General features: G+C 42.6%; 1 protein-coding gene across 7 annotated transcripts; it reads right to left on the minus strand.

The window, feature by feature from the left end:
* Window positions 1-315: 315 nt before the first annotated feature.
* On the minus strand, window positions 316-42,432 carry LOC131822043 (conserved oligomeric Golgi complex subunit 2-like). Of its 7 annotated transcripts, none has more exons than XM_059158426.1 (5): window positions 41,486-41,839; window positions 10,658-10,819; window positions 9,464-9,526; window positions 2,087-2,266; window positions 316-455 (listed from the first exon to the last, which is right to left on the minus strand). In XM_059158426.1, exons 1-5 carry the CDS (start codon window positions 41,555-41,557, stop codon window positions 354-356), a joined length of 579 nt encoding a protein of 192 aa, XP_059014409.1. In that variant the 5' UTR covers window positions 41,558-41,839; the 3' UTR covers window positions 316-353. The 7 variants fall into 7 exon arrangements, with proteins under 7 accessions (XP_059014409.1, XP_059014407.1, XP_059014411.1 ...); XM_059158424.1 differs by having other exon boundaries at window positions 366-455; window positions 1,953-2,266; window positions 41,486-42,383; XM_059158428.1 differs by lacking the exon at window positions 316-455 and adding an exon at window positions 11,887-12,034 and having other exon boundaries at window positions 969-2,266; window positions 41,486-42,432.
* Window positions 42,433-72,089: the final 29,657 nt, after the last annotated feature.

Genomic DNA, 72,089 nt, shown 5'->3' on the forward strand with positions numbered 1-72,089 from the left:
TGAATTGGTATTTCTAGACCGATGATGACATCACAATAATGGAAGGAAACCAATTTTGATTTTGAACCTGGGTAAGGAGAAAGTATAGAAAAGAGAAAAGCAGAGGCTCTGGAGTCACACAAATGTCACCGTTGAGATTCGTCCCCACTCTTCATTCCCTTTCCCTGTAAACCCAGGCAAGCGACACCTGCCTCACAGCACTGGTAACAAATAGGGAAGAGCACACGCTCCCGGGTCAGACAGGACAGCCAGGGATCAGTGGCACATGAGGAGGTGACAGGTGGTCACTAAACTTAGCTCAGGTGCATACACAGCAGTTTACGTCACCTTGAGATGGCTCCTTCTGTGACCTCTCAAAGAAGGCGGCAGTGGTGAGGAACGAACTCCAGGAGCTTATTAGCATACATGATCTTCAGGCCGTCCGGATGAGACTCAACGATCTGCTCTACAATCACCTAGCAGAAGGAAGAGCGTTTTATTTTTATTTATTTATTTATTTGTTTCTTTGTGTTTTTGTTTGTTTTTAAAGCACCTACAAGAGAAGTATGAACTATACACTACAGAGAAAAGAATCGAGTAAACCTTAAAAATGCACTTCGTCCTTCCTCCTCCCCACTCAGTATGCTTTCTAAACAGGAGGTAAGTAACAATGGCACAAAAATCTAGGTCCAGGGATTTGGGAATACTGCTCCAACCCGGGGGGACACAGAGGCTGAGGGACAGAGACTGGCCTGAAGCTAAAACATCACACACACTCATCTGCTTCCCTTCTGAGCTTAAAAGCGAAATACTGTATCTGCAGACAACAGCTCTGTACCATCTTCACTCTGGCCTTATCCTCTACCGTCTCCAGAACAGGGAAAGGGCTGAGATGGAAAGTGATGGAAGAAAACACATCTTATTTTGCTTTAGTATTTTATTTTTTTGGTGAGGCTGAGTTGCAGGAGGTGAATGACAAGCATACAAACTTAAAATACAAACGTGGCCACAGTTCATTTAACGACACGGAAGCATAAAGTACTTCCCTAATTTAGCATATTAGATTCAGTTCAATGAAAAGGGCATAAATTAAATACCTAAAATATTTTCATTTAGTGACAAAGAATAATGTGATCTTTTTCACCCCCACAGAGAGAGCTATGAACTATAATAGGATACATACAAAGAACTGACAGATCATTTTCTTTTAGTAGTCCTAATGAAGCTGAGAAGATTACTGAAATTAATCCTTCAATTTCACTTCTATCACTGGGATACTGTCCCGTTTTAAAACTGGAAGCCTTTCATCCTGAAGTCATGGTGGGTAGCTTTATACTTACCGGACAGAAAGAACACTCGCACTGGCAGGTGACTGGAAGAAAGCCCTCAAACACTGAGACTGGCTTCATGACTTCTGTCAGCCTAAACTAGATGAAACCGACGCTGATTGCTGGCGGCCTCACACGGTGCAGCCCATACTCCGGCCGCTCAGAGGCAAGATACACTGACTCCCTGTATTTAACTGTATCCTCATAGGTCAAGAACACTGGGTAACCAAGTTCTGGACTTAAGGTACTACCCTGCTAACTCGCCCTTAAAAGCCCTTTATCTTTGAATATTCCCTCCCTCCCACCTTCCTAGCCTGGCAAACTCCCCCATGGTCTTCAAGACTTAGGCCACATCAATTCTGCGAAGATGCCTCCCCTCACGGACTTTCCCTGAGCACAGAGCTGTCTTCCACCTCCTCCAGTGGGCATGGGCGCCTTGGTGGGGTCACGCTTTTCGGCAACTTCATTGACGTATAACTTAGGGAAATGGAAATTGACCTGAAAATGTTCTGATCCGTACCTTCTTCCTAGGCAAGTCCCTCACCCCTACTAAATTAAGATGATCCCTGAGCTATGGCATCACTGGAAGAGACCAGAGCGCATGCCTGATTCCTGGCATGCTGATGGGCACCAAGCGGGACCAACCTTTTCTTACAACCAGAAGAGCAGGAACTAGGAGCATCTTCAAGGAAGAGCCCTGAGCTCTCTCGCACCCAGTCAAGAAACGAAGCCAGATTAGATGCTCTGTGTTTGCGGAATGAGGTGCATGGGGCACAAACCTCATCCATGTACGGTTTCACCAGTACTTGACCGACTAACGCCTCTGCATCCCGTGTCTTGTCAATTGTAGCGTAAGTCCGGAGGCAGTGCCATATGATGTCCACATTGGAAGTCTGAAGCCCTTCTAGCAGCAGGCCTCCCAGGGACTGCTGCAGCATGGCCGTAATGTGGGCTATACGCTGCAAGAACAGAGAGACCAGGAAAGAAGGTCCAGGCACAACAGTTTCTAAAAGCTCAAATATATGTGTATAATTCATATACATATGTGTTATACATATAAAGCGAGCCTCTAATTCTACCAGAATATATGTAAGATTAAAATCCCAACATTTCCTAGAGAATAAGAATCAATCTCTTCTCCCCATGATCGCTTTCTTTCTTTCTTTCTTTCTCTCTTTCTTTTTTTTGTTTAAGGTTTTTATTTATTTATTTGTCGAGAGAGAGCACAAGCACACAAGGAGGCACAGGCAGAAAGAGAAGCAGGCTTCCTGCCAAGCAAGGAGCCCAAGGTGGGACTCAATCCCAGGACCCTGGGATCATGACCTAAGACAGAGGCAGTGGCTTAACTGACTGAGCCACTGAGGCGTCCCCTCCCTATGATTTCTTTGAAAGTAAGTCGGCTTCATCAAAGTGAAGTTTAGACAATTACTGAACGACAAAAAGTTATTTGCCTCTTAAGCTACGGAGTAAATCTGACAAACGTGCATTTAAACCCAGTCAAAGGCTTTGGATAAATGAACTCTGACTACATCATATGATGTGTCAAGTTACATGAAATTCAGAATTAATTTTACTTGCACAGTTTGGAGACTACGCTTGTGTCTTTACACAAAATCTATCTAGCGTGACATAATGGAAGCAGGGTCCCAAGCAAGAGACACTGAAAAAAAATTCAAAGCTAGCTTCAAAATCCTGTAGAGTAGCAATTATCAGGGGGCAATGCTAGGTCAAACCAAAATCATCCAGGAAATTCGCAAACAGCAAATTGAAAATCGAAACCAACACTTACTGGTCTTACTTTGTCCAGAAGAGGCAGGCCTTTGCTCTGAACAGCATGAAACTGTAACTGGTTAAATTCTGTGGCAATTCTCTCCAAAATCTCTCTAGTCCAGAGAGGGCTAGTAGAGACAATTAGAGAAGTGTAATTCCCAAAGTTAAAACCTGCCACCCCCACCGCCCCCCATGCCACCTGCACCTGCATGCCATCAATTTTCAGGACAAACTGTCTGTGCAGCAGGCCCCAGGTGCGAGGGGTGAGGAGCGGGGAGGTCGTAGAAGCCACTGACTCAGCCTGGCCCAGGCCACAGGGCCCAGGCAAGGGGATGGAGCTATTTTAGGTCAGTGTGGGTACAACTGCATGTTTCCACCACGTTCCTCGGGCTCTCCCATTCGTGCCCTTCTTCTCCCTTCTTTTCCCATTCTCTAACCCCTCCTCTCTCTTTCCCTGTCCTACCGTTCATACCCGCATCCCCCTCTTCTTCTCCGCCTGCCTCATTCTCCCTCCCAAGTACCTCCCCAGTACTAACTACTGCTGTCTCCTCAATCAGCTAAAACTGACCGCCTAGCAGCAACCTGGGAAATCGCTCAGAGCAGTGGACTCCAAGTTTACATTTACCCAACGGCAGAAAGAGCAAGCTCGGTGCTCCGGGAGCTGGTGAGAAATCACTCGCAGTGCATCTGCCATCAAGTGGACTGGATACACTTCCCTCTTGCCCCCCACATTAGAAAGCGTCAACCCCATTCAAAAAGAAGCTGAACAGTGAAAGAAAAAAAACAAAACAAAACACAACAAAGGCCCCAAAGCCCCTGCTGGGCTCTATGAGGCATCCCACATCTGAGGATGGGCAGTCAGGTAGTGAGGAAACACACTGTAAGGAAACCCAAAATGTCTGGAGACCTGCCACGGTGTGCCCCGTCCCAGAGCATCAGAACTGTTGTGGAGGGAAGGCAAGCGCTCGGCAGGACCAACGCCGAAGCCTAATCCCAACGTCTACTGATTGATCCCATGCGCATTTCCTATTTATCCTTATCTCAGCATTTCTGGGCCTGGCAGAGCATGATGGATTTACCGTGCGCTGACGCTGCTCTGGCTTTCCTGACTCTAGAGCTCAGAGCTGCTCTTCTGGAGAAAAAAGTCCTCCAAGGTAATTCTGAGCAAGAAAGCGCACAATGTCTGTTTATCAAGGACAGTGTTGCAAAGGGACAGGATTGTAGACACAGAGCTCACCGAGGTGTTTCTATCCGAGGAGCACAGCAGCAACAGCAAAGACGGGAAGAACACTGGAGGGCCAGCTCCCCAGGGGCCGAACGTGGACATGGCTGGAGGGGCTGCAGGCGCTGCCAAGGGCCGCAGCGAAGCAGAGCCGCTGGAGACACACGGGCTGCAGAAGGGCCGCATACAGACTGTCTGCTAAGTGTGGACGAACGGGGGCAGAAGCACGAGTGCTACGGGCCAGAGACACAAGCACAGTGGAGGCTGACCACTTAGTTGAATGCCTTGATGTGAAAGGGGGCAGACACCTAGGACCAGAGAATCGCTTCCTTTGGGATGTGTCCGTTCTTAATGTCCATCATGAGACATGTGGAGCATATGGTCTCTCAAGTTCCTTCCAAATCTAAAACCTTAATTCCTAAAATTTAGAAACCTAACTCCGCCTGCAGGGGGAGGGACTGTTAGCCTCACACAACAGAGCACGCAGGGCACCAGGCGAACTTGACGCAGGCAGCCCAGCTGGCATGTGCAGGACCAGCCCGGGCTACTCCCACTGCAGCACTGTGCGTCTCACGGTGCTGACAGGACCTAACTACTCATTTTCTGAGTCACTCATCTACCCTGGCTGACTGAAAATTCACACCAGGAAGGGAACAAGACAATCACAGTATAACAAAGAGAGCCATCATCTTTTTCCTATTTCATTAGCTTTTTCTTTCCTGTTTGTAAATTTCAACTGGATGTGTCCTATACTGTTTCATAATAATATAATGCTGGTGCAAAATACATCAATGGTAATACTCTGGGCATGTCTAGGAAAAAAAAAATGAGATGGAGAAAAACCAAGATGAATGGTAGGTATGCCTTAAAGATCAACAGGACTTTGCTAGTCCTCAGGGAAGGTGATTCCAAATATACTTTTCCACTGCAAGCATAAGGACGTGTTGGAACTGTGGTCTATAACCAAAGGGTTTATAGGAACGTGTTATAGATTTCACCATTTCATGCTCTCCACTCTCCTGGAGCTACATTCTAGCCACAAACCTGGATTTTCTTCTTGTTCATAAATGAATTCTAACTAAGCCGTCCCAGCCTAATTAGACTGGATGTGAAGTATTAATTTATGTGCTACTTAGTTAAAAAAAATGCTTACCTGCTTGCTTCTAGTGCAGAGGTTTCTTTAGAACTTTGTGAATTTAAGATTTTTTCAATCTTTTCAACTGATCAAATAACTTGTATAAGCCTCAACACACACATCAATAAAAATAAAAATTAAGCAAACAAAAAACGTCACCATCTTTACTCTTAATCATCTTTATTTCCCATGCTAAATGCAGGAAAATATAAGCCCAAAAGTTAACTTCAAATATATAGGGCATGCTATATTTTGAATATTTCTATGAAACACAGAATTCTCAAGAATTCAAATCTTAGTTCTAGAATAAGCATACTTCCATATTCTATTGCAAGTTTATAGAGAAAAAAAAAAAAACCCGACTTTGCTTTCTCATATTCTATACTCTTATTTCTTCTTTTCCCCATCCTGAATCTTTCTATGGGCATTTCTTTCCTATTTTTTTAAAAAAGATTTGTTTATTTGAGAGAGAGAGAAACTGCATGTGCACATGCAGGGGAGGGGCAGAGGGAGAGAGAGAATCGCGAGCAGACATCCTGCTGAGCACAGAGCTCAATGCAGGGCTCAATCTCATGACCCTGAGATCATGACCTGAGCCAAAATCAAGAGTCGGACGTTTAACCAACTGAGCCACCAGGCACCCCTCCATTTGTTTTCTTATGGCCCTTTATTCATGTTTTAACTTTGGCTTCCGATCATACTGACCCTCTCAGTTTACATGTGCATATACCTATATACCCAAGCACCAAATCATTAAAGACCTTTTACACTACAAATATTATCAAAGAGGTTGAGGAACATTATGAAAACTCTCATCCTAAAAGAACAAAAAATACAAAGTCATCCATTCAATAAATAGTTACTGAACACCGCTGGGAGCTCGACATTCATTCCGACGGGGGGTGGGGGAGGAGGGGGGACACGAGAAAATAAAGCAAGAAATACACCCTGCTCTCATAAAGCTTACTGTTTTGTCTGGAAGCGCATGACAAGCATTCTTTGGATAAAAGCTGTGAGGAGATCCAGAGGCAAATTAAACAGAAGGTCCCTCAAACAGGCTTTCTCCCCACTGAGATTTTAACAAATATGCTAATAATACACATAGAAAACATTGTACAGAGCAGCAGGCGAGAGTCAGAAGCCCAGACTCCCAATGCCCGCTGTGCCCCTACATCGGGGCACATGATCATGAATGACATCGGGGACACTTGAAACTGGAGATAGCACTAAGGGGCACACTCCCGGGGTGAGCCCTCAGATGTACAGAGCCGTTGCCTGTCTCACACACCTGAAACTAAGCCAACACCGCATGCTAACTACTGGGAATCGAAAAAATTAAAGTGAACACCAGAACATAAAGAACACAGGATCAGAAAATAACAACAAACCTATGGCAGAATCCTGAGTTTGCTTTGGAAAGCCCACTTCTCCCCTAGTCTCTAATATAGGCCTATTTTCTTTACAGGGCCGCTGACAATTTATACAGTCGTTACCTGTCAAGCGCTGCACCGACAACAGTTATCACTGTTTCTTGTTCTGGAAAAAGTGGGTGATCTTGAGATCGTGTGGGTACCTCTAAAATTCTGTCTTATTATTTCAGGTAGATAACGTGACATAATGCATAAAATGCACATGCGTGAGAGCTTTGAAAAAAAGCTGAATAGTGCTGACAAGTTCGCGAAGACAAGAGGAGAAGGCTTCAACTGGCATGCAGCATAAGAAATCTACTGGAGGGTATGTTTTTCTTCCTTATGTCCTCTTGTTTACACATTCGTTCATCTACTGCCCGAATTCCTTAACTGACAGATGACCTGAGACTCTTTAAAAGAATAATAAAGAAAACGTATTACAGACATTGTTTTGTCACATTATCAAGTTCCTACATCTCATTCAATTCCACAGAACTTAATACCTGTGCACCAGTACTATGCAGATATTGACAAAAAAAAAAAAAAGATATACCAGACACAGTTACTGTTGAGGGAACTCATTATCTGGGGGCATAATGACACGAAGGCAGGGTCGCATGGCCAGAAGAAGAATGACACATATACAGTGAAAGTTATGGGGATGAGGGGGCATAGAATGGAGAACAGATAATATGAAGCAAAGTACAGGAGAGTCAGGAAATGCGACGGGGCTCGAATCGGACACTGAAAGCCATGTGTACACAGCTGCCGAGATGGGGAGGGAATGGGGAGCAGATATAAGTGCAGACACACTCAGGGGCAGGGGCAGACAGGCACACAGCCATGTGCACTGCAGGCTTCCTTCTGGAGAGAAGCAGAAATAGGAATGGAGGGCCAACTTCACTGAGATGAGGTCTTTAGATTCTGCATATTTTGGAGAACGGGAGAATGTCAAAGCGCTGATGCATGATGATGAAATGTGGGTATGGAAATACCAGGAATCAAGAATGAAGAACAGAAGACCAGAAAAAGGCAGAGCGCAGAGGTAGAGAAACATGTCCAGAAGCTAATGAATAAAGAGATAATTAGGAATTAGGGCCAAAACAAAGGTTAACAGAAACAACTAGAATGAAGTAGGCATATCACAAAAATTCCACAGGAAGGTGAATTAATTCACTCCATCAACATTATGAAACACCTCCTGGACGTCAGTATTGTGGCAGCCCACAGGGATACAATGAAGACAGATATAGTCGTATCCCTCAGTGGTCTGAGAATCTCACAGAACAGCTTCAGAGATGGGACCAGAAAGGCAGGTCAGGCCTGTGGCTGAGCAGGACCAAAGTGGCCATAAAGACAGGCCATGGAAAAGGGAGGGGATACGGTGATGGCAGGGGGTGAGGCGGGACGGGAGCCTGTTTGAGTAGAGCAAATCTGCCTCCGGGGAGAGGGTTCGAGAGAAGAGTGGGAGGCCAAAGGAAGGCTAGGCTTGGGAAACAACACCACTATGAGGCCCTGGGAGGAAGAGGCACACCAAGGAGGCAGTGGGAGAGCCCCTCAGCGTCTGGTGTGGAATCCAACAGCAGACCACGAAAATCCCTTCCATTCCAAGGAAAAGTACCTTTAACAAGATTTTGTAAAATTCAAATGAGACATAAACCATGGAAAGTATTGGCTACCTCAAGGCACAACTCAAGATTTTTACCTCTTTCACGAACTCTTTCCTGCCTGCCCCTCCCCTAGGCTTCTCAGCACTGATATTTCCGTTCCTCTGCATTTTTCTTGGTTCTAACCATGTATTGTGTCTTCCCTTAAATTATGGTCTCCTTATATTCTCTCTAGGATGCAGGCACTGTCTTAGGGGAGGGATGCACGAGGCCACTCAAGCTAGAGGAGACACACAAGGAAGGATGGTGTCGTTTATGACAAGTTTACGACAGGGCATCAGAACGGACAGAGGCCGGAAGTCAGGGCACCAGACACAGACGGGGGGGGGGGGGAGACAGGGCAGCACAGATTTCTGTTAGAAGTGATGCCACAACTCCTCCTCCACTGTTCACCCAGGTGGAGTTCCTATTCCCAATGGCTTAGAGGTGGGGAGTCCCATTCCCACAACAGAGATTTTTCTGAGAGAACATGCAAATGTAACATTTATTAAGTATTACATTTTATTTATATTATCCTTCAGTTCCATTAGGGATTACACAGTTTTTGTAGATCAGCCCAGGAACCTAACCACATGTAGATTACGTGGGGGGGGGGGATATTTACAAGATTACAAACTGTTAAAATACAAGTCATTCGTAAGTTAGAAACCACTTACATATGACCAAAGTGGCATTAATACGTTGAATTTGGAAATACGCTTCTTCTCCCCTGACATTTTAAGGTTGTCTACTCTGAGAATATGTCTTCTTCAAATCGAACATTTTTTTTAGGTTTTTAGCATATGCAAAAACAAGATCATTTACAACTCTTCTGAAGGTGAATATTATAATCATGAACCGTTAAAATACAACCACCAGTACCACCAAACTAACAGATGAATAGAATTCTTAGAGAAAAGCCGACGAGGACAACAGGCGTCACAGCAGACTGTTTTCATTAATTTGGGACTTACCAGAACTTCTCGTAACTGTCCCAAAGGCACAGAAAGTTGATTGAGGGCTTTGTCCATGCCAACCTAAAGCAAAACCAGGTTGGCACAAACACATCACGATAAGGAGTAATAATGACGTATCTATTTAACAATCAAAGCAGTACCAGATTTAAATTATTTTTTTTGGCCCAACCGTATTTTGCTATATAACTAGCTAAACAACAGAAGTGTTATTTGGCCATTAATGTTCTTCATAGAATATGAAAAAATCTGTTGAAATACATGAAACTATAAAAATAAGGGAAGTCATGAGAAACGAAAGTTTCCTTAAGAACAATTTGCCTTTAGATGACATTTTAAATGAATGTGAAAAATTTTCACAGAAGGTGATGATACTCAGCCAGCTGATGTGAAAGTCTGACGGGCTACGTTTCTCTTAAACATTATTATAAGCCTTGAGAAAAATAGAAATTAAACAGAAGTAAAATTTTCTAGGTTTTTAATCCTATTGGGATATTTATCTTAGTGGTATATTTCCCAAAAGCAAATGTGCATCATTAATTTTAATGCTTCTTGAAATTCCCACGGAGCTGCAACTTTCTGTGCTTCTCTGGACAAACAGATTTAAAACAAAATGAAGCATCAACAAGGAGACTTTTCTGCCAAGTAACAAAATCCAACATTTCTAAACGGCTTTTACAAACAATTGATAAGCTCACTGCAAATCATTCTTATATTGTTATAAAACCAAACTTTTAAAATATCAATATTGGCCAATGTTCCCTCAACCTAGCTCTGGCTAACATATACCTGGGAGTAAATTAAACATTGCAAGAGTGGTGGACATTTGCTCCTACAAATTAGTCTAAATCAAGGAAGACTTCAGGGTAATCACTTAGCAACTAATAAAACAACCCCTTGGGTATTATCATCCTTTACTTTTCACTGTTGACTAATGAATTTGAAACATAATCTAACTAGAGCAACCTTAAATGAATAAAAACTAAAACAAACAAAAAAATGTATTCCAAAAAGTTTAGTTCTTTTATTAATGAAATTGGTAATTTCTTCAAGTTTCTGGTGGGGTTGGTGGGGTAATCAACTGAAAGGTTTCTAAAAACTCTGCCCTTTTAATAAATATGAAGGAGAGAGAAAGTGTGTGTGTGTGTGTGTGTGTGTGTGTGTGTGTGTAGGACTTGTGAATTTCAGGTTTACCAAGTTTGTGGAAAGGTTGACAAAATCTGCATAATCCTTGTTGATGAGCTCCACCATGGCTATTTTAAGAAGTTTATAGTAGAGTTCCAGATCTCCTCTTAGTTCCTCCAGCTGGACATGCTTCCTATAGTCAGACACAAAGTGATCGACGTCAAAATCTTCCTGAAAATCAAACCAGAAAGAAAAAAATGATTGCAATGATACCACATTTTACATAGAAAAATAAGATCAGAGAAAGAATAAGAGGACGTTTACTGCAGGGGAACACACACAGGGACATCAGGGGGTCTGCTCACTTCCTAAGATTATGGGAAAGGGGGCCCCTCACCAAGACCATTCTCTCCTGTTGCCTAACTCTACAGGTATTTTATTTCTTTTAATTATACATTTCAAAGAGGCTCTTCTTAAAATAGAAACAGCTTTTTCTTCTTAATTTTAAAAGTAACAAATGTTCACTGTCAAACTTTCAACCAACCAAGAAATACTTATGTAAGAGAGAAAAAAAAATCACCCACTCTCTAATGCTCTGCAGTTAAGCACTGTTAATGTTTATTTTTCTTCACTATTTAGCACAGCGATTCACATTCTTCCAGACTTTGTTTTGGTCTTTCCCTTTACTTTTTTTTTTTAAGATTTTATTTATTTGAGAGAGAGAGACTGAGAGAACAAGTGGGAGAAGGGGCAGAGGGAGAAGTCGGCTCTCTGCTGAGCTGGGAGCCTGATGCCAGGGTTCATTCCAAGACCCTGAAATCAAGACCTCAACCGAAGGCAGACGCTTAACTGACTAAGCCACCCAGGTGCCCTAGTCTTTCTCTTTAAAACATAAATTACTTTTGGGGTGCCTGGCTGGTTCAGTGGGTTAAGGCCTCTGTCTTTAGCTCAGGTCATGATCCCAGGGTTATGGGTTCAAACCCCGCATTGGGCTTTCTACTCAGCAGGGAGCCTGCTTCCCTGTCTCTCTCTCTGCCTGCCTCTCTGCCTACTTGTGATCTCTGACAAATAAGTAAATAATTTAAAAAAAAATAAATATCAATTACTTTTTAAAGAAACTGACATATAATGGACACATGTTAGTTTCAGGCGTACAACATAAAAATTCCATATTTTTATCTGTTGTGAAATGATCACCCTAAGACTAGTTAACATCCATCACCAAACATACACATTTTTTTCTTGTGCTAAGAACTCTTAAGCTTTAGCAACTTTAAATATATAATAATATAGGGCACCTGGGTAGCTCAGTGAGTTAAGGCCTCTGCCTTTGGCTCAGGTCATGATTCCAGGGTCCTGGGATCGAGCCCCACATCAGGTTCTCTCCTCAGCAGGGAGCCTGTTTCCTCCTCTCTCTCTGCCTGCCTCTCTTCCTACTTGTGATCTCTGTCAAATAAATAAATAAAATCTTAAAATATACATATATATATATATATATATATATATATATATATATATAATATACTATGCAGCCATCAAAAGAAATGAAATCTTGCCATGTGCAGTGATGTGGATGGAACTAGAGAGTATGCTGAGTGAAATAATCAGAGAAAGATAATTATCATACCATCTCCCTGATATGAGGAATTTGAGAGGCACAGTGGGAGGTGTGGGGGTAGGGAAGGAAAAAAAATGAAACAAGATTGGATTGGGAGGGGGGCACCTGGGTGGCTCAGTGGGTTAAAGCCTCTGCCTTTGGCTCAGGTCATGATCCCAGGGTCCTGGGATGGAGCCCCACATCAGGCTCTCTGCTCAGCGGGGAGCCTGCTTCCTCCTCTCTCTCTGCCTGCCTCTATGCCTACTTGTGATCTCTGTCTGTCCAATAAATAAATAAAATCTTTAAAAAAAAAGATTGGATTGGGAGGGAGACAAACCATAAGAGACTCTTAATCTCACAAAACAAAGTGAGGGTTGCTGGGGGGAGGGGTGTAGGGAGAGCGTGGTGGGGTTGTGGACATTGGGGAAGGTATGTACTATGGTGAGTGCTGGGAAGTGTGTAAGCCTGACAATCCACAGACCTGTAACCCTGGGGCTAATAATACATATTTCTAATAAAAAATAATAAAATAAATATACAATAATACACAGTATTATTTACTACAGTCACTATGATGTACATTACATCCCCAGGGCTTATATTATTAACTGGAAGTTTATACCACTGGACCCTTCATCTATTTCCTCCACAACCTCGCCTCTGGCAACCACCAATCTGTTCTCTATGACTTCATTTTGTTTTGTTTTTTAGATTCCACATGTGAGGGAGATCATACAGTATTTCTCTTTCTCTGTCTGACTTATTTCACTCAGCACAATATCCTCAAGGTCCATCCATGTTGTTGCAAATGGCAAGACTTCCTTCTTTTTATGGTTGAGTAATATTCCATCGTATACACACACATTTTCTTTATCCATTCACCCCGTTGGTGGACACTTTAGTTATTTCCAAGTCTTGGTTGTTGTAAATACTGTGATACTCACTACTGTGAGTGTGAGTCTTGCTGGCCGCTAGAGCCAGGTGATCTAGAGGTATACCCTGGGTAGCAACTGCAAACCTCGGGGCATCATACGAGCATTCAAGCTCCTTTCCAGGAGATACCAGAAAGCAGAAGCGAGGCAGAGGGACAGCGCAAAGATGGTACCCATCAGCTCCATCTTTGGAGAATACCTTACTAGGCTCCTAGATCCATGTTAAATGAGATGCCTGCCCCTCAGGGCTTTAAGATAAGCAAATGGGCCTCTTTCACAGAAATCTGAACGCATTTCAGTCTGCTGCTTCTGTGCTGAGTTCCAGGGTGGGTCAGTCTACTCGCGCGACTGCTTTAAGAACTCTTTCTCAGTTTGCTATAGCCTTGTGGGTCTCATGGGTGCAAGCTCTGATGGCTTTCAAAGCTGGATGTTTTGGAGTCTTGTCTCTTAGATGTACATCTTGAAAGTTGGGGTGCCAGAAGTGGGGCTCAAAGCCTTTACTCCTCAGGGAGAAGCCTGGGGTTGTGAGTACCCTCTCAATTCCAGGTCGCTGTACCAGGGGTGGGGTTTATGGCAAGAGTGATTCTTAATTCAACATAGGTTTTTTTCCTTACTCACCTAATGTGTAGGAGTCACTCAGCTAGTTGTAGGGTTTTTTCCACAGGAAATTTTTCCATATGGAGCTATAGATTCAGTGTGTATTTCATAGAAGAGATGAGTTCAAGATCCTCCTATGCCACCATCTTGAATGGAAACCCCAGACCTTCTCTATGTATGTGTGTAAACATACACACACACACAAATATTCATGCTCTTCTAAACTATTTCCCATCTACGGGCACCTGGGTGGCTCAGTGGGTTAAGCCTCTGCCTTCGGCTCAGGTCATATCTCAGGGCCCTGAGATTAAGCCTCACATCAGGCTCTCTGCTCCGCCGGGAGCCTACTTTTCCCCTACTTTTCCCCCTCTCTCTGCCTGACCTCTCTCTCTCTCTGTCAAATAAATAAATAAAATCTTAAAAAAAATTAAAAAATAAAAAATAAAAAACCATTCTATTAAAAAAAATTTCCCATCTAAAAATATAACTTGAATGTCTTTACGTAAAACACATACATTTCTATTAATATTTTATGTGCATGCTGAGTGTCCCATTGAACAGATGTTCCAAATCTTTCATAACCTATTTCCAAGTATTGGTCTCACAGGATTAGCTATCCTGTGTTTCCCCTTTACAATACTGTGATACCCCGGTAGGCTTATATGCTTAGAGGCAATAAATTACTATCTACTTCCCCTGTGACTCTGCTACTCCATGACCTGTTTAGTCAGCAAGAATCAAATGTGATGATTCCCAAACTAGTTAAGGACACCTACACTTACTTCGTAATTATATAGCTTCATTAAACACTATGTAAACCAACAAAATATGACTGCAAAAAAAAATCACTATTCTTTTGAAAACTAACAGAGCTATTTTGGAAAGATTTGATACAAAGAAATCAATAAGAAAATTTTTGCTAAGTTAGGTATGGGTGAGATGACCACGTACCAGGCAGGAAGGGAGTGATCACAGGATTCTCACTCAATTCAGTTAAAGAAACTGAAACTGAATGCAAAAAAAGACAACATAGAAAGCTTTTTTTAAAAAGATTCTTTTTATTTATTTGAGACACAGACAGACAGTATGAGCAGGGAAAGGGGCAATGGGAGAAGGAGATTCCCTGCTGAACAGGGAGCCCAATGCGGGACTCTATCCCAGGACCCTGAGGTCATGACCTGAACCGAAGGTAGATGCCTAACCTATTAAGCGACCCAAGTGCTGTGATAACTCAGAAATCTAATCTGCAGGCCAGTTTCCAAAGAAAAGATCTGGCACTGTTTCAATGGAGAATAAATGTACATATATTTTTTCCAAATAAAATGCTAAAAACTGTATATACCATTCCCTAAGAGTACTTGTTTAAACTGACTTTCTTAGTTAATCAACCAAAGACTGACCCTGCTAGTGTCAGAGAGAAGGACTTCATACCAAACCGTAATTTCACAGTCATCTACAGAAAGCCACCTGCTTCTTACACTGGTGACCAAATTAGCCTGGACCTTTCTCTCCTGAGACCATCTCAGACCTTACATCATAGTTAGGTAGTACATCACGGAAGGGGGTCTTGGTTCATAATCCTGGCCATCCTACTCACCAACTGTATACCTTTAGGTCGATCACTTTCCCTGCCTCAGTTACACATTGTTGAAGTTCTTGAACTTCATGATGGCATTCTAAATTGTATAACTGGGGTGCCTATGTGGCTCAGTTGGTTAAGCATCTGCCTTTGGCTCAGGTCATGATCCCAGTCTCTTGGGTTTGAGTTCCACATCAGGCGCTCTGCTGAGCAAGGAGCCTGCTTCTCCCTCTGTCCCTTCCTCCTGCTCCCGCACTCTCTCACTCTCAAATAAAATCTTAAATAAATAAATAAATAAATAAATCATATAACTTAGCCTCAGTGAACAAATGCTATTAGGTAATATTAGTACTCAACTCACCATTTATGCATTTGTTCTCAGATAAACAAAAGTTGCATAACACATGACTAAATAACTCAGAACATCTGTGAATACTGGGTTAGGCAGCGTTTGCTGTGAAAAGCAAACCCAAACTCACAGTGCCATAATAGAGACCCATTTCACTTAACCAAGAATGGTTTTACTACTTTAGGAATGGTTTTACTTTATAGTGTAGATTTCCCAAGTATTCAAAAAGAAAGTATTTACAACCCATACATTTATGGTCAACTGATTTTTCACAAGGATGCCAAGACCATTTAATGGGGGGAAAAACAGTCTTTTTGAGTGCCTACTACTGGGACAAATGAATATCTACATGCAAAAGGATGAACTTGGAACAGCAACGTCACACATACACAAAAATATAACTCAAAATGGATCCAAGATTTAAATGTAAGAGTAAAAACTGTAACACTCAGAGAAAACAGGTGAAAATCTGTATGACTTGGGATCGGGCAAAGCTTTTTTAGACATGATACACAAAGCAATAAGAAATATTAGATAAGCTGAACTTGATCAAAATAAAAACTTTCGTGTGTCAAAGGACACTACGGAGAACGTGAAAAGACAACCCACAGAATGGGAGAGAGTATCTGCAAATCATTTGTCTGACAAGGACCTAATAACCAGAATATGCAAATATACTCTTAGAACTCAACAACAAAAAGACAAATAACCTAATTTAAAAACAAGCCAAAGACTTTTGAATAGACATTTCTCCAAAGATGATACACAGATGGTCAAGAGCACATGTCGGGATGTTCGACATCCTTAGTCATTGGGGAAATGCGAATCAAAAGCACATGCAGATGCCACGTCACACCCACTAGGACAACTATGGTAAAATAAGAAAAAGAAAAAGAAAAAAAAAAGAAGAAGAAAAGTGCTGGCAAGAAGGCGGAGAAGCTGGAAACCTCCTGTATTGTTGGTGAGAATGTAAAATAGTGTGGCTAAGGCAGCAAACAGCTCGGTAGCTCCTCAAGAAGTTACACACGTACAATTACCCAGCAGTTCTACGTCTAGGGGTATGACACCGACAGAACTGACAACAGATGTTCCTGCCACAAACTGTACATGAATGGGCACAGCAGCGCTGCTCGTAACAGCCAAATGAGTATATACTCAACGTCCATCAACTGATGAATGGATACATAAAATGTGGAAGAGCCTCTTACACAACCATAAAAAGGAATAAACTGTTACATGCTACAACACGAGTGAAGTCTGAAAACATTCTACTCTCAGGTTAAAGGAAGCCAGACACAAAAGGTCACGTGTTATACAATTCCACTGATAGGAGATGTTCCAGAAAAGGCAAATCCATAAAAACAGAAAGTAGATTCATGATTGCCAGGGAATAAGGGGAGGGGAGAATTGGAACCAAGAGGTTTATTTTTCGGGTGATGGAAGCATTCTGGAATTAGACAGAAGTGACGTATGTACCATATACACAGTAAATATACTAAAAACCAGAGAAGAGTACACTTTCAAATGGCAACTATTATGCTTTGTGAATTATATTTTGATGAAAAATGAAACAACTTAAATATCAACAAGTTAAATGCTAGAATACATTAAAAAAAATCCAAAGTAACACTAATCACAGGAACAATGGAGTAGCTACATGAATTTCAGACAAAGCAGATTTCAGAGAAGGAAAATTATCAGGCATAAAGAGCAGCATTACATAATGATAAAGAAATCGACTGACCAAGAAGACACAATTATCCTTAACGTATGTGTGCCTGATCAACACAGGTGAGACACAACCTAACAGAACTGCAGGGAGAAATAAACAATTGCATTATCACAGCTGGTGACTTCAACACTTCTCCATCAGTAATGGGCCGATCCAGCAGCAGGGCAACAAGGATCTGACAGATGTGGTCATTCAGTCCAGACATGGCACACTCAACACCACCATCAATTACCGTACAACAGACGTACACAGACAATTTCGCCCAGTAATAGTGCAACACACATTCTTCTTAAGCTCATATGGAACACTCATCAAGACAGAATAATTCTGGGCCACAAAAGACAACAAATTTTTAAAAATAAAAATTATACCAAGTATGTTCTCAGACCACAATGGAATTAAAAATCAGTAACAGAAGATAGCTGAAGAAGTCCAAAATACATGGAGATTAAATGACACACTTCTAAATGACAGGAGACCAGTCTCAACAAAATACAATGTAGCAAAATGTGTGGAATGCTGCTTAAAGGGAAAATATAGTACTGAATGCAAATATTAGAAAAAAAAGATTAAAGACAATAATCTAAGCTTCCATTTTAGGCAACAACAACAAAATCAAATCTAAAGTAAGGAGGGGCTCCTGGGTGGTTCAGTTGGTTAATCATCTGCCTTTGGCTCAGGACATGGTCCTAGGGTCCTGGGACAGAGCCCTGCATCAGAGCTTCCTGCTCAGGGAGGCTGCTTCTCCCTCTCCCATTCCTCCTGCCTTTATTCCCTCTCTCACTGACTCTCTCTGTGTCAAATAAAATCATAAAAAAAACCCTAAAGGAAGTAGAAAAAAATAAAAATTAGAGCAGAAATCAATGTAATTAAAACCAGGAATTTTTTTTTTAATCAATAAACCCCAAGTCTGTTTCTTTTAAAACATCAATAAAACAGATACACCCTTAGCCAGGCAAACAAAGAAAAAAAGGTAGAAGACATAAATTACTAATATCAGATGAAAGAAGGGAGGGCTACTGCTAACAATCCCAATCACTGTAAATTCAACCAAACATTTATGGAATACTACACAATTCTCTAAAATCTCTTCCAGAAAGTAAAACTACAAGGAATACTTTCTAAATCATTCTAGGAGATCATGATTACCCTGACACCAAAACCAATACTACAAGAAAAGAAACTACAAACTAGTATCTCTCATGAACACAGACACAAAAATCTTCAACAAAAATTAGCAAATAAAAGCAAACACTATATTAAAAAATTATACACCAGGATCATGTAGGATTTATTCTAGGTATGCAACATTAGAAAATGTTCAACATTAGAAAATCAATGTGATCCATCATATCAACAGAAAAAAAATCACATGATCATATCAATGAAGGGAGGAAAAAAAGCATTTAACAAAATCCACACCTCTTCATTATTAACCCTCAGGGAACTAGGAATAGGAGGACTTCCTCAACTTGATAAGAATGTCTCCAAAAATCCACAGCTAACATGATATTAATACTGAGAAAATAGAAGACAGGGAATCAAGGCAAGGATGTCCCTCCTACTACTACTATTCAATACTATACTGGAAGGCAAAACTAATGAAATAAGGTAAGAAAAGGAAACAAAAGGTATACAACCTGGGAAAGAATAAAACTTTGTTCACAGATGACATGACTGTCTACAGAAATTACAAAGACTTCACACCCCACACCCATACCCTCCTGAAACTAGTCAAGTGATTATAGCAAGATTGCATGATACACAGTTAAAATACAGAAGTCAATTGCTTTCCAATGATGTATCAGACAAAGGGCCAGTATTCAAAATTTATAAAGAATTTATTAAACTCAACATCCAAAAAACAAAAAAATCCAGTCAAGAAATGGACAGAAGATATGAACAGACCAAAGAAGACATCCAAATGGCCAACAGACACATGAAAAAGGGCTCCACATCACTCAGCATCAGGGAAATACAAATCAAAACCACAATGAGGGGTGCCTGGGTGGCTCAGTGGGTTAGGCCGCTGCCTTCAGCTCGGGTTATGATCTCAGGGTCCTGGGATCGAGTCCCGCATCGGGCTCTCTGCTCGGCAGAGAGCCTGCTTCCCTCTCTCTCTCTCTCTGCCTGCCTCTCCATCTACCTGTGATTTCTTTCTGTCAAATAAATAAATAAATAAATAAAACCACAATGAGACACCACCTTACATCAGTCAAAATGGCTAAAATTAACAAGTCAGGAAACAACAGATGTTGGCAAGGATGTGAAGAAAGGGGAATCCTCCTACACTGTTGGTGGGAACGCAACTCTGGAAAACAGTATGGATGCTCCTCAAAAAGTTAAAAATGTAACAACCAAACGACTTAGCAATTGCCCTATTAGATGTTTATCCAAAGTACACAAAGTGATTTGAAGGGGCAAAAGCACCCCAATGTTTATAGTCAAACTATAAGAGCCCAGATGTCCATCAACAGATGAATGGATAAAGAAGATGTGGTGTACACACACACACACATTACTCAGCCATCAAAAAGAACAAAATCTTGCCATTTGCAAGGAAATGGATGGAACTAGAGGAAGACAAATACCATATAGTTTCAGTCACATGTGGAACTTAAGAAACAACAGATGAATATAGGGGAAGAGAAGGAAAAATAGAAACAGACAGGGAGGCAAATCACAAGAAAGTTAACTACAGGAAACAAACTGAGGGTTACTGGAGAGGGGAAAGTTGGGGTAACTGGGTGAGGGGTATTAAAGAGGGCACTTGTTGCGATGAGTTCTGGGTGTTGTATGCAACCAATGAATCACGAAATTCTAACCATGAAACTAAAAGTACACTATATGTTAACGAGATTGAATTTTAATTAAAAAATTTAAAAAGTCAATTGCTTTCGTATATACCAGCAATGTACAAGTGGAATTTGAAGTTAAAAACACAAGACCATTTACATTAGCATACCAAAAAAAAATTAATACTTAGGTGCAAATCTAATGAAATATGCACAAGATCTATGTGAGAAAAAGTATAAAATTCTGATGAAAGACAACAAGCAAGGTAAGATGTGAAGTGGAAAGAAAGTCCATAATCTTGAGGAAGAACATTCAATACTGTTAAGAGGTCAGTTCTTCCCAAACTGATCGACAGACTCAATGCAATCCCAATCAAAATGCCAGGAAGTTATTCTGTGGATACCAACATGTTGACTCTAAAATTTGGATGGAAAACTGGAAAACCAAGAGTCCCAGAGTAGTCAACAAAATATTAAAGAGCGGGGAAAAAAAGGAAATTGAGGATTGCCACCACCCATCTCTAGACTTATTATTCAAGCTATAGTGATTAAGACAGAAGGTGCCTGGCAAAAGAGACAGGTGCTTGGAACAGAGTGGAGAGCCCAGAAAAACATCCACACACACAGGCAAAGGCAACTCAATGGCAAGGACAGTCTTCAACAAATGGAACCGAACAATGGCACATTGATAAGAAAAAACAAACAAATGAAAAGAATAAAAACAAACTTTTCACACCTTTCACAAAACCTAAACGTAAAATGCAAAACTTCTTAAAGATGACATAAGAAAAATGTAGGGATCCTTGGATTTGGCAATGATTTTTCAGATATAAAACCAAAAGCATGATCTACGAAAGAAAAAATTGATGAGAGGGACTTTGCTAAAATTAAACTTCTCTGTAAGACACTGTTAAGAGAATGAAAAGACGGGACACCGGGGTGGCTCAGTTGGTTAAGCAGCTGCCTTCGGCTCAGGTCATGATCCCAGCGTCCTGGGATCGAGTCCCACATCGGGATCCTTGCTCCGCAGGGAGCCTGCTTCTCCCTCTGACTCTGCCTTACACTCTGACTGCCTGTGCTCGCTCTCGCTCGCTCGCTCTCTGACAAATAAATAAATAAAATCTTAAAAAAAAAATAGAGAGAGAGAATGAAAAGACCAGTCACAGAGTAAATATCTGCAAAACACATCCATGGTAAAGGACTTAAAATAAGAAATATAATATAAAGAAGAACTAATTCCTATTCTCCTGAAACTGTTCCAAAAAATAGAAATGGAAGGAAAACTTCCAAACTCATTTTATGAGGCCAGCATCACCTTGATCCCAAAACCAGACAAGGATCCCACCAAAAAAGAGAGCTATAGACCGATATCCTTGATGAACACAGATGCGAAAATACTCAACAAAATACTAGCCAATAGGATTCAACAGTACATTAAAAAGATCATTCACCACGACCAAGTGGGATTTATTCCAGGGCTGCAAGGTTGGTTCAACATCCGCAAATCAGTCAATGTGATACAACACATCAATAAAAGAAAGAACCAGAACCATATGATACTCTCAATAGATGCTGAAAAAGCATTTGACAAAGTACAGCATCCCTTCCTGATCAAAACTCTTCAAAGTGTAGGGATAGAGGGCACATACCTCAATATCATCAAAGCCATCTATGAAAAACCCACCGCAAATATCATTCTCAATGGAGAAAAACTGAAAGCTTTTCCGCTAAGGTCAGGAACACGGCAGGGATGTCCATTATCACCACTGCTATTCAACATAGTACTAGAGGTCCTAGCCTCAGCAATCAGACAACAAAAGGAAATTAAAGGCATCCAAATCGGCAAAGAAGAAGTCAAATTATCACTCTTCGCAGATGATATGATACTCTATGTGGAAAACCCAAAAGACTCCACTCCAAAACTGCTAGAACTTATACAGGAATTCAGTAAAGTGTCAGGATATAAAATCAATGCACAGAAATCAGTTGCATTTCTCTACACCAACAGCAAGACAGAAGAAAGAGATATTAAGGAGTCAATCCCATTTACAATTGCATCCAAAACCATAAGATACCTAGGAATAAACCTAACCAAAGAGACACAGAATCTATACTCAGAAAACTATAAAGTACTCATGAAAGAAATTGAGGAAGACACAAAGAAATGGAAAAATGTTCCATGCTCCTGGATTGGAAGAATAAATATTGTGAAAATGTCTATGCTACCTAAAGCAATCTACACATTTAATGCAATTCCTATCAAAGTACCATCCATCTTTTTCAAAGAAATGGAACAAATAATGCTAAAATTTATATGGAACCAGAAAAGACCTCGAATAGCCAAAGGGATATTGAAAAAGAAAGCCAACGTTGGTGGCATCACAATTCCGGATTTCAAGCTCTATTACAAAGCTGTCATCATCAAGACAGCATGGTACTGGCACAAAAACAGACACATAGATCAATGGAACAGAATAGAGAGCCCAGAAATAGACCCTCAAATCTATGGTCAACTAATCTTCGACAAAGCAGGAAAGAATGTCCAATGGAAAAAAGACAGCCTCTTCAATAAATGGTGCTGGGAAAATTGGACAGCCACATGCAGAAAAATGAAATTGGACCATTTCCTTACACCACACACAAAAATAGACTCAAAATGGATGAAGGACCTCAATGTGCGAAAGGAATCCATCAAAATCCTTGAGGAGAACACGGGCAGCAACCTCTTCGACCTCTGCCGCAGCAACATCTTCCTAGGAACAACGCAAAAGGCAAGGGAAGCAAAGGAAAAAATGAACTATTGGGATTTCATCAAGATCAAAAGCTTTTGCACAGCAAAGGAAACAGTTAACAAAATCAAAAGACAACTGACAGAATGGGAGAAGATATTTGCAAACGACATATCAGATAAAGAACTAGTGTCCAGAATCTATAAAGAACTTAGCAAACTCAACACCCAAAGAATAAATAATTCAATCAAGAAATGGGCAGAGGACATGAACAGACATTTCTGCAAAGAAGACATCCAGATGGCCAACAGACACATGAAAAAGTGCTCCATATCACTCGGCATCAGGGAAATACAAATCAAAACCACAATGAGATATCACCTCACACCAGTCAGAATGGCTAAAATCAACAAGTCAGGAAATGACAGATGCTGGCGAGGATGCGGAGAAAGGGGAACCCTCCTACACTGTTGGTGGGAATGCAAGCTGGTGCAGCCACTCTGGAAAACAGTATGGAGGTTCCTCAAAATGTTGAAAATAGAACTGCCGTATGACCCAGCAATTGCACTATTGGGTATTTACCCTAAAGATACAAATGTAGTGATCCAAAGGGGCACGTGCACCCGAATGTTTATAGCAGCAATGTCCACAATAGCCAAACTATGGAAAGAACCTAGATGGCCATCAACAGATGAATGGATCAAGAAGATGTGGTATATATACACAATGGAATACTATGCAGCCATCAAAAGAAATGAAATCTTGCCATTTGCGACAACATGGATGGAACTAGAGCGTATCATGCTTAGCGAAATAAGTCAAGCAGAGAAATACAACTATCATATGATCTCCCTGATATGAGGAAGTGGTGATGCAACATGGGGGCTTAAGTGGGTAGGAGAAGAATCAATGAAACAAGATGGGATTGGGAGGGAGACAAACCATAAGTGACTCTTAATCTCACAAAACAAACTGAGGGTTGCTGGGGGGAGGGGGTTAGGGAGAAGGGGGTGGGACTATGGACATTGGGGAGGGTATGTGCTTTGGTGAGTGCTGTGAAGTGTGTAAACCTGGTGATTCACAGACCTGTACCCCTGGGGATAAAAATATATGTTTATAAAAAATAAAAAATTTATAAAAAAAAAAAGAAATATAATATAAAGATGTCTTAGTAGCAACAAGAAATCAAACCTAATTTAAAAATGTGAAAAGAGCGGTGGCTTGGAAACCCAGTCAGTTAAGCATCTGCCTTTAGCTCAGATCCTGGGACTGAACCCCACATTGGGCCCCCGGCTCAGCGAGGAGCCTGCTTTTTTCCCTCTCCCGCTGCCTGCTGTTACCTCTTCCTGTGCTTGTGCTGTTAATAAATAAATAGAATCTTTAAAAAAGAAAAAAAAGGATCTGAAAAGATGCTCAACTTTGTATGTCACTAAGAAATTGCAAATTTAAACAAGGTACTATTACATATCACGTAGAATATAAAAAATCCAAAGCACTAGTAATACCAAATGCTAGCAAGGATGTGGGACAACTGAACTCTCATTCACTGTTTGGTCAGAATGCAAAATAGGAGGCACTGTGTGAGACAGCTTGGCAGTTTCTCACAGAACTACACACATTCTCACTGTAAGATCAGTAATTGTGCTCCTTTGTATTTACCCAAAAGAGCTTAAAACTAGTGTCCACACAAAAACCTGCACACGGATGTTTACAGCAGCTTTATTCTCTGAAGTGCCAAAACTTGGAAGCAATCCAAATCTCCTTCAGTAGGTGAACAGGTACACTGTGCCACACCCACACAATGGATTATTCGACAATTAAAAGATGAATTATTAAGCCACAAGACTTCGAAGAACCTTAAATGCATATTGCTAAGTGAAAGACCAGTCTCAAAGGCTAAATACTATATGATTCCAACTCTATGGCATTCTGGAAAAGGTAAAAATTAACCAACATTTTAATTTTTATTTATTTTTTAGGTCATCTCTATACCCAATGTGGTGGCTAGAACTCACAACCCCGAGATCAAGAGTCAGATGCCCTAGCAACTAAGCCAGCCAGGTGCAAATGAAAGACCCGCGGATCCCCTTACCCAAGAATTCAACACTGCCACAGGATTCAAACAGCAAGAGGTTCTTTATTGTTACGCAGGCACCTGCGGGTGGTCAGCGCGCACCTGCGGGTGGTCAGCAGCTCCTGCTAGCTGAGCACACCTGGCTGGGGTGGTGCAGGATTTTTATAGACAGGTACAAACAAGTCCCGGATGGGACGGGGCCGATTGGCTGACAATTTGAACATTTGAAAAAAGGCATACTTGGTGTTAGCGGATTGGCCTTGGAAGACCCCCTCGCGCGAAGAGAAAGGCGGGAAGGGGAAACAAAGAGGGGAAGTTTGACCTTATTACTCAGCAGAAAGACATCCTGTCTACGTGACTATGCAGCCCCCCCCCCCCGTCTACGTGACCTACGTGACCATGCAGCCCCCTTGCCTATGTGACCATGCCTCGGCTATTAGGAGAAGGTATCTTGTTCAAACAGGAGACAAGTGTCATGCCCCAAAAGCCAAGCAGCCACAGAAAGGCAAAAGAGCAGCCACACTGAATTCAACTCTGGGGGAAGGGTCCCTTCACTGCAAGGGGAGGAGGGGCACTTCCACACAACAAAAGAGCAGTTAATTAGTTAACGACGGAGGGTGGGTCTTTCATTCCCCCCTTTTTCTTCATCATGGATAGAATCTTATATCCATTTATCCTTTTCTTGCACTAAGTGGGGTGCAAGGCGCCAGGTTTTGCTTTCTCCTCAGCCAGCCTCCTGCTCCTTCATTTCCCCCTGAACAATCTTGACCCTGAAATCTTTAAGGGGGTTGAAGGTGGAAGGTCTCATCTTCTGTAACTTCTTCGTGCTGAATAGGGGTGCAGAGCTGTCCCTACCTACTGGGGTCAATATTGATCAGGGTAGGAATGTATAAGGGAGTTAGGAAAGGTGGAGGCAGCTGAATCCAGCGCTGACAGTGAAGAGGCGTCCTCTCGCGCGACAAGGATCGTCTGTCGTGGTGTAGTCATTGTAGCAATGGAGTCTCGGCACCAAGTAGGGAAACAGTGAACAAAGCAACATATTAAAATTAATAAGGCAATAAGAATGAGAAGCCCGAAAGGGAGATTCGGCCATAGTCCTCCTTCAAATTAGGAACTTAACCATTTACTGAGAGAGAGAAGGATCTTGTAGGGCCTTAATCTGGGCATTTATATCCTTTATTAGTTCTGTGATACTTTTGTGATAGTCTGGGATATATACACAACATTCTGTCTTGATAATTGCACATGTGCCACCCTGGGCTGCTGTCAGGACATCCAAGGCCATCCTATTTTGTAGGACTGCCTTGCATATCTGTGACACTTCGGTATTAAGCTGGGAGATGCTATTTAGTGAATCATTGAGTGCCTTTGTAGTATATTTATTAAGGGCTTCTACATGCCACCTGACATCCTCTAGTCCCGCAGATGGAACAAAGATGGATGCTAAGTGATCATACCATTTAAAAACAGATTGCGTCCATCTTTGTTTCAAGTTGGGGAGATTAGCTGGTGTTGTAATGGTTTTAGTAATGCGCCCATGGATCCAGGCAAATCCTAAAGTACAGCGACCTATCCACCCTAGAGGAAGCCAGGGCCACAGGTTGGTTCCACATATCCAGTGGGTTCCGTTTGGAGCTGGCCATCTGATGCCAGGTCGCCTTGCCCAATCAGTAGCAAACCAGTCAGTAGCCTGGAGTACTATTACTTGGGAACACATTTCTAAAGACAGCCATCCTAGATGTCGTGTGTTATTTGCCCAAGTATCATACATATGATTTCTTTGTTCCCAGCATAAAACTGTCTTCTGACTGAGCCATCCAATCGTGTGTGTAAGCCACAGATATGTATCCCAGATTTGATATATGCCATCCTTAGTATAGCGATAAGGAGGGTTTTGTAACTTAGGCCCTAGCCGGTGAGTATCATCTTGTGAGCCTGTAAAGCCAGTTAGAATTTTAATAGTTTGAGAATATGAAAAACTTTGATTATGTCCTGGTGAATCCCATGTTTTACTGATCATGGGCCAGGAAGAAACATTTTGATTAGTAATAGATTTATCCCGGAATGTGCTGCCTCCATCTACCATCTCTGAGATATAATTTTGTAGAGAATGCCAATCAGTGCCCTGTAAAGGAAAAACCCACCAGGGTAATCCAGATGTACTTGAAATAGGCAAACTTCCGCAGATCCAGCAATCTGTCTGATTATGCCGATATGGACCTTTCCATCTTGGATGTAAGTTTTCAGTTATATCTGACTTCCAATTTTTTAAGTAAACCATATCTCCGGGATTTACATGGGGTGGGCTTTCAGTTATAGTTAAATCAGGTTTGGGAAGAATACGATTAGTATACTCATTAAGTGACTTATGAATTAACCCAGCTTCCAGCGAATAATTTAGTAATGCATTATAATCTCCATCTAATAGCAGATCTACAGAAAGAAATGGTCTTCCATATATTAACTCAAAAGGGCTGAGTCCTATAGGTTGTTTTGAAGCAGTTCTCATCCTAAGAAGTCCTATTGGTAGGAGAGTAACCCAATTTTCCTGGGTTTCTAGACTAAGTTTAGTAAGATGACGTTTTAAAGTATGATTAGCTTTCTCCACCTTCCCGGAGGACTGTGGATGCCAGGCTGAATGTAAGAAATATTTAATTTTTAAGGCTTGAGCTATCTGCTGAGTTATCTGAGCAGTAAAAGAAGGACCATTATCACTTTGAAGAGATTGAGGAAGGCCAAATCTAGGGATAATTTCTCGCAACAAAACCTTAGTTACTTCTACGGCCCTTTCAGTTTTACATGGAAAGGCTTCAACCCATCCGGTGAAGGTATCAACAAATACTAATAGATATTTATAGCCTTTGCAAGGTGGCATTTGTGTGAAATCAAGTTGCCAGTCCTCTCCTGGATAGGATCCACGCCTCTGGACTGGTTTTAAGAGAGGTGGGGGGCGAGCCGCACCCTCCGGATTTACTTGGGCACAGATGCTACAGGATCGACACACTTGTTTTATTGTGGTTGTTAAATTCACTCCATCAAATATATTTTTGATTAAATATTTTAAGGCGTCTTTGCCCAAATGAGTAGCCTGGTGCAAGCCCTGTATTATTTTCCATTGACTAATCTTAGGCATAAAGAATTTTCCCTCATCGTTAACAAGCCAGTCTTGTGCATTTTTAGTATACCCTCGCTCCTGAGCAATATGAATTTCTTGCTCTGAATAGACTGGAGTCATGGACTCCATTGGAGTCAAGACTGGTATAAGGCTTAATATCTGCTTACCCTTTGCTGCCTCTTTGGCTGCATGGTCTGCTAGATTGTTTCCTTTAGATTCCAAGGTCATATCCTTCTGATGTCCTTTGATGTGAATCACCGCTACCTCCTTAGGCAAGTGTACAGCCTCAAGAAGGGCTATGATCTCAGGACCATATTTGATTGGGGAGTTATGGCTTGATAGCAATCCCCTTTCCTTCCAAATAGCTCCATGGGCATGTAGTACCAGGAAGGCATATTTGGAGTCAGTATAAATGTTAATTCTTAGGCTTTGGCAATTGCAAAGTGCTAGTGAGCACTATGGCATACCTAGCTTATCTTATTTTTTCTATGAAAACTACTGTTAACAGAAATCCAACTGTCATTCGTATTTTTAACAGGGGCATCTTAAATCTGGACCAATAGAGTAAGCAAGATCAATAACCTCTGAACATTTTTGCTCTATAGAGAAAGAAGTACAGTGGTCAGGTTCAGGCATACAGGTAACTAAGTTTAAAGTTTGACAAGTTTTAAGTATTAATTCTGGCATATCTATAAGTATAGTCCAATACTTAATTAGTTGGTTTCTATCATCCACTGATTGCCTTTGAATTCTAAGACAAATCTGGACCTGATGTGAAGTCATTACAGTCAGGGACTGTCCCATAGTGAGCTTTGAGGCTCCTTTTATGAGGGCTGTTCTATGCTTAGCTAAAGCATCTATTTGCAATTGCACCTCAACAGAGGTGGCCTCTAGGATAAATATGACTAAGGGATGAAACCAATAAGAAGACCTTTGAGTGGTCCAGCCTTAACAATATCCTGATTACAGAGGATCATTGGCAAGTGAGAAAACTTGTCAAGAGATAAGGGGAGTTCCCCATGCATCATTCAATCCACTCATAAAGAAAATGGGGTCATCCACGGTGCCTCCAAGTCCATAGTTAATCCTATGGAGTGTGACAGGTTGGCTTTTAGGCAATTTCATTATCCCCGCCACACACAAGGTGTTAGTTAAGTTATATAATTGTAGGGAATTAATCCCATTTTCCAGTTGTTTAATCATGTGCCGTGGGGTCTGCGAATATCCCCACAAAACAGTAAGATCGACGAAAGGAGCTATTGTACAACTTCTCTGAAGTTTACCTCAAATTGTTTAGCTTAGGTAAACAAACATTTAAAGACAATCAAATCTAGAATTTAACATCCATAAAGGTGTGTTACTAAAACATAATTTTTCTCTCTAAAATAACCCTCATTTACAGAGATAGCCAAATCAGGACTAATTCACTTGTGAAACAAGTCCAGTTTTAACAAACTTGGCCTAATTATTTAGATAAGCTCAGCAAGAACCATTGAGTGTGATCAATAGATCTTTTAGCATCTGCTTTGCTGGAACTTTTTATAAGGAATCTCTAGGTTAAACTTTTAGTAGCCTCTCCGGGCCAGAAGCCAAGCCCTGTACTTGCCATCAGGCATGCCTGCAATACCTGTCGATTTGGGTGAATTCCTCTTCTGAGACTGCACCTACCAAGGAGTGACATTCTTTACTCACCTGGTGAGGCTGCTGGGAACTCTGTAAGCAAGGTATCAGGCCAACAGTCCCAAGGGGCTTTATGGCTCCAGGTTTCATAAAGTCAACCTTAGTTCCTTTAAACTGTCTGGTCATATCTGAGTCTTTTCAAATATGACATCCCAGTCAAAGCCTTTGTAAAATAAACAGTTTCCAATGGTGTCCTGTTACAAGGAGAACAGATTCTTATTGAACTTATGCAAATGACTGATTGCCATGGAAGAATGCTTCCTGAGACCTTTTGGTTTCAGAGGGTTCATATAGAGAGAAAAGCTTGAATGCTTTGAGCACTTTTACAAATGAGCACTTATACAACTCTATAAGTTACAGATAACTAGGAGGAAGTATCCCTAGTCTGGAAGAGCGAACATTATAGAGAACCAGCAATGTTTAAAGTAAGACAAAACATTAAGAGACACAACATTATAATCTTTTAGTTCATTTAGTCCCATGTTACTAAATCTGGTGAATGCGGCTTTAGTCAGTTTTGGAAATTCTTACCCATTTCAGTTTTAGGATTTTCAAGTATATCAAATATCTGTATTTGTCCTGAAAGTCCTTTATAGGAATCTCCTTGAAGATAAAACTCATTTTACAAGAAAATTAAAACAATTATAAATGACAAAAACTCAGAATGGATATGGTTAGAGCTAAAGAGACACGGGAGTTTACAATTTAGCTGCAAGGAAATCAGGTTATTTCTGTGATACATAACATTTCCATAATTACAGTATCAAGCGATGATCTCTCAAAACATTAAAACTTTAAGAAGTGCATAGAATCTCTAGAATAGTTATAGCATTTTCCCAAATGTAATCCAAGGTTTATCATTGGTTCAGTAGTACTTCATGAGCAACTTCATATACCAAGGAAAAGCCTGAGTTAAAGAGATTTACAATTTAAATCCTGTCAACATTTCCTAAAATCTTAGAAAGTGTTGAAGCACATGCCTAAATATAACTAGGGATGTTAAACACCTGATAAACAAAACATAGAAACTGGTTTTTCTGGGCAGGCAAAGAGAAAACCATTTACATTTTCTTAACAGCAGATCAATTGATCTAAGTAAACATTGTCCTTTTGAACAGAGACAATTTCAGTCTTGTACCAATGTACCTTTAAAACCCATTCATTTCAATCTTAGTTCATTCTTGATCATAGCTAAAATTCCTTTTCTTCAGATTTCCCTTCACAAACCTTCTACAACTTTCCTTTGCATTCAGGTTTTGTCCCAAGCCATTTCCTTCCAAACAACCATCTCATTTAGGACAAAATTACCTTCCCTTACCTTCAACAAAATGTATTCCCATTCCTTAAATCTTTCTTACATATCTCCTACTTTCCTACATACAGTTTCCCTTTATTTCCATCAGTCTTAGTTACACTAAGCAGAACTTTGTATTCTTAGAAACACCTTTAGTTATTAGCCAATTGTGAACTGTTACAACAGAATTCTTCAGGTGGCAATTTATCAATCAGTTAAGTGGCAAACAAGTTTACCAACAGATTTAAATACTCTTAGTTTCCTTGCAATAAGAAGTCAAAAGCACAAACCTACATCCAGTAATTAACGACTTAGCTTTATATGCTGTTTGGTTAAGATATAGATGTCCACAATTTAATTCCATTGTCATCCAAGCAAAACTTTAAAACTTTCAGGTTACCAAAGACTTTTAAAGTTACTTCAGCAATTACCCATTAGAACTTTGAGACAGACAATTAACCATCAGTTTAGTCATTTCTTTGCTAACATATTTTAATAACACAAGCTTATCTGACCTTCAGTAAACTTTGATAGAATAAAAGTTTCACATTTACTGCTGTAACTTCAAAGACACATCTTATCTTAATTAAACCAACAAACTCAACTTAGTTCCAACTCTGATTTATGTTCCACCTGGACCCACTCCACTTTGAATGTTTACGTTTACCTGAGACATGCGTGGGAAGATCTGGAGTGGGGAGGTGTTAGGTCCAGGAGGTGTTGTTCTTGCTCTTTGACAGTGAAGAGAGAAGGAGCTGTGGTGCATGATCTAGAGGCCCGTCATGCAGGCTGCACACACGTTGGTACAGAAACACGTAAGGGGGAAAGAGAAGACACAAAATGCCGCCAGGAGGCAGAGAAAAGATTCCTGGTTTTAGAGCTCATAAAGCCCAACAGAGGAGCAGACACCATGTTTTCCCCTCAGCCAGGGGGGAGGGGTTAGGCAGTCCAAGTCAGGCCAGAGAACACAGGGAAACTTCCCCGAAACAAAGAGAGTTTCGGCAGCTGCTTGGGAATATTCCTTATAGTCTCTGTCTTGAGTTAGACTAACCCCAGTTGGCTCCAGTTAACCTTAATCAAGGGAAACACAAAGGGCGACGAGAAAGACACATAAAACAATTAACAAGCCGGCAAAGGAAAACGCTGCGTGATTTCGGTGCAACACCGAAAGTACAGATTCAGAAGGCCGCGAGGAACTGCAAGTTTCCTCTGAGGCCTACAGACAGACGTATCCCTCGGATACTTGTGGGGCCCCAAAAAACCGGGCCCCTCTGATCCCTGGGGCGTCCCCCAGGGTGGCAGGGGAGAAGTCCGAGTTCGTCAACTCCTTCTCAAGCTGCCCAGAATACAGAGCTACTACGCGTAGTACTACAGTCCTATACAGGCGTATAGGCAGGACAGAGGACAAACAAGAACACGAGACAGGAGACAAGAACACAGTTATTAAAATTTAAATGCTGGCCAGCTTACCTCCCAGTGGGAGTTGGTTGGATCCTTGGGCAGGAGTCCAATGATCTCCGTGGGACCTCCAAATGAAAGACCCGCGGATCCCCTTACCCAAGAATTCAACACTGCCACAGGATGCAAACAGCAAGAGGTTCTTTATTGTAGCGCAGGCGCCTGCGGGTGGTCAGCAGCTCCTGCTAGCTGAGCACACCTGGCTGGGGTGGTGCAGGATTTTTATAGACAGGTACAAACAAGTCCCGGATGGGACGGGGCCGATTGGCTGACAATTTGAACATTTGAAAAAAGGCATACTTGGTGTTAGCGGATTGGCCTTGGAAGACCCCCTCGCGCGAAGAGAAAGGCTGGAAGGGGAAACAAAGAGGGGAAGTTTGACCTTATTACTCAGCAGAAAGACATCCTGTCTACGTGACTATGCAGCCCCCCCCCCCCCGTCTACGTGACCTACGTGACCATGCAGCCCCCTTGCCTATGTGACCATGCCTCGGCTATTAGGAGAAGGTATCTTGTTCAAACAGGAGACAAGTGTCATGCCCCCAAAGCCAAGCAGCCACAGAAAGGCCAAAGAGCAGCCACACTGAATTCAACCCTGGGGGAAGGGTCCCTTCACTGCAAGGGGAGGAGGGGCACTTCCACACAACAAAAGAGCAGTTAATTAGTTAACGACGCGGGGGGGGGGGGTCTTTCAACTCTGAAAAGGTAAAAGCCTAGACAGTAAAAAGATCCTGGGCTGAGGGGTGAGGGAGGAGGGTGCAGAGAGAGGAGAAGAAACAAAAAGATGAGGAACAGGGGTTTTCAAGGCAATGAAACTAGGCTGTAAGATACCAACAGTAGGTAAATAACATTATACATTTTTCAAAACCCACAGAACTATAGAAAGAGGAGTGAACCTTAATGTAAACCATGGATTTTAATTAATACTGTATCAATGCTGGTGGTTCATCAGTTGTAACACATGTACCACAACAATGTAATACATTAATAATAGGAGATAGTGAAGTTAGAAGAAAAATAACTTCTCTTTGTACTCAGGGGTATTTCCTATCTGAACCCAGTTAAAGTACAAATCCCCCAAAAGGCCAGAAGTTGGGAGATCACAAGAGGTGTTGGAACACAGGAAAATAAATGAGCAAACCAGACAAGCTGCAGGTAATTAAGAACCATTAACCATCAGAGAAGCAGTGACATCACTCAAAATTAAAACCAAGTAGAGTTTAAAAGTTTAGCTACTTTACTAACTAGCTGCAATCAGGGATGGCAAACAAAGACTAATTCAAAGTAACCTGGGAATTAATCATTTAAAACTTACCAATAATCTGAAATTAGTAGCTTTAATGCTATGAAAATTACATGGAATGTGGAAAGATTGAAGTTCTCTAAGCTGCCAAGAAGTAAAACACTCCTTCCCAGATACATGGACTTATAAAATCACTATATACTATCTCCACGAGAAGCAGAATCCCCCAGAACCATCACTCTGTAATGATGAGAAGTACTAAGAGGGCATATGAAATTTATGAGCTCTGCCCTGAAACATGTCCCATTTCATCGAGACAAAAAACCAAAATAGTTAAGCACTAATCTGCACACTACATAGGGGTTGAAAGACATAGAAAGTTTGTGTGAGCTCACGTATGTGTGTATTTCCAACCATTCTTGAAAACAATGGACAACAGAGATGAATAAATGTCCCTGTATATCCCATAAATATTCCTCAAATATTTATCATGCAACTCCAGCTCTGCTCTAAGACCTGGGGACACAGTCATGAAAAGAAAAGACAAGGTCTCTGCTTTTAAGGAGCAGATATTCTAATGCAGAAATGAGAAAATAAATATGTAAACAAACATTATATTAATGAACAGTGATCAAATAGTGATTAATGAATAGTGATCACAGCTAAAAAGAAATGAGGACACAGTAAAGGTCTGAGTGACAAATGGGATGTATTTAAACTTGGATGAACCCGGAAATATAGAACAATGAGTTGAGATCCAAATGACACAAAGGAGCTAGCCACAGGAAGTGTGGGAAGAGTGTTCCCGCCCAAGGTATCAGCATGTATACAAAAATGTCCTTGGAGCTCCTCCCTCCAGCCCCTGCTCTCAAATCTCTGCCCCAGCTAGGTGGGGACATAATCTAGGACTTGTGTCTCCCAAAACTCATTCTAAATGTTTGTTCAGTGACTAAATTATTCAAGCTTGAGAAATTAAAAACATATGCTAACAAGATCTTCCCACCATCTACAGAGAGATCATCTTAAAAGCATCATGAAATAGTAACACTAAAATTCTAAAAAACTTCTGTTCTAACATTTTAATCAATTTTATATCAAACTCCTTTGTTGAATTTATATACCCATTTGACATATTTATGAAGAGACAAAAAAAAAAAAACCCTACATTCCGTAAATGTATTTATCCATCTAACAAATATTTGAGTACCTAATTACACTCTGTTCCAGCTGATTTCTTCTCTTTATCTCTTTTTTCCCCTCAATTTAACACCAATCATAAATTATGTAGGCTTTTAGTTCGCTTTTCAAAATTAATTTCTTGAGCTATTTAAAGGAATTATCCAGTGCTAGAGTTCTCAACACTGGTCACACATTACAATCACTTAAGGAACTTTTTTTTTTTAAGATTTTATTTATTTATTTGACACAGAGAGAGAGATCACAAGTAGGCAGAGAGGGAGGGAATCATGCTCCATGCTGAGCAGAGTGTCCCATGCAGGGCTCGATCCCAGGACCCTGAGACCATGACCTGAGCTGAAGGCAGAAGCTTAACTCTCTGAGCCACTAAGGCACCCCCTCACCTGAGGAACTTAAAAACAAAAAGCCCAAAGGGCACCTGGCTCGTTCAGTCACTGGAGCGTGCAGGTCTTGATCTCAGGGTTGTGGGTTCAAGTCCCCTGTTGGGTGTAGAGATTACTTTAAAAAAAAAAAAAGAAAAAGCCCAAGCCCAAGTTTGTGATTAATTTGTTTAAATGTTTCAAGAAATTTGATGCTAAATGTTGTAAAACTAGTTAAATAACAAAAAGATATATTTACATAATACTTCTTGCTCTCAAATTTTGAACAAAGAACTTACTAATAATCAATAACTTAGTAGGCCAACATTTTATTTAAATAAGTTTTATGGTACTACACAGAATGAATTATAAAATCAAAAGCAAGGAGAAATGGGCATGGTGTGAACATGGGGAAGCAAGAGAAAGCAAGCAAGTATGCTTAGCTTTGAGAATGCTTAGCTCTGAGATCCTTCTCTGAGAGAAGGACAGATTAAAACCTAAAAAGAAAGAAAAGAAGGATCCCATGCACTCAAGGAAAGAGAAGTCCCCCAACACCCCTCCTGCTTTTTCCAATATAAACACACAGCTGGGCCGACTTACCACATCCTGGTTGGTACCGACTTTATCAACTTTTCTATTTAGGCCAAACTTGACCGGTCAATGATGGACGGGCTGTGTGCCAAGTGTACCAGTTGTACAACTGACTGTGTAATGGCTGAAACCGGGGTGAAAGTATCAAGAGGCTCTAAGGATTGCGAAAGAGCCAAGATTCAAACAATTACCACGTACACAAAAGACAAACTATGCAGATGACTGCTCAGTACGGAAGCAATTCAGAGTGTTACACTGTGGCATCAGCTGACCCAGACCCAGAAGATTGCTGGAGTTCCCATCATGGACATCTCTAACCATATAGACGACACTGAGCGAATGTCAGATGATGACAGAGCCCCTCACTCCTATGTCTTAATAGAGTTCCTCAGCTCTCCTTTACCAACTTTTCCTGTTGCCAGTTCATACAAGCAATTCTCCTTACCCAGTTCCTCTGTTCTGAGCTATGGCTGAAGACACTCACTTTTTTATGTTTTGAAACTGATTATCTTGTACCATTTTACTTTTTGTTGCAACTTTTTATAAATCAGATGACCGCTCACAAGACAAAAAAAAAAAATAATAATAATAATGGAAAGGAAAGATCAAAAGGGAGGACAACAACAACAGAAAAAACAGTTCTTTTTTGCCGGGAACCCTTCTTACAAGTGCCAATCAGATAAACTTTATCTGATGTTACATCGTCACAACTCCTCTATCATCAGGGAAAGTAGTTCACATAAGAAAATTTCTCTATAAAATGAGTTGCAGGCTTACATTCCATATTTGGCTAATTAGAATTTCATTAAGATATCTGTCTCAAACTGATGCGGAAGAGAATGGAATCTTGTCATCAAGCCATGACATCGAACTAAGAACCCACAGGGTAAGGACTCAGCTCCTGTGATACGAAGACGGCTCCTGGGGATGGGCGAGCCTGGGCAACAGTGGCTGACCTGCGGGCCTGCGGCTATCTGCTGTCTGTCACTCTTCCCTCTTCCTCCTCTGTCAGCTGCTATCCCCAGCCACCTCAAAGTCCACCTCAAACAGCCATCACTTCCCTCTGGTCCCGTTTACCGTAGCTAAGCTCCAGGCCAGGCATCCAGATCACCAGCCCTGTGGGAACTTCTTCTAAGGTAAGAGGTGGCCCTATTGGTGAAATGCAGGTGCCAAGGCATGCGGACATTGTGCCATCTTCTGCGCTATTCTTAATGTTCTGATTGTCCCACTTCCCTCAGTTCCCACCTGTGGCCTCTGGAAAGGAACATATTACAGTAGGATTTCCAAGGACTGATGTGTGGGGGTCAGGAGATCTGGCCTGTGATTGGCCCCAACTAGCTGTGTGGCTTTAAAGGAAGTCATCACACCTCAGGCCTCAGTTTCCTTATCTGCAAGCCAGGTTGGATGAGTCTTTTCAGAGGATCTGGCAAAGATCACATAGATAAGCACCACCTCATTATACTAACAAGCAAACAGAAGGCCGGAGGCGAGTGATTTGCCCCAAGTCAGACATAAGCAGGCAGAGAGCAGAGCCGAGGATGGGACCCACATCTGCAGGTCACAGCTAATCAGCCAGCACAGTAAAAACAGATCTGAGCAGCTGCTCATTCTTCCCCTTTTCCGTTTCGTCCATCAGAATGCATGCTCCCTGCAAACAAGGACACACATGACCTGCTTCCTGTCTCAAAATTCCCAGTTCACCCAATTAGAACGGGGAGGAGCCTCAAGGACTTATCCCCCCCACCCACATACACGGTTCTTTTACCTATGGAACATGAGGGTACATACATTCACCATCCAGAGGGCTCCTGCCTTTACTTCTCATGGAAAAGGTCATCATGTGCCTACCCGGGGTGCCAACGAAGCCACAGGTTCCAGAGAGGAACTGACACAGAGAAGTTCGAAGGAGGCAGACTGGCACAGCGCAGAAACAAACTGTCTACCAAGGAAAACTACCCCATGGGGGACTGATTCTCTTTGAAATACGTTCGAGTGCGTGGGAAAATGGTTTTTCAAGAGCCGGTGGACTGACCAGTCACCTGGTACATACAAGATCACATCCGCATTCTGACAAGAGTGGCTAGCCTGCAGTGTAGACCAGGGGTCAGAAAGACAAGGAAGGCGCATGGAGACTGGGTGAGAAGCTTCTACGGTGTGATGGCAAGGGCGCACTGCAAAGGTATGAGAAGAGATGGAAAGAAGTATATGGGTTCAAGAGGTTTAGGAAGCGAAATCCACAGGACTTGGTGTGACAGATTAGATTTTGGAAAGGTGACAGAGTAGGAGTTGACTTCTGGTTTCCCGACTCCAGGCTAAACGGATGAAGTGTTTACCGAGAGAGGCAATAGAATAAGAAAGGTGGCTTTTAGTGGAGGAGGTGCTCATGAATTCCGTCTTGAACCTGATGAGTCTGAGGGGCCACAGACACATCCGAGAAGAAAGGTCAGCAAGTCCGATACACAGAACTGGTGCTCAGGAGGCGTGTGGGCCAGAGACAGGAATCTACCTTACCTGCTGATAGGTGGTCATGAAGCTGCACAAAAGGTCATCTAGGGAAAGAAAGCAACACGGGGCTGAGCCCATAATGAGCATTCAGTGGCTACCAGGAGCATGACTTTGCACAGGAGACACATCAGAGAGGTCGAAGAAAGACAGGAAGCAATGCAGAGCATTTGGTCTACTGCGATGTCGAGTAAGGAGACAGAGAAAGGTCAGGTGCGCTGACTTAGAAACAGTTTTGGTAAGAACTCTTTAGTGGAACGACAGGGCCTGAAGGGTGGAAGGTGGGAAAGTCAAGTCAACCCCTGAGCACTGGCTGTGATGTGCGACACTGACAGGGCAATACCTAGAGCTGGGGCATTCAAATGGGAGAGGATCAAACAGGAGCACGTGATGGGAAGGAGTGCAGGGGAGAGGATCCTCGCAGGCTCCTGGAAGGGCGGGAGGGCATGGACTCCGAGCCAGAGTGGAGACTGAACCCGAGGAGGAAGGAGAGCCCCTCCCCGTACCAGGCGAGGAGGAGAGGGGACAAATACAAGAATGGGATCATGATCAGCAGGATGGAGGAGGTCCCGTGGGATGGCTGCTAATTTTTCTGTACGACTGGAGATGAAGTCATATGTTGAGATGGAAGAGGAAGGCTACATGTGATGTCAATAGCACACCCATGTAAATGGTCTAATTTATCTGTTATGCCACTTTCTCCCCCTACTACCAATACCTTATGTCCTGCTCATCTATTAGTTGGCTGTCAACCCAAAGGATTTTCGTATTTCTAAGCCGACAAAGTATGATGTTGCCAGTGCCTCTGCCCCAGGTGACCCTTCCCCATCTGCCATTCCTGCACTTTGATCACCTACCTCTTTTGCATACCTTTCCCATTCTATTTCTCATTAGATCTCATAAACATGACTTTTTTTTTAAAGATTTTATTTATTTATTTGACAGAGAGAAATCACAAGTAGATGGAGAGGCAGGCAGAGAGAGAGAGAGAGAGAGAGAGGGAAGCAGGCTCCCTGCTGAGCAGAGAGCCCGATGCGGGACTCGATCCCAGGACCCTGAGATCATGACCTGAGCCGAAGGCAGAGGCTTAACCCACTGAGCCACCCAGGCGCCCCTAAACATGACTTTTTAAGTAGTCTCCTGCCACCAGTCCACTCGAACTCAACAGATATGACCATGCAACTTCCTGCTGTAAACCTGACTGCAGCTCTACCGTGAAGACTGCATCAATGTGGACCCCTCAATGTATGCAGTGTCCAAGGTGCAACCCGCAGCCCCACCCCATCTCCCTTTCTACCATCCCAGTCTCATTCCAAAATGTGCCAAACAAGACACCTATGTAGAAATACAACCCCGACAGCAAGCTCTCCACTCATTTCTGCCTCGGAACTGTAACTTAACAAAACATCTCTCTGACGGAAACACAGATTGCAAATAACCTTTATCTCCAGCTCCCACATAGAAGATCAATACCACTTTACACAGAACAGCTGTTCCATGTATTTTTCTTCTATGTATGAAGGGGTCACGTTCATTAACACTACAAATTGTACATTATATTCAGAAATTTCAGAGCCTTGAAAGAATATGGAATTGCTGGCATTCTAGCCACTTTCCCAGTTTGCTCTCTCCCTACCTCTAAGTCCTACTTTAGAACTGCTATTTTGAGATTTCTATTTTCCGAAGCTGCTTTGACCAAAGGCATTCTGTCAGCTCAGAGTGAGAAAGACGGCGGGGCGAGGAAGTGTGAGAAAATGCTAGTGTTAGGCCCAAAGAAAGCCTGACGAAGTCCAAAGACAGACAAGCTAAAGAGACTTCCGTGCTTTGAGATTCTTTAAGTCTGTGTGTGTGCTTTTCTTCTTCCAATGACCTCTCTCCTCATCACGTGTCCTTCGTTAAAAAAAGGTTTCTGGATCAGAGAATTCACTCTGTGCTCTCCTTCAGACACTCCATTCAATTTACACCTTTTATTACAGTGGCTTAACATCACCATACAAGAACAAGAGTACAATATACCTTCATCTAGACATCCCTACATATTAAAAATGATATGGCCACACCGCAGAGGATCCAGACATAAGCACTTTTAAAACCAGAGTTTGGGAGATGTGATCTGAATGCAAGTATCAAAAAGGAACTAGCTGGTTAACCCAAAAAAGAAAAAAACATATTATGACTTGAAGCCATAAAAAAGTAAGAAATTCAAACTCTTTTCAGAATTTTAGGTACCGGCAGAGCCAAAACTTTTTAACACTGAACCCAGCTACTAAATCCCAATCCTTAGAAATTAAACATATACGTTTTGATAGTTTAAGACAGACCCAGAGGGATACAGAAAACAGATAAAGCTCCTCCTGGCTCTGATTCAAACCTTGGGACATTTTCAATGCTATGTCTGATGAACCTTTCCTGTCAGTAAAGTCTTTTCAGTTTAAATTTCTATTCTGTAAGTTTATGTCCTACAGTTATCTGCTGCCAGCTTCAGGCTGACCTCACCAAGAGAAGTAGGGCAACTTTAGAAAAGGAGCTTGGTATGCTTTGTAGTACTGGACCAGAACCAGTAAGGACAGTACAGTCTTTCAGATTTCTCATTCCGGGAGCTTAAGACGAAAGTCAGGCATAAACGTTAGGTTAAGTGCCTTTTTGACCCGATTTCTGGTAAGTACGTGCGTTCAGAGATGTGTTCAACGCACAGTCGCTGAGCTTCTAGGCACAAGGCACTGGGAGACTTCTGTCAGGCCGGGGGAGCGGCGGTCTGACTGTGCCGCACGGTACCAGAGGCGGATCCTACGGGTCCGGGGCTTTTACGTTTAGCTCAAAACCACTTGCCCTGAACTTTCAGGCCTTTTCATTCAATGTGTACGATTTCACAGGAGTGCTTTCTTCAGGCTGCACCTAGCCCACCCGAGGCCAAGAGACTCACTGCGAAGTGCAGTGAGGTCCCGGCCGAGGACCCCTCCGGGGCGGGGACGGCCCAGGAAGCCCGCAGGAGAAGCCCGAGGAGAGGCCCCGGAGGGCCAAGGAGGGCAGGCCACACACGGCCGGGCTCCGGGGAGCAGAGACCAGGCGCGCACCTTCATGAACTCGTCCTTGTCGAAGCAGAGCGTGTCCGGCCCCTTGGGCAGGTTCATCCTACTTCTCTCCATCCCGCCGGCCGCCGCCTCTCAGCACCAACACTCCAGCGAGAAGGAAAGGTAGGAGGCTGCGCTCCCCAACGCTATGGGTGAAGCCACGGCGTTTCCACCTCACAGAAGGCACCGCTTCCTCCAACATGGCAGCGCCCTCGCCGCGGCCAATGAAAGAGGACGCCGCAGGCGCGCCTCCGCCTGCCTCCACCAAGAGAGGAGCCCGGACCGATGCCGCCGAGCCAGCAGGTGATCCAGCCCCGTGTGGCGGAGGGCGACACTACAACCCCGAGTACGTTTCTTCGGAACAGTCCTGTCGCCTGTGCGGCCGGGTGAGCGGGAGAGGGGAGGGCGGGGAGGGTCATGGGCGCTCCCTCCCCACCTCGCCGTTTCCCTCGGAAAACCGGCCTGCGAGCCTCTTCCAGGACCTTCTCCCGAGATTGTCCCGCGGGAAGCATAGCTGTGGCGGGATGCTGGCCCTTTACTTCTGCGGCCGGTTGTCCAGAGTGGGGGGCGCATCCCGGTGTCAGGCCTCCGGTCCCCCGGCGCCGCCGCTGCAGCCGCCTGGGCGCGGAGGCCTCTGTGGGAACCCGGCTTCCGCCCTTAGCCCCGGCACCCACCCGCGAGCGTGGCTTCTCCCCCGCTGAGCTTGGCTCCAGCGATCTGTAGGGAGGAAGGTGGTCAGCTGGCAGCCTCAGGTCGTCTGGGCAGCTCCCAGCTCCACTTCGGCTCAGCTGCGGGGCGGCCACAAGTTTGGGTTCTCAGAGCTCTTAAAGAATCACCTCGCTACCGGCAGACAAAACGCAGCCGACAAGTAGATGTGCGAGCATGTTTATGTCCAGTCCACTCTAGAATGGGCGGAATCGTGTGTTTGTGACTAGCGTTGGTTCGATCGCCACACCTGTCCCCAATTTCCGAGACCCCCTCCTCCTCCTGCCATCCACCCCATATTTATTTTGAGATTTTTCTTTCCTCTTCCCTTGCTCTTTCTCCCACTGTCCTCCCCTTTAGTGGGAATGTCATGGTCAAATGATGATTCATTTCTCTTTTTTTTTCTCCGTGAGACTCTGACAGCTCAAACCACAGATCTCACGCGCGCCCTTCAGGCTGCAGCTTAGCTGTAATAGCCCAGGCCTGGGCTGCCCCTCCCAATGCTGTGATCTCACAGAGATAGCACAAGCAGTCCTTAGAAAGGGGTGGGACACAGCAAGACAAGGGCTTAGAGTGAGTCTTGCATTCGAGTCACTCCAAACGGAAAACTGGTCACTTTTTTTTTTTTTAGGACGTGAGTACAGGGACGCCTGGGTGGCTCACTTGGTTAAGCAGCTGCCTTCTGCTCAGGTCATGATACCAGCGTCCTCGGATCGAGTCCCACATCGGGCTCCTTGCTCAGCAGGGAGCCTGTTTCTTCCTCTGCCTCTGCCTGCCATTCTGTCTGCCTGTGCTCGCTCTCTCCCCCTCTCTCTCTCTGATAAATAAATTAAAAAGAATCTTTAAAACGTGAGTACAGAATCTGAAACAATACATTCCCTAGCAGTGGGCCTGGCAAGGCCTTGTTGAGGAAAACGTTGCCAGTCAATATCCAGAGACTATGACAGGTAGGACGAGAGTTGGAATCTTATTTGGAGAATCAGAATAAATTGCCAGGGGAGCAACTATGAAAGTGCATTCTATGCCCTGTTGTGGTCATTTGGATATAGGGAATGAAAGCCTCATTATTTGGTCTTTGTTTGTTTACTCTTATTATGAAAATTCTCAAGCATACACCAAAGTGTGTAGAGCAGAAGGATCGCAGCCCTTCCCAGTACTTATCACTCTGCTTCCCCAACTGTTTCTTAGGCCCTCCTCCTTCTACTGCCCCCGAAGTGCCTGTATTTTTGTTTTGGGGGGAGGGGGGAGGTCTGGAATATATTTTAAAGTAAATCCCAAACATCACATCATTCCCTGCTCCCCAAATACCTTGGTTTACACATCAAAGAAGGAGGAGGAAGAGGTGGAGGAGGGGAAGACTGAGAAGGAGGAGGGATGAAGAAGAGAGATTTCTGCACAGGCCCACTATGTCAGAATCAATAGTTCTAATAAGCTATTCCGATTGGCTCTGAGAGGCATGACTTTTAGCCCAGGGCCACAGTGCTAATAAGCAACAAGGGCAAATTCAAGCAGCACAAACAGCAAGGCCCACACTCATCACCAAGGCACCGAGAGGGGGGGCAAGGGTGCCAGACCGACGGAACAAAGTTGTCTGGGAACACCACCTGCCCTAGAAGTCCAGATGAGCGAGTAGTTGAACTGTTTTTTTACCTTCATTGTCATTCCTTTCTGAAATTATTGCCGGCCTTTGGTAAAGACATGAACCTGAGCTTGTGCAGCCTGGGGTACTGATCTTGGGGTTGCTGAAGAGAGTAGGTGCCAACAAAGAATGAAAATCCCTGCTGCCTGTTTTCCTTCCGAGAGTCAGGAGGGAACAGTCAAGACCCCATACAGTGCACTGCCACTTGGAGCCCTGGCTGTGGCAGTGGCGTGGCCCACCAAAGCCAGGAGCAACAGGCAAGACCCCAGACCCCAAATGCTAATGGAACACCCTGGGGAAGACGAAGGAAAGGCAGAGAGTCAGCGGAAACCTTCCCAAAGGACATTTCCCTCAGTTTCATCTGGGAGCTGACATTCAGCTGGTACACACACCCCTTCAGCCACACAAAGTTTGGTGACTAGCCTCTGGCCAGAACCTGCTGTATGTCTCCCTACCCTGAACCCTTCCCAAGATCCCTACCATGGCCTCGCGATCCAGGAACTGGGCGTGTAACACTTGACTCTGCAGGGGTCCCCGGGCCAGGTTTTGGTTAGTTAGTTGTCCGCGCTGTTAAAGATTTGACTACTGTTACATGTTTGACTCTCGTCTTTGGTGATGGTACCTATTTCATAGGAAATAGAAGCTGGAATCCAGGAAACAGGCTGCAAGATGAAATGAAAAAGTGGATACAAATCAGAGCCAGACACAATTGGCGATCAACTATATCCCAGTCTCTCCCCTCTTCTCTGATCTGTACTTTCCTTAATGAGGAATGAGACTTTAAGTTGACTTCTTTTTATCTTCAAGTCTCTCTCTCTCTCTCGATTCCCTAACTTGCCTCTCTTTCCTTCATTTCATCCTAGAGCTTGTGCCCATGACTTCTTTTCTAAGTAAATATTAAACCCTTTGACTCTGAATCTCTGGAAGTTTCTCAGTTCCCTATTTTCGCTGACACTGTGACAGGTCCTCATTTCTCCTTCCTACTCCTCTATATTTATAGTTTTCACATTTTTTTGGCAGGTTGGCTACAGAAAACTCAAAAATTGCAAAGAGAAATATTGTGTTCTGGAAATTCGTCCGAGCATTTTTTCCCAATATCGTCCTTATGCTCTTCTGATCCTCTCTTGAACTGTTGGACTAAAGCAGCTGACGCTTCCACCAGAAACCAGAGTCATCCTGTTCACCACTGTGGGAACAGAGGGTTTCCATTTGGAACTGCAGACTGAGCCTAAAGTGTGGTGCCCCTGTGGTGCCAGGATAGCAGGTATGGGACGGGTGGGACATAGAGGACAAGCATCATGGTAGAGGTCTCCATTCAACCAGGAAAGCTCACAATGAGCCAACAGGTCCATTTCAACATCTTCTGTATTTTCCTTATAATCCGTTTCATTCCAGAGTGGATTTGAGATCATTTAGTTTGATTCTTAAATGTTTCCCATTCCAACCAGAAACAGACTCATCCTAGGGGCTCCCAAATTCTGCCTCATCTTCCTAATCAGTTAGTACCCCAAATTGGGTATGATAGTGCCAGAACATTCTTCCATGTGTATTTTATAACAGACTAGTATTTTATTAGTTTTTTTCAAACTAATAAGAATGATAAGGGTAACTTTTTTTTCTTTTAAAGCATAGGCAAAATCACGAAAGACATTGAAATGAACCTAAAAGATTATAGTGTCTTCCAAGGGAAAACAGGTGTTGTCTCATGTACCCTTCTGGGCTGACCAATTCTATGGGATATTCTGTGCCTTTCTTGTCTTTGAGCTATTTTGTAATTCTATAGACTGTACATAATTGATGTGGATGCAGATGATCTTGTCTAGCTATATGTAAATGAATTTTGTCCACTGGAAGTACAGTTGACCCCCTTTCTTTTGGTAGAAGGCAGTTTTGCATCCATTTGCATTCTACTTGCATATCTATTTGCATCTATCAAAGCAAATTCGTTTAAGTATTACTGATTGTATATGTGTCTGCCTTGAGATTCTTGCTTGAAGTGGTGGTAACCTCTTAGTGGTTCTCGAGCTAATGAATGAATTAAACAAAATCCCTCAGGCGTTCATCTCATATTTGTAAAATGGTCCTTATTTAATCTTTTCGAGAAAATGATACACTAGCAAACCATGACAAGATTCTGGTAAATGAAAAGTGCAATGAAATCAAATCGGAATGAATTTTAAAATTACCATCAATGTGGCCCAGGCTATGCCAGAGGCAGAGAATGAATGAATCTCAAAGACATGGCTTCTGGCCCCCAGGAGTTACAATAATCTGTGTCAACATTGGCATGCCTGAGAAATGCATGTGACTTTCCCATCAGGGTTTCCCCAGGGGTTCAGTTAACCTTTCTCTTCCAAGCTACCCGCTCTTGTAGTGATATCAACTGTGCCCTTGGTTTCAGCTCCCATTCCCTAGCCAACATCTCTCCCACTGATACACGACCATCTGTTTCTTTCCTACCCACCAGGCCCGTGTAACTGACTACCTACTCATGCTATATCACTGATGTCCCACCTGTGCCTCAAAACCCAGCATGTTCAAAACTTGATTCATCATCGTTTCTCAAAGAACGGCTTATCCTCTTTTGTTTTGTTTCTTTAGAAATGATTCTACCAATGCCAGCGGCATGCACCAGAAACCAGGAAGGAATCATACAGCTGAGCCAACCTGCTGTCCTTTAAAACACTTGACCACAATTCTCCAGTGGATACTCAACTCTGGCTTCAAACTCCCTTGTCTCTCCGGTGAGTTTGCTTTCCCTCTAATGGATGACCGTTTCACACCTTCAAGACTTGCCTCAACAATCCCTACCCCCACCTCTTCTGAACTATGTCACCTCACTCTCAGCTCCTGTCCTATGGATGAGGGAGCAGAAGGCAAACTGAGGACAAAGCAGAAACTGGCAGCCTACACCCTCTCCCCATGCCATATGTGTAACATTCCTCATGCACTCCCGGCTGCCCTAAAGGAAAAACGATGCTTAACTGATAGAGATCCCAGTCCTGCAGGACAGGAGTCTCCCTCCATCTACAAATGTCCTAGCGACTTACAAGGAAGGAAGAAGCTTTCTCATCAATAGCCTGACTTCCAGAGACGCATACCTCAGTTTCCGGAAGCCCTAACATCACCCTCCCCTCCATAAAATTGAGGGAGGCTAAGGGGAAGGGAAGTGTAATAAAACTGAATTTCTTCTAAGCCCAAAGCCCACTGACAAGGATGTGTGATAGGAGGAATGTAACATATCTCCAGGAAACTCTCAACTGTCTTCATGCTTTCCCTCATTGGAGGCAAAAACAGCCTTGACTTGACAATAACCAGGTCTCACTCATCCTGAAATTCTTCTTTAGCATATGACAGTCCTTCTGGACACCCACTTTGTCCTCACCTTCCTCAGCTCCCAGTCAACCATGCCTCTGTCTGAGCAGCTCTTTCTGCCCCTGGGTCCTGTCCCTGTGTTTTAATAAAACCACCATTTGCACCTAAGACGTCTCAAGAATCCTTTCTTGGTCATCGGCTCTGGACCTCACCCCACCAAACCTCACCTGTGTTCCAAAACTTCATCACTAGTGTCACACTTCAAGAAAATAAAAGCCCCTTGTGCAGGAATTCCCTTATCTTACCACCACCCAATCAAATCTATACCTACATTTGTATCCATTTTTAATTTTTTTTAGACATTTACTCAACAAATATTTAGTCAGTACCTACTGTGTGCTACACACTGCCCTGAGTGTTTGTAAATCTGTGGTGAACGACACAGAAAAGTCCCTGGCATCATGGAATTTACATGGTAATTGGAGAAGTGTACAAGAAACACAGAAAGAGTTGAAGACAGCGCAGGTTTATTGAGAAGAGCAGACATCCCCAGCTGGGGTTTGTTCTTCCTTATGCCTGGGATTTGTTCCCTCCAGCCCTCTCCAGGACTTCACTCCAGGGTCAATATCAAGTTCTTGTTCCAATGGATCCTTCCAGTCAGAAGACAAATGACCTTTTTCTTAAAAACAAAAGGAAAAAACGCAAAACAAAGACTTCCTTTAACCTTCTATCTTCCTATAACAACCTCCATATTTCTCTCCCCACCTCATTCCCAGCATAGCTTGTAAAATATTTGTCTACACCTGTGGGTGTAGGGTACCATGTCCCCAAGGGTAGTTGAAAAATCTCTATAAAGAATCCTTATGTGCAGATCATTTTAAGGGAGTCCATTTCCAGATCCAAACTCCATGTATGCTCTGTAGGATAGGTGATATGCCCATTCTTGGGTCTGATATCAGGATACTCCTCTCCTTCCTGGAAGATCAAGACACTCCTCTCAGATCTTATTAGAGTGTAGGACTTGGGCTGATACCAAAGTTGAAATACCAGTTTTGTTTCAAATAATGCCCTTCTGTGGGCAGTCCTGGGGCTCTGCCTTTAGGGCTTCCTCTCCTTATTAGGGTAAAGGTTAACATCGGAAAGGGGATTTGGGCAGATGTTGGAAGTGCTCTGACATCAGAATAACAATCAGTTTTGGTTAATGACACTCATTCCTTCATATTTAAATTAAACAACATATTTTTAGGGACATAATAGGAAAAAGCACAAGTAAGGATTTTAATGGTTTCATTCCATTCCAGTGTGGTTTGGGAAATAAAAAAACAGAAAATGAGACTGTTCTGCTTTAAAAAAAAAAAAATCAACTTGGAGCAGCAAATGTTATTCCAATGAAGTCGATCCTTTCCTATCTCATTTTCTTTTTCAAGATTTATTTATTTATTTGGTAGAGACACACACACACACAGAACACAAGTAGGGAGAGCAGGGGAGGGAGAAGGAGGCTTCCTGCTGATCAGGAATGTGGGCCTTTGCCCCTGGGATCATGACCTGAGCCAAAGGCAGCTGCTTAGTGACTGAGCCACCCAGGTTCCCTCTATCTCATTTTTTAAATGTTTAATATTTTCAACACCGAGTTAATAAAATATACATATATTGTGATGAAAATTTTATGATTAAAAAGTTTCAGATGTCCACTTAAAAATGTGCAAGGTGTGTGAATTCTCATAGGCGGTCCATGCACCATACACGCCTATTACTAGCAAACGTGGATGTACTCAGTGTCTCCAGGTTCCCGCTTCCTTAGTGCCCTCTTAATCACATGGTTTCTCTTCCTACCATCCTGGATCTGTATTCTCAATTTGCTTTTCTATTTCATCTCCGCCCCTTTGAAGAGCTTGATTCTGGGTCTTCTGTAGCTATGAGTTCACTCTCTCTCTCCCTCGATCAGGCTTTCTCAACCTAGCACTATTGATACCTGGTGGGTGATTCTCTGCTGTGGGGCTGTCCTGTGCCCTGCAGGACAGTTAGCAGCATCTGTGGTCTCTAGCTACTAGATGCCAGCAGCACCCCCCCGCCAAGTGGTGACCACCAAAAATGTCGCCAGATATTGTTCAATCGGCCCTGGGAGCAAAACTCCTTGCCTCCCAGCCCCAGTTTAAAAACCACTGCTTTAGCCGATTCCATTCAACATCATTGATTTAAGTTCTTTGTAGAAGCTGAAGGCTCTGAAGTTAACGTCTTTAATTCTAACCCGCCCTTGGAGCTGAGAATCACATGGCCAGCTGCCTGCAGCATATTTCTCCATGAATATGTAACAGGAGTCTTATTTTCACCATGATTTCTATCCTGCTCCCTCCTCAACCTGCTCCTGTCCCAGTCTCCCCATCTTAGTAAACAGCATCCCCACCACCTACTGGCTAAAGCCTCAGCCCCTGGGATAAATTCCCCCTTTCCCTTTTCTCGTATCTAATCCATCAGCAAAACCAACTGATTTGACCTCCAAAACAGAAGTCAGACTTGCTCACTGCTCTTTATATCCACTGCTCCCATTTGAATCCAAACCCTGAAATTTTTTTTGCACTTCAGACACTGTTAACAGTCATTGGTCCCACGACTACACCTACACAGATATTTTACAAGATAGCTAATCACCACCAAGTTGCCAAACCCAATGGTTAACCCTCAGATCCAAATGACTCAACCTGTCAGTCCTATAGACATAGAAGTCCCTCCACTTCTCTGGAAATATTCTATCTTTTTCATCGTGATGTTGGCTCTCCCTTCCTCTTCCACACTGGTCAGTGATGATGGCTCCTTTCCTGGCTGGGTTTTTTTGAGCTTCCTGACCTTTAGACATCAGTCCTGTGCTCTGGGACTCGGACCTTCTGCTTGAGTTTTCTGTTGTGTTAAAAAAAAATAAAAATTCAGCTGAGTACATTTTAAAGAACCTATTGCCTTTATTCAATGATTCACGAAATGGGCAGCATCCTGCTTGCAGACTGAAAGGAGCTCGGAGGAGCAGTACAAAATGAAATACTTTTATAGGCAGAAGAGAGGAGGAGCAAGGAATTCACATCAGGCAAACAAGGCAGGTTGGTTATGTCCAGGTGACTTGGCTTCTGGGGATGGCAGGGGTCCGAGGGAGTAGGGATCAGGTGGTGTCTGCTTGCCTGGGCTCAGATTCCATTTCTGGGACAGCTGAAATCATAATTAAGTCTGGTTTGGGGGACATGGGGCTTAGCATAAGCAACTCCATTTTGGGCCTCTTGTTTTGTTTTTAATAGTTACTTCATAACAAATAATAACAAGTTTAGTAACTTTAAACAGCTCAGTTTACTATCCTACCATCTCTAGCTGTCAGGAGGCCAGACACAGCTTAACCAGGGTCCTCGGCTCTGCGTCTCACTCAAAGGAGGAGAGAAGGCGCCCACCAAGCTGTGTTCTCACGTGCAGGTTCCACTAGGGAAGGCTCTGCTTCCAAAGTCACTCGGGTTGTTGGCAGAACTCATTTCCTTGTAGCTGTGTGATTTGGGGGGCAACCCATGCTGGGGCGGGCCAGGGAGATTCTCCAGGCTGTTAACTGGAAACCATCCTCAGCCCCCAGAGGCTGCTTGCGGTTTCCTGCCATATAACTCTCTCCACAGGTGATTCTGAACTTGGCTCTTTGCTTCTTCAAGTCCAGGACAGCCTCTCACTCCAATCAGTAAAACAGTCTGATTTAATATAATGAGATTATAATAGTGACATCTTCTTTCCTTGCCAAATTCTATTGGTTAAAAGCAAGTCCCACGTCCCATACACACTCCAATCCATACTCACAGGACAAATACCAGGGGACAGATATCATGAAGCTGCCTTATCATGTTGCCAAACACACCTCTGTCCATACTCACTGCATAGGTAAGCCCACTTCTTCTCAGAGCTTGAACCCTATGTCCTAACGGTGCTCATATTTGTGCCTCAAGCCTAGACCTCACCCATGAATGCCAGACTCGTGTGTTCAGCTGCTGGTTGGGCATCCCCATGTGGATTCAGCCACCATCTCCAGAACCAAACACCTGTTGCCTATCAAACTTGCTTCTCCCGTCGTCTTTCCCATCTTAGCAAGTGGGAACGTCACTGTTCCAGGGCCTCAGGCTCCCAAAATTGTAAAATCATCCCAACTCTTGTCTTTTCCGCACACTCCACACTTAATATATTTATAAATCCTGCGTGTTTTGTCTTCAATATACACCCAGAATCTCCCCCCTTCTCCCCACCCCTGCATCTACTGCTCTGGTCTGGGCCAATACCCCCTCTCACCCAGATCAGTGGTCCTCAACCAGGAGAGTTTTGTGCACCTGCTCCCCCCCCCAGGGGATTTTGACAGGGTCTGGACACACTTTTCGTTGTCACAACTTGGGAGTTGGGAAAGGGCGCTCCTGTGATCTAGTGGTCAGTGCACAGGACAGCTCCCCATAGCAAAAATTAATATGGCCCCAAATGCCAGCAGTATAGAAATCTCAGTCTACATTAATGCAAGTAGCATCCCCACTTCACAACCCCGCAAGTCCGTTCTGCACACAGCAGCCTGAGTGATTCTTTTCTTTTCTCTTTAAGATTTTATTTATTTATTTGACAGAGTGCGAGAGAGACCCATGTAGGCAGAGAGGCAGGCAGTGGGAAAGGGAGAATCAGGCTCCCTGATGATCAGAGAGCCTAATGCGGGGCTCGATGCCAGGACCCCGAGACAATGACCTGAGCTGAAGGCAGAGGCTTAACCCACTGAGCCACCCAGGCGCCCTGATCCTTTTCTAATCTAAATCAAGTCAAGCCTCTGAAAGACCCTCGATCCGCACCCAAGAAGCAGACACCAAGCCTCCACTGGATGCAAGTTGCAAGAGGTTTATTGGTTACACAGGCGCCTGCGGACGCATCAGCCTTTGTGGGCTGAGCGCGCCGGGCTAAGTTGGGGAGCAGATTATAAAGGGCAAGGTTGGGGTGGCGGGAAGCGTGCTTACAGAAGCAGATGCTTGGTTACAGGGATCTGATTGGTTAACTTAAATCAAGCATTGTCAGGCACTGGGTTTAAGGCAAGGACACAACGGTTTGCTCTGGTGGGCCTTGGCTCAGCACTCTGGAAAGTCCCAGGTATACTCTATTCCTCATCTGTCTTTTCTTTTGACAGACCGGGTGATCACAGACAATAGACATCCTGGTATGTGTTGCCATCCGGCTATGGGAACAATCAAGCCTTCAGCAAGGGGATAGGGGGTGCTTTGGGGACATCAGGTTACTTAAACAAGCCTTTAGCAAGGGGAGAGGGGTCTTTCACCTCTTCAAAACCATCCAAGCTCTTCTCATCTGGCACAAAGTTAAAGGCAAATCTTTACAATGGCCTTCAAGACTTTATGTGATCTGACCCCACTACCTTACTTACCTACCTCCTACCACTTGCCATCTTGCTCATTTTTTGCCCAGCATTATTGGTCGCTGTGTCATTCTTTTAACACACCAGATGTGCTCCCACTTTGGGCTTACTGTTTGCTTTGTGTGGGATGCTCTTCTCCAAACAGCACAACTGCTCGTTCCTTAATTTCCTCCAGGTCTTTCCTCAAATGAGGGAGACTTCCCTGACACAGTCCCATAGAAAATACCAACCTGCTCCCCTAAACCCCCACACCCCATGTCCACTCATTCAGCTTAGTTTCCTTCCTACCCCACATCAACCCCTGATATGTATGTATATTTATTTGCTTCATTTCTCACTCAACAACTAAAATGAAAACTCCAAGAGGACATCAAATTTATTTTGTCTCTTGTTAACCATTCTGTCTTTAGGGTTTAGAACAGTACCTGACACATAGTAGATGTTCCGTAAACATTGGAGAATGATTTGTTTCTATTTTTGCCTTTTCTATATCCATTCTTTACACAGCAGCCAAAAATGACATTTTAAAAATGCAAAAGGAATCCCATGACCACCCTCCACCCGCCAGTGTAAAACCCTTCAATGGCTTTTCGTTGTGCTCAAGCCGCAGCTGACATTCTACAGCCCAGGCCAGATTAAGATTTCAGAGTTCTTAATCACTGGAAAGACGATGGTGTTGTTACCACCAGAGATATTTAAATATTTTTGAAGATTAGGTCCCAAAGTAAGTGTGCTAAAAGCCTAGCAATATCCGATTTCACAAACTCAGATTTCATAAAGTCTCATTAGTCTTCTCACCTTGTGTAAGTTTAATCTTTCCTCAGCCCCCTTTTCTCTTCTGTTTCAGGCACTCACCATACTTTGCCAGAATGACCATAACGGCCTTCCAACCTGTCTTCTCATCTTCAGGAATATGCCCCTTTCCCTCCCCTCCTCACACCAATTCATCCTCTAAACTTATTCTAAGATGATCACTCTAAAATGTGCATCTCATTGTGTCCTTCCCCCTACAGGAACTTACTCAATAGCTCCTAAGGATGTGTGAATTTCCTTGGTGTGGTATTTTTACAAGACCCTTTGCTTGCAAGTGGCAGCAATCCAAAGAAAACTGGAGGAACCAAAAGGGAAAAGCAAGCAGACAAACAAAAAACAAAGGAATGTCCAGGTTCCTGTAGGGGTGGATACCACAGAAGTTCATACAAATCCAAAAGAAGACGGGGCACCTGGGTGGCTCAGTGGGTTAAGCCTCTGCCTTCGGCTCAGGTCATGATCCCAGGGTCCTGGGATCGAGCCCCACATCGGGCTTTCTGCTCTGCAGGTAGCCTGCTTCCTCCTCTCTCTCTGCCTGCCTCTCTGCCTACTTGTGATCTCTGTCAGATAAATAAAGAAAAAATCTTTTTAAAAAGTCAAAAGAAGAGCTGCAGAACTAAAATTTCAGAATCAAGAACTAGGGACTGGAAACCGGCAAAACACTTTTCTCTTTGTCCATGTCTCATGTTTACTTGTCTCCATATGGCTGCTTTCTTCTCTGGTCGGACTCTTCAAGTGTCCAGGAAGATGGCCATTGCCAGCTCCTGAATCCCATCCAGCAAGGCCAGTCACTCGCCTAAAGAGAGAACCTTGTCTTCCTGTCATTTACATATCAATCCCAGGGAGACTCAGATTGGTCCTATTGGTGTCAGGTGGACCAATCACTATATGGGTTTATATGTGTGCCCATCCTCCCTCAGACTGCATAAAGCACAGGTGAAATTTTTTTAAATTAACTTATAATGTATTATTTGCCCCCAAGGGTACAGGTCCGTGATTCATCTGTGTTACACATTTCACAGAACTCATCATATCATATACCCTGCCCAATGTTCATAACCTAGCCACCCTCTCCATACCCCCTCCATCCCCGCAAACCTCAGTTTGTTTTGTGAGATTAAGTCTGTTATGGTTTGTCTCTCTCCCCATCCCATCTTGTTTCATTTTTTCCTTCCCTACCTCCCATGATCCCCTACCCTGCATTTCAAATTCCTCATATCAGAGAGATCATATGATAATTGCCTTTCTCTGATTGACTTACTTCACTTAGCATAATACCCTCTAGTTCCATCCAAGTCATTGAAAATGGCAAGATTTCATTTTTGATGGCTGCATAGTATTCCTGTGTGTGTGTGTGTGTGTGTGTGTGTGTGTGTGTGTGTATTACATCTTCTTTATCCATTCCTCTGTTGATGAACATCTAGGTTCTTTCCATAGTTTGGCTATTGTGGACATTGCTGCTGTAAACATTCAGGTTCACATGCCCCTTTGGATCACTACATTTGTATCTTTAGGTAAATACCCAGTAGTGGGATTGCTGGGTCCTAGGGTAATTCTATTTACCTCTTTGAGGAACCTTCATACTGTGAAGCACAGGGGAAATTATCCAGAGTGAACGGCGTTGTGTACCCAGAAAGAGGAAGATGAGAAAGTACAGCGGTCAGGCACAACACATAGCCCACAGTTTCCACCATTTACATGATCTCCTCGATTCCACTTTTCCCTGCTCCTTCCGCAGGTTCTGTGCTTGAACCACAGTGAGCCCCTGTGAATTCGTGGATTGCTTTGGCTCTCTCTTACCTGCATCTGGCCACACCTGCTGCTCTCTGTGCCTAAAACCCTGTTTTCTGGCTTGTTATACAAAGATAATACTTCCAGACATTCTTCACACATCGTACACCTCATACATCACCTCCTCCAGGAAGTCTTTGTTTGGACTTAGGGGTTTTATTGTCATTTAGGGATAGCAAGGCCAACAGACCAGGAGATCACTGCTGTTGAAAAGACAATTGGTTACTCACAGATCCCAGAAGGAGGGGGCTGGCGCAGCCACCAGGGAGGGGTGGGGGAGGACAAAGGGGAGCACCGGGTTCCGTCAGGATGGGACTGAGGATAAGAGCCTTTATTGTGGTTTCTGTAGGAAGGAATGGGGGAAGTAGGGATGGTAGGTTGGGACTGGCTGATTTGGACACTTTCAGCAGGAGCTGGGGTATAACGGCTGTCCCTGGTTGTCTGGTACTTGGCCCTGGGGTGATTCGGACCCTGAGTAACAGTTCCACAGAGAAGGTGGTCAGGAATTCAGACTCTAGATTCATTGCTTTGCATTTAAAAACCTCACTCCCAGCTGAGGGGTAACTCTCTCTAGGAGCTGACCAACCCTGGAGGGGCAGTCCTTCCAGCTTCAGCAAGCACTCATGATGGTCAAAGTATCAAAATATGGAAAATAAAGGACGGTTACTCATCTTCCCTGATTTTTTTTTCTTTTTAAACTTCTTTTATTTAAATTCAATGAGTTAACGTAGACTGTATCAATAGTTTCTAATGCAGAGTTCAATTATTCTTCCCTGATATTTTTTTCACCCTCTTCCCCTAAATCAGGTTTCTGTGACTCTTCCTTCTGATCCCATAATAACCAGTGCATATTTCTGTCCTTGCAAGGTGACAGCGCCAACAATGGCATCCCAAGTGACAGCATAGCAATGTTCAACCTTCAGATTCCTTTGAGGGAAGAGGGTGAGAACTTGAAGCCATTTTAATTTCGATGTAATGGATGTGTGACCTCATTTGATGTGGGTAGCCTGTAAGGACTGCACTTCTAGTCTTTACTCACGTGTCTTAAAAATATTTTTATTCATATTTTTTTATTAAAATGATGACAGCAAAACTCGAGGTGTGCTATATATCCTGAATTTCCACCATCACATTCACTTATAAAGCCATTGTTCATTCATCCTCATACTGATTATTGAATACGTTTTTTTCTCTGCATTATTGTGCCTATCTTCGACCTTCCAAATACGCAATTAACCAGGAAAATTTAAACTCTGACTGCTCTTTTAAGAAATTCAGGCTTGTTTCATTTATTCTTCTACCCACTTAAGCCTCCATGTTGCATCACCACTTCCTCATATCAGGGAGATCATATGATAGTTGTCTTTCTCTGCTTGACTTATTTCGCTAAGCATGATACGCTCTAGTTCCATCCATGTTGTTGCAAATGGCAAGATTTCTTGTAAATATCCGTGCATAGAAAATCAAAACAATATGCCTGATTACACAAGGACCCCTCCCACTGCTGAATGTATGGTGTCTTATTATCTTTGTATGGTGCTTGGGTGTGGATTAGGAAAAGAAGCACCTTCCTTTGCATGGTTGCAGCTGTGTGCTGTGGAGACTGCTTAGGGAGCAAAGCACAGGTTGGTTTTTAGCCCAAAGTGTCTCCTTCTGGTAACCCTTAAAACGTCAGGCGAAGATGCTGAATGTGCACTATTTTGCCCCAATGGGCGTAGCTCAATTCATGTTCCTCCCTGGAATTTCCTCCGGGACCGGATAGTGTTATACAATAGCAAGTGAGGGACTAACCCATCACTGTGTAAATTTCTGCTGCCATAATAAAATGTGCATGTTTCTGTTTAGGAATCTGAACACGTATTTGACCTTCTTAGTGATTCAACTTTGAAGCAAAGGCTTTTTTCATCTCTTCTTCAAGACTTTGGGTTAAATTAAGGGGTGCTCTGAGATTTTAAGGCAAATTGTCATGAGCCAGCCTTTATCTACAGTTACTTATCTCTGTAATCAGATTATTCTCAAGACACAAAATACACGTACACACAAAATAAAACACAGATACAGTTTAGATGCCAACTCAAATTGTCAGGCAGGGCTGTTGAATCCACATTTTTTAATCATCCCAGGTGATTGATTATATTAAGTGAATATTAGCAGTTACAAAATAAATCTACAGTAATACAATGTACTTTTATCATTTTTTTTACATTAATGGTTTTTGGTTAATTATTCCTGTTTCTTAAAAAATAATTTAAAAAATATAGCTCCTCTATAGTCCGAATGTTTGTGTCCCCTCTCAAAAGTCATATGTTGGAGGGACGCCTGGGTTGCTCAGTGGGCTAAGCCTCTGCCTCTGGCTCAGGTCATGATCCCAGGGTCCTGGGATCGAGCACTGTATCAGGCTTTTTGCTCAGCAGGGAGCCTGCTTCCCTCCCTCTATCTGCTTGCCTCTCTCCCTACTTGTGATCTCTGTCTGTCAAATAAATAAATAAAATATTTAAAAAAAAAAGTCATATGTTGGAACCCTAATCCAAGTGTAATGACATTTACAGATAAGGCCTTTAAGAGATTATTAGGTCATGGTGGTGGGGCCCTAACAATGGGATTAGTGCCCTTATGGGAAGAGACGGGAGAGAGCCAATGATATGATATACTACATATAATATATGAAATATTATCATAATGTTATATTATTATATCAATAAATGAAATGCAATAAATAAATAAAATTGCGATGCAATAAATAAATAAATTACAATGGAAGATTATTCAGCTTAACAAAGGAAGGAGTGTGGGTGATGTCCCTGGTGGGCCACGCTGTCTCTTGGCTCGGACCTAAGCCAGGACTGGACTGAAAACCTGCATCGTCCAACCAACTTGGTGCTTCCTGATATCTGCCCCCCAAAGGACAAGTGTCCAGTGTCGGAGCGTGGGGACAGAAATAGCCTCAGTTAGTTCCTACTCTAAGAGTAGCTTTGGAAACTTCTGAAAACCCAACTCATCATCCATCTGGCTATGAAGGGACGTCTACAACATTAATCCCATGACCCATGTTTTACTTTGTAGAATTCCAAACATTCAACAAGCTTGTGAGTGGCCTATTTATTTGCAAGCTTAGGTTGCTGCTTCTTGCCTTTAAAAGCCAAGCACTGTAGTTGCTACCATAGATTGGTACAGTCTTTTACAGTTTTCAAAGCACTTATGAGTTCTTCCCCTATTCTTTACTTCTGAAAAGCAAAATGTGTATCAGTCAATGATGTAATTAGTTTGAACAGAAAAGAACTTTATTGAACATTATCAAGGGCCTTGAAGATGCCCGGAGTGCCAATGCCAGGTTCTGGGGCTGTACCACCGTAGGACTGCCCAGGGGAGATAGTGCAGTGATACCCCAACAGTTGACCCCTGGATGGAACCGTGGGCATGGCTGCTCAGAGAACTCCAGTCTTTTGCATACATCCTTAGAAACAGATCCTACCTACTTGGTGCTTGCTTCTTCTTCTCCCATCAGAGCCTCCTGTGGGTGCATCTGATGGGCAGACCTTGTATCATTTGCAAAGTAATTTCTGGCTTCTCTTGGGGTAGAAAGTCAACATGGGAAAATTCCTCAGAGGTAGGAAGAGTGTCCAAAGGATGCTGGCTGTTGCAAATTACAACAAACATGACAAACAATACCACTGACCATCAGAAGTGGGGTTTTCATGTCTTGAAACAGTTATTATTGGGTTTTAATGTTACTGGGAATCATTTACTGTAGGTTCATATGATATCTCATAAGAGAGCACCTTTTAGATTTCTCTAACCAATAATGTCTGCATTCTGATCCTGCAGAAAAAAGGTCTCTGAAAGTGCTGGCCAGTTTTGATTGCAATACAATTTCTCAGCTGATTCTTTTCATATCCTATTTGAAGCAGAGCTCAAAGCTCTGTACTCAGTGGGTGGTTGTATAATTGTTTTAATTCATTTGTTAAACATAATTATCTTTCCTCACTTCTGTCCTATTCCTTTGATATATGCTCAGCAACTAGGTCCCTAATGGATGTGATTAGAGCTTCCCATGGTGTGCAGCATGTGAGGGAAGGGGTGTTACATCGTTAAGGTGGGGACACATCTTCATTTTATGTTTCAGGGACTTAAGCTGTTTCTTTTGACACCTGGGGGCTAAGTTAATGAGAGAGTTCTTTGATAGCTTTATGTGAGCTAATTCTGCTTGTCACATGCTATAGGGATCCTGGAGAAGAGGGAGGAAGTCAGAGAGCAGAAGATAGGTGGGGTGCCTTTGTTCAGTGACCATCCCCTCATGCCAACCACCAACCCAATCATTAACTGTGCGTTTAAACACAGACATCCTGAGACAGATCAAAGACAGGTTCCTGACAACAGGTCAGTCCTCCTTTTGCTGTTCTCATCAATAGGATTTTCAAGCTTTGTTTGTATGTCCCAGGAGTGCATTGAATTTTCCTGAATTTTTAACTTCTATCTGATGACGTGGAGGAATTTACTTCCTGATTCTCATACTTTGTCCATTCTCTTAGAATATGTTTCTATACACATTTCACTCTTTGTTTTTTATCCAGTTGTTGTACCTTCAGTGTTTCCCCCGTCCCTGCTTATACTCGCTATGATGTCCCCTTCTCGGTTGGTAGAAATCTTGTTCAATTTTAGGTTTTCAGTACTTCCGAATTTTGTTTCTGCCTTCGTGAGCTGATTCTGTCCCTCCTCGAAGCAGCACAGCGTTCTGTGTGGATGTGGGTATTGATGCAATCTAACCAAGTTCATCTTTTCATTAGAGTAGAAAAACCATTGACATTTCATGAAACGACTGAGCCCCTCAAATGATGCCCATGGTCTCGCATTTTCTTTGCTTCATCCCTTCGTACATCCCCATTTATTTATTTATTATTTTATTTCAATTATTTTTTTAAATAAATATAGATTATATTTTTATCTCCAGGGGTACAGGTCTGTGATTCACCAGGTTTACACAACTTAAAGCCCTCATAGATCTTTTTTTAAAAATCTGTTTTTTTCTTTAAATGTTTTTATATATGTTTTTTTTTCATTTTTCTCTTTTGTTTTTAATTTTTATTTCAGCATACCAGTATTCCTTGGTTTACACCAAATCCAGTGCTCCATGATGCAATCTGGGCCTTTTCTAATAACCACACCTGGTTCCCCCTACCTCCCACCCCTCGCCCCATCAAAGCCCTCATGTTGATTTTCAGAGTCCTTAGTCTCTAAGAGGTCTTAGTCTCACCTCCCCTTCCAATGCATTTAATTTATATTTTTAATTGTAAATTTTCATTTGTATTTTCAAGTTTCAATTGAATTAAATATATTTAATTTAACTTCATTTAAATTAAATTTAATTTTTTTAAAGGCTGATACATGCTGTCAGCTGCCAAATCTGTGGTCTCATAAAGTACACAGAAAATGGGGAAAGGGAATGTAGACTTACAAAGAAGAACCATTTCACTTTTCTAGGTCCTTCTTTTTAAAGAGTAGAAAATATACTTTCCCAGAAAAAAACAAACTCAGAAGGAAAGAGTAGGATGAAAGTTACCTTTATCAGCCTATAAACAGATACTCAAACCAAAAACACTGAAAACTGCAAAAAGATGCCAACTGTTTTTAAAGAAATGGCGGAAGACTTTAGGTAAGAATAACTTTCATGCAAATTGAAGTTGTAGACGTGGTCGAATTGTTCAGGAGGCACCAAAAGAATGAGAATAACATTCTACTGGAAGGAAGGAAGACTGAGGAAGGAAGACTGAGATTCTGAACAAAAATGTTTTATTAGGTAAAAGAATGGATAATATATATATATTATATATATTATAAATATTATATATACATATATACATATATATTATGTATATATTATGTATATATATACATATATACATATATGTAATATATATTATATATATTATAAATATATATATTATAAATATTATATATACATATATACATATATATGATGTATATATTATGTATATATTATATATTATGTATATATTATATATTATGTATATATTATGTATATATATACATATATACATATATGTATATATATATTATATATATTATAAATATATATAAATATATATAATATATATTATATATATTATAAATATTATATATACATATATACATATATATACATATATATACATATATACATATACATATATATACATACATACATATATACATACATACATATACATATATATACATATACATATATATGTATATATGTATATATAATATATATAATATATATAATATATATATATTATACATTCTTTTACCTAATATTATTCTTATTCTAATATTACCTAATATACATTCTTTTACCTATATATATATAATGGTTTTTCTATGGCTGCTATTACAAGATACCAGAAGCCTGGAGGCTGAAACCACAGAAGTGGACAGTGTTACATTTCTAGAGGCTACAATGTTGGTAGGACATGCTACTTTTGTAAGTATTGTGGATGGATCTGTTCCAGGCCCCTTTTCCAGCTTGAAGTATTGCTCTGGCTTTGGACGTCTTCACTGGGCCTTCTCCCTCAGTGCATATCTGTGTATCCACACTCTCTCTTCTTAGTAGCACACAAGTCCTCCTGAATTAGGGGCCCAGTCTACTCAAATATGACCTCATCCTAGATAGTTACATCTTCAGGGACCCTGTTTCCAAAAAAGGACATGTTCCCAGGTGCTGGAGTTTAGGACTGGGATAGTTTATATGCATAAACACACACACACACACACACACACACACATACACACACACACACACGTGTGTGTGTGTGTATATGTATTACTATATATATCTATGTGTATAGATAGAAAGGTAGGAAGGAATAGATAGGAAAAAGAAAATACGCCTAGCGAGTTAGTAGACTTCACCTTTAACTTTTCAACAATGACCTGCAGAATGAAGGACTGAAATTCTATTGAAAGAAAAGACCTGGATAGGTCAGTGAAAAATAAACTCTACATAGGCGGATGCAGAGGGTAGTATAGATTTTGTGGAAAGAGAAAAGATGAAAAGGGCTAGACCGTACCCAAAGGAATCCTCAAAGGCTGATTTTCTGAGGTCTTGAGAAGAGACAATGGAAAGACACCCGATCCGTGAACAGAGAAAGAAACCATGGCAGAACAACAAGGGATCCTTTTAGAAAGACATGGCTATCCTCAAGGTGTCTGCATGCGATGAGAAAACTCACTGAGATCCACCACATTCAAGCCCATCCAACAAGGCTCCAGACACTTTTTGGAAAGCTTGTCTTTCTTTCATGGAGCGAGAATGAGTGAGAGAGAGCATGAGAGAGGAGAAGGTCAGTGGGAGAAGCCGACTCCCCCAGGAGCTGGGAGCCCGAGGCGGGACAAGATCCTGCCAGTCCGGGGTCATGACCTGAGCCCAAGGCAGTCGCTGAACTAACCGAGCCACACAGGCGCCCGTCTCCAGAAACGGGTCAACAACAGCTGAGGAGCACCTGGGCGGCACCCTCAGTGAAGTGCCCAACTCTGGGTTCTGGCTCATGTGGTGACCTCAGGCTATTGAGATTGATCCCTGAGGCTAGCTCTGGGCTCAGGGAAGAGTCCACAAGTCTCTCTTCAGGTCATGCCCTTTCCCCTTTCCCCATGAAGAGTGCTCTTGCCCTGAAACAAACTAGGAAAAGCCTTCACAGAAATAAACAATGGTTGAGAGGGGAGGGGTGGGTAGAAAAGCGACTGGCCTGGTCCCCTAAAAATTAATGGCACTAGAGAAGATGAGCTTTGGGAACTATAGCTTAATGGATACAACGTGTAAAAAGCTTCAGTGAGTCATGGTGGGAACAAGCCATGAGGGCAGCAAATACAATCTTAGATGATGTTATTAGTAGCACTACAGGCTCTAGATTTCCTGTGGTGGTGTTCTTGGCACGACCGGCCCCACCAAAGTGCATATGGACAACCTGGAACAGAGGGTCTTGGAGATCCCAGCACGTGAGGTATGATGAGAGGGTAAAATGATAGGAGGTGTCCTTTGGAAGGACTGTCTCCTTGACTTTAAAAGGGAGAACCCAAATCTGTAGGTGAAATCTTTTTGGCTACAAAGAGGGCCGAGGGCTCCTAAGGTCAAGGTCTCCTCGTCACTTGCAAAGATATTGAAGAACATATTCAGACATTTCAAAGTTGTCCTCATGTCCATCCGTTCCCACTCTGGAATTCTATCAATGAGGTGAGAGTTCCTCTAGTTGGAAAAAAGATCTAAAATGACTTCCCTTTCTCATGTAATTTCTGTAACCTCCAGGACACACCCACCTACCCCTTCCAGTGCTGTAATGAAGCCACAGCTGGTGCCAATTTGCGGAACTCGTTAAAGGCTATTTTCCCTTATATACCCCCGGACCAAGTTCCCATGCTCCCTCACCTGATTCCCTGCACTCACCTCCCACCTGGTGTGTTCACACCTGCACGTGCCTTTTACCAACCGCTTTGCCAAAAGGTAGCCAGAGTGACCTTTCAAAGACCTATCAGTTCCTGGCATTTGTCTCCATAGAAATCTGCACTGATCTTCTAACAAATTCTATGGATTCTCATCCATAATCCTCCCATCCGTCTCTTCCTACCCCTCCAACTGACTGATGCCTGTTCTGCCCTGTCTCTCTGCCCTTCAACCACGCTGCCTCCCTCCTCCTGTGAAGACCCCTCATGGCACCTGCCTCCAAGCACAGGTGATTCCCATTGATGGGAAGACCCTCTTCCTCTCCCCTGTCTCCCCACTCCAGGTACTCCCACTTATTCGTGAGCTCACAAGCCCCATGGTACACACTCTCCATGAAGCCTGCTCTCTCTTTTCTACCACTGGCCTCCGTTTCTAGCTGTGGTTGTGTCATGGATGTCCCTCCCCTGCCAGCCTTCAAGCTCTCCGTCCATTTAGCTCCAACACCTGAACACAGTGCCTGGCATGTAGTAAGCCCTGGCTAGCTTCTAAGAGCCTCACTGAGGGACTGAAAGCGTTTTAATAATGTCACCATGTAGGCTTCAAACTGTAGGCAGAAAAAGCTTTGCCTGGATTGACATTTTAGAGACTTATTCGTCAAGTTAGATGTGTTCATTGACTTTACCTTGTAAAATTTTAAAAAAGGACCTCTGTATCGCTTTGCATGTAACGAAGGCACATGTATACTATTAGACCACGTTATGAGCTTAATGGAAGGAGACAAGAGTTTTTCGCTAAGAAAATGTATAAGACTGTTGAGGTCACGTGGGAGGAAATAGTCCGTTTGTTGGAGCATTGCTGTCTTACTCTATCACAGCCACTAATAAAAATCTGACACGGGGTGAGTCAGAATTGTCTGTCAGAGATGAGTTAGATCTGGCTCATGTTCGTACAGACATGAAAGCCAGGAACGAAGAAGGAGGCTTTGGAAGCCTGGGTGGAGGAGGCGGTGTGGTTCACTGCGATGAGCTAAGTGCCCAGGGCCACTGGCAGACATGCGGGCCTGTGTCCTTCCTTTGTTCTGGGGTCCCTCTTGCACCATGTGGTGAGGCTGGCAGCTGGGAGCAGCTCAGGACAGGACCCGGTGGCATCTTACATCTCCCACCCTCCTGTGGGCTCCAGTGGGCTCCAGTGGGTCCCAGGGGACAGCCTGCCTTCCTTGCAAATCCCAGTAGCACTGGGAGCAGAAACTGGGACCAAGGAGTGAGCACCCTGTTTGACCAGCCACCTCTTCTTCAGATGCAGGGGGAGCCCTGGCATGCTGACCCTTCCCTTCTCCCTTTCCCCTTTCCTCTCTTCCTTCCTCTTCCCTTCCCCTCTCTCCTTCCCTGGTGGTGCCCTTTCCCAATGCCCACTTCCTCCCTTTTCCTTTCTTACATGCCTGTCTTCTAGATTTTCTTCTCTGTCCTCCCAATTACTTTCACTCGTCTGAATCTCCTCTTTGGTTCCACTGTCCCCGCTCTCTGCTCCTCCTCCCGTTCCCTGGCCCCTGTTCAGCTCCATCCCGACTGCAGGCAGAGCTGGACTAACACGCTCACTCGCTAGCTCAGCCACCCTCCAGAGAAGTCACTCTTCGGTGGCCACCTTCCTGACCCCCTGGTCCTTTCTCCACTTGTTCAGCTATTGCTCTGAAGTCTGAGGAGGACAGAGCGGGGCTGCCGCAGAATCAGGCCAGAGGAGAAACCAAACCATGTGTCCACACTGTCCCCCAGCACTGCTGCTCTGAGAGCTTTCGGAGTCCTCAACAGGGTTAGGATTTAGGGGCTTCTTCAGAACCGGGAGTGAAAACAGCCATAGGTCAAAAGAAAAGCTATGGCCCCCACACAAAAATAATAATCACAAATGAAAACTAAGTTAACTCTGAAGTCCCAAATTCGAAGAATTGCCTTGAATCGGTCACTAGAAAGCACCCGAGGCCTCACTCTCTGGGTTCTGGGTGCCCTGGGAATGGCAGGAGGCTCTGACCCCCTTCCCTCTTCATTCACTCCCAAAGAACGTCCTCTGAGGTGGTCTTCAAACTTCCTCTGAGAAACTGTCTCGGGGAACTGTAGGCCCTCGGCTTCTGGGACTAATGAGGGTGATGTCAGGACCTGATGGGCAGCTTTACAAGGAGATTGTGGCTTTTGGATGCAGTCCTCAGGTCCCATGGCCTGGGTGAGATCTGGGTCTTTGAGTGGAGGAGGACGGATGAGATTTCAGATTTTGAGTTGATTCTGGAATGATTAGTGCTTTGGGGGGCATTGGGTGAAGGCATTTTGCACATGGGAAGGACACGAATTTGGGGTGCCAGAGAGTGGACTGTTAAGAGCTGACCTGCATTTCCCCCAGAAACCTTGCTGCTGTCCTCATCTCTGGTACCACAGAACGTGACCTTATTTGGAACTAGAGTCCTTACAGATGCAATCACATTACAATGAGGTCGTTAGAGTGGGCCCTAATCTCCTGTAACTGACCTCCTTATGTAAAGGGAAAATCTGGACAGAGAGATGCCCCTACTGTCAGTGGTGGGCAGTGCGTGAACTTCTAGAACCCTGACAGTAGTGGAAAACAGACACAGGCTGGGCACTTTGTCAATAGCAAGCTAATAAACGGTGTGACTCCAATGGATTGAGATAATCTCCAGAGTTTCTGCTACATAATGCCCAGGACTCCATTGAAAGGACACCTAAGAATTTATTTTGCCCAAAAATTTGATCATTTTTTTCACTGTCCTACCTATTTTCCAAACCTAGTCCTTTTGCTTCAACTTTCAGTCTACGGACAACCCTGTATCAGATTGATTGTTAATTCTGGAAATGTTTTGCAGATTAATTTGCTTGCCAGAGGTGGTTCCTCTAATTGATGCCTAAGAACCCTAATTAGTTAAGAATACTTTTTTTAACATTTTCATTGCTATTTATTATTATTATTATTATTATTGCTAATATCTCTATTATAAATAATTCACAAGGGCATTTATCTGACAAAAGACAAAGAGCTGGCTACTAGTAGAAAAAGTACATTTGACTCTGTCAGTGAAAATGGTAAAGGGATTTGAGAAAATAAGGCAAAGCACTGGAATCATGTGTTAAAACTTGAAATATTATAGACACATTTACTTAATTTCTAATACTGTTGTTGCTTATAATTAAATAAGATGGTTTCCATGAACCACGCATTACAGCAAATATATTGTTTATACAGATTAAATTTTCATCAAAAGGGACGCCTGGGTGGCTCAGTTGGTTAAGCAGCTGCCTTTGGCTCAGGTCATGATCCCAGCGTCCTGGGACTGAGTCCCGCATCGGGCTCCTTGCTCGGCCGGGAGCCTGCTTCTCCCTCTGCCTCTGCCTGCCATCTACTTTATTATTTCTACAAGTTACCACCACAAGTGAGTCAGCTGGCTCCACATTTTAATACAGTGACAGTCACAGAAGGATGGAGGAATGAGTAGAGTTATCAATATATGTGCTTTTAAGAAGTATGACAGGGTAGCAGCTATTTCCAGGAACCAAAACATGGGTCAGCAGCTGTGAAGGAAAAGTGATGGAATAAATGACTCATTTCAGAGGAATTCTATAACATATTAGTTCTATAATGTATCTTCAGCACCCAATTACTCGCTTTGAACTAAAGATAAGGATTTACAATTAAGGTCCCATTTATGATTTGACTGGTAGGGTCTGAATCATTTTTACTATTGTTTTGACTATTACTTGAAACCTATAGTAGTACTTGGGATATGTGTTGTGTATTCTGTGAACATGTGCTATTTTAGATTAGATAATTCCTGTCTCGAACCCCTGTTAATTTTTAAATTTTTGATTATTTGTTAGCGGTTTCAGTAAATGGATATATCTAAAAAATTGCAAAGTCACTATTAAGATAAGTTATTATTATATAGAGCATGGAATTGCACATTCCTCCTTTGAATCCGACAGAGTTTCACCATATCCTTAACAATTTGGGAAAAACATGCTATTATTTTTCTTTATAAAATTTCTCCTGTTAGGCTGTGATGGTTTTCATCAGCAATAACCCCTCTGAAGGCTTTGTCAAAAGAGTTGAAAAAATTGGAAAGGTGTGAATGGAGCTGTTTGCTGAATATAAAGAAAAGAGCATTGAAGTACAATTCACACTCTTACTTCTCCTTCTATGCTTTCAGATGTTTGAAATTTGAAAATTTTGCTTCTAGAAGAGATGCCCTATATAATTCTTTTTTAAAAATTTTTTTATAAACATATTTTTTTATCCCCAGGGGTACAGGTATGTGAATCTCCAGGTTTACACACTTCAAAGAAGCCTTAACTCCAGCAGGAGAAGAGAAATAATAAAGATCAGAGCAGAAATCAATGAAATAGAAACCAAAAAAACAATAGAGCAATCAACGAAGCTAGGAGCTGGTTCTTTGAAAGAATTAATAAAATTGATAAGCCCCTGTCCAGACTTATCAAAAAGAAAAGAGAAAGGACTCAAATAAAATCATGAATGAAAGAGGAGAGATCACAACTAACACCAAAGAAATACAAACTATTATAAGAACATACTATGAGCAACCCTACGCCAACAAATTTGACAATCTGGAAGAAATGGATGCATTCCTAGAAACATATAAACTACCACAACTGAACCGGGAAGAAATAGAAATCCTGAACTGACCCATAACCAGTAAGGAGATTGAAACAGTCGTTAAAAATCTGCAAACAAACCAAAGCCCAGGGCCAGACGGCTTCCCAGGGAATCCTACCAAACATTTAAAGAAGAACTAATTCCTATTCTGCTGAAACTGTTCCCAAAAAATAGAAATGGAAGGAAAACTTCCAAACTCATTTTATGAGGCCAGCATCACCTTGATCCCCAAACCAGACAAGGATCCCATCAAAAAAGAGAGCTATAGACCAATATCCTTGATGAACACAGATGCGAAAATTCTCACCAAAATACTAGCCAATCGGATTCAACAGTACATTTAAAGGATTCTTCACCACGACCAAGTGGGATTTATTCCAGGGCTGCAAGGTTGGTTCCACATCTGCAAATCAGTCAATGTGATACAACACATCAATAAAAGAAAGAACCAGAACCATATGATACTCTCAATAGATGCTGAAAAAGCATTTGACAAAGTACAGCACCCCTTCCTGATCAAAACACTTCAGATTGTAGGGATAGAGGGCATATACCTCAATATCATCAAAGCCATCTAAGAAAAACACACCGCAAATATCATTCTCAATGTGGAGAAAAACTGAAAGCTTTTCCGTTAAGGTCAGGAACACGGCAGGAATGTCCATTATCACCACTGCTATTCAACATAGTACTAGAAGTCCTAGCCTCAGCAATCAGACAAAAGGAAATTAAAGCATCCAAATCGGCAAAGAAGAAGTTAAACTATCACTCTTCGCAGATGATATGATACTATATGTGGAAAACCCAAAAGACTCCAATCCAAAACTGCTAGAACTTGTACAGGAATTCAGTAAAGTGTCAGGATATAAAATCAATGCACAGAAATCAGTTGCATTTCTCTACACCAACAACAAGACAGAAGAAAGAGAAATTAAGGAGTCCATTCCATTTACAATTGCACCCCAAACCATAAGATACCTAGGAATAAACCTAACCAAAGAGGCTAAGAATCTATATTCAGAAAGCTATAAAGTACTCATGAAAGAAATCGAGGAAGACAAAAAGAAATGGAAAAATGTTCCATGCTCCTGGATTGGAAGAATAAATATTGTGAAAATGTGTATGCTACTGAAAGCAAGTCCTATATAATTCTTACTTTAAGGAACAAGTTCCTTTTATAATTTTTTTATTATTCTACCATTCAAGTATTTCCATTTAAATTAAATTCAATATCATTTAAAAAATAATCAAAAGTGCAGTCAGTATTCAATTCCTGGGCTAAATAATTTTAGAAAGCTTTGTGTTATTGAACCTACAGGGTTTTTCTGTAGTTTTAACTCTTTCTTTCTGTGATTTTTCCCATTAGTCACGTAAGTGACTGCAATATAACAGACATTGAGGATAAAGAAGGACTGAATAGAACAATCCTTGGCCTCATGAAGTTGAGAATCTAGCAAGGGAGTCAAACAATTCAATCATTCAGAGACAATTTATTGAGTGCCTGGCCTAAGATGAGCACAACAAAACCCCAGCCCAGAGGAATCATTTTAATTTTTTATTTTTTTATAAACATATATTTTTATCCCCAGGGGTACAGGTCTGTGAATCACCAGGTTTACACACTTCACAGCACTCACCAAAGCACATACCCTCCCCAATGTCCATAATCCCACCCCCTTCTCCCAACCTCCCTCCCCCCAGCAACCCTCAGTTTGTTTTGTGAGATTAAGAGTCACTTATGGTTTGTCTCCCTCCCAATTCCATCTTGTTTCATTGATTCTTCTTCTACCCACTTAAACCCCCATGTTGCATCACCACTTCCTCATATCAGGGAGATCATATGATAGTTGTCTTTCTCTGATTGACTTATTTCGCTAAGCATGATATGCTCTAGTTCCATCCATGTTGTCCCAAATGGCAAGATTTCATTTCTTTTGATGGCTTCATAGTATTACATTGTGTATATATACCACATCTTCTTGATCAATGAATATGCTACCTAAAGCAATCTACAGAATGCAATTCCTATCAAAGTACCATCCATCTTTTTCAAAGAAATGGAGCAAATAATTCTAAAATTTATATGGAACCAGAAAAGACCTCGAATATCCAAAGGGATATTGAAAAAGAAAGCCAAAGTTGGTGGCATCACAATTCCGGACTTCAAGCTCTATTACACAGCTGTCATCATCAAGACAGCATGGCACTGGCACAAAAACAGACACATAGATCAATGGAACAGAATACAGAGCCCAGAAATAGACCCTCAACTCTATGGTCAACTCATCTTCGACAAAGCAGGAAAGAATGTCCAATGGAAAAAGACAGCCTCTTCAATAAATGGTGCTGGGAAAATTGGACAGCCACATGCAGAAAAATGAAATTGGACCATTTCCTTACACCACACACGAAAATAGACTCAAAATGGATGAAGGACCTCAATGTGCGAAAGGAATCCATCAAAATCCTTGAGGAGAACACAGGCAGCAACCTCTTCGACCTCAGCCGCAGCAACATCTTCCTAGGAACAACGCCAAAGGCAAGGGAAGCAAGGGCAAAATTGAACTATTGGGATTTCATCAAGATCAAAAGCTTTTGCACAGCAAAGGAAACTGTTAACAAAATCAAAAGACAACTGACAGAATGGGAGAAGATATTTGCAAATGACATATCAGATAAAGGACTAGTGTCCAAAATCTATAAAGAACTTAGCAAACTCAACACCCAAAGAACAAATAATCCAATCAAGAAATGGGCAGAAGACATGAACAGACATTTCTGCAAAGAAGACATCCAGATGGCGAACAGACACATGAAAAAGTGCTCCATATCACTCGGCATCAGGGAAATACAAATCAAAACCACAATGAGATATCACCTCACACCAGTCAGAATGGCTAAAATCAACAAATCAGGAAATGACAGATGCTGGCGAGGATGCGGAGAAAGGGGAACCCTCCTACACTGTTGGTGGGAATGCAAGCTGGTGCAGCCACTCTGGAAAACAGCATGGAGGTTCCTCAAAATGTTGAAAATAGAACTGCCCTATGACCCAGCAATTGCACTATTGGGTATTTACCCTAAAGATACAAATGTAGTGATCCAAAGGGGCACATGCACCCGAATGTTTATAGCAGCAATGTCCACAATAGCCAAACTATGGAAAGAACCTAGATGTCCATCAACAGATGAATGGATCAAGAAGATGTGGTATATATACACAATGGAATACTATGCAGCCATCAAAAGAAATGAAATCTTGCCATTTGCAACAACATGGATGGAACTAGAGCGTATCATGCTTAGCGAAATAAGTCAAGCAGAGAAAGACAACTATCATATGATCTCCCTGATATGAGGAAGTGGTGATACAACATGGAGGCTTAAGTGGGTAGAAGAAGAATAAATGAAACAAGATGGGATTGGGAGGGAGACAAACCATAAGTGACTCTTAATCTCACGAAACAAACTGAGGGTTGCCGGGGGGAGGGGGTTTGGGAGAAGGGGGTGGGATTATGGACATTGGGGAGGGTATGTGATTTGGTGAGTGCTGTGAAGTGTGTAAACCTGGTGATTCACAGACCTGTACCCCTGGGGATAAAAATATATGTTTATAAAAAATTAAAAAAAAAAAAAAAAGAAATGGACAGAGGACATGAACAGACATTTCTGCAAAGAAGACATCCAGATGGCCCACAGACACATGAAAAAGTGCTCCATATCACTGGGCATCAGGGAAATACAGATCAAAACCGCAATGAGGTATCACCTCACACCAGTCAGAATGGCTAAAATCAACAAGTCAGGAAATAACAGATGCTGGCGAGGATGCGGAGAA

The sequence above is a fragment of the Mustela lutreola genome, chromosome X, assembly GCF_030435805.1.
Source record: "Mustela lutreola isolate mMusLut2 chromosome X, mMusLut2.pri, whole genome shotgun sequence".
Classification (NCBI taxonomy): Eukaryota; Metazoa; Chordata; class Mammalia; order Carnivora; family Mustelidae; genus Mustela; species Mustela lutreola.

What these genes read in the sequence shown, in the direction of transcription:
- LOC131822043 (XM_059158423.1), bottom strand. Translation starts at nt 41,557, where the DNA reads ATGGAGAGAAGTAGGATGAACCTGCCCAAGGGGCCGGACACGCTCTGC. An exon ending in ACAAGGACGAGTTCATGAAG is followed by an intron (nt 10,820 to 41,485) that starts GTGCGCGCCTGG and finishes TTTGATTTTCAG; the next exon opens with GAAGATTTTGACGTCGATCA. An exon ending in GACAGTTACGAGAAGTTCTG is followed by an intron (nt 2,267 to 9,463) that starts GTAAGTCCCAAA and finishes CTGTTCTTGCAG; the next exon opens with CGTATAGCCCACATTACGGC.